The 72089-nt window shown below is 43.1% G+C and overlaps 4 protein-coding genes across 4 annotated transcripts; 1 reads left to right on the top strand and 3 right to left on the bottom strand.

Moving 5' to 3' along the window:
- Positions 1-6282: 6282 nt before the first annotated feature.
- On the bottom strand, positions 6283-9016 carry LOC143364059 (uncharacterized). Its single transcript, XM_076804570.1, has 2 exons — positions 6336-9016; positions 6283-6292 (listed from the first exon to the last, which is right to left on the bottom strand). Exons 1-2 carry the CDS (start codon positions 9014-9016, stop codon positions 6283-6285), a joined length of 2691 nt encoding a protein of 896 aa, XP_076660685.1.
- A 5369-nt stretch (positions 9017-14385) lies between these two features.
- LOC143364060 (uncharacterized) lies at positions 14386-16149 on the bottom strand. Its single transcript, XM_076804571.1, has 2 exons — positions 14500-16149; positions 14386-14435 (listed from the first exon to the last, which is right to left on the bottom strand). The coding sequence occupies exons 1-2, from the start codon at positions 16103-16105 to the stop codon at positions 14386-14388; spliced, it is 1656 nt and encodes a 551-aa protein (XP_076660686.1). The 5' UTR covers positions 16106-16149.
- A 667-nt stretch (positions 16150-16816) lies between these two features.
- LOC143364061 (uncharacterized) lies at positions 16817-22018 on the top strand. Its single transcript, XM_076804573.1, has one exon. It carries the CDS (start codon positions 16817-16819, stop codon positions 22016-22018), a length of 5202 nt encoding a protein of 1733 aa, XP_076660688.1.
- A 2419-nt stretch (positions 22019-24437) lies between these two features.
- Positions 24438-33798, bottom strand: LOC143364062 (uncharacterized). Its single transcript, XM_076804574.1, has 13 exons — positions 33759-33798; positions 30952-31250; positions 30583-30910; positions 29429-30462; positions 29186-29370; positions 28479-28608; positions 27921-28280; positions 27783-27847; positions 26850-27020; positions 26686-26783; positions 25918-26292; positions 25618-25669; positions 24438-24531 (listed from the first exon to the last, which is right to left on the bottom strand). Exons 1-13 carry the CDS (start codon positions 33796-33798, stop codon positions 24438-24440), a joined length of 3231 nt encoding a protein of 1076 aa, XP_076660689.1.
- Between the last annotated feature and the right edge of the window lie 38291 nt (positions 33799-72089).

The raw sequence follows: 72089 nt of genomic DNA on the forward strand, positions 1-72089 counted from the left end.
AAAATAGTGGTAGTATGTAGCCCTTTTCTTTCAATTTGACAAAAACCAATACTTTGCTGCGTGTTATTTATTCAGAGTTCTTCTCATTTCCTCCCTAATTTATGAAGACGCAAGGCTTAGAAACCAGATTAATGAATTTTAATATTAAGAATGTTAGAGAGGACCGTAATGAAGATCATATACAATTAGAGAATCGAGGAAGTGATAGATACTCTAAAACTATATTTACATATATTTTACTCAAAAATGTTTCATAAATATTTTTAAAACATTAAAAAAATATTTTAAAAATCACATGAATAAACCATGTAATAAAAAATTGAAAAAATAAAGATGATGTATGGAAAAAAAAAACTTTACCCTCGACGGGATTCGAACCCAGCGTTTCCGCTCCGTAGTCCGACACCTTGACTGCTCGGCCAACCGGCGATGTTGTAAACGTTGCGAACATTCTGGTATATATCGCACAAAATAAAATTTATTTTTCTCTTAAAACATATTTCTGAGGTCAAACACTTACTTGTTTCAATGTAATAACGTTAAAAATGACTTAATATATACTTGCGATAAAATCAACAAGTGTAACTTTCCTCCTAATAGCAGAAACGTCGAAAAAATTCGGTTTTTCTTGTTTTTGACAAAGACTTCCCACACCAAAAAATCTAAAAAAAAATTGAGGACACTGCCTGTTATGGTACTTTATTGGGGCACTAAACAGCTCAATAGCATGTTTTCATATTTTTGAGAAACCTGCATTTTTCCGATTTTTTTGAGGTTTTTCATTTTTTACGACCACAGTTTGCATCCAAAAAATCTGAAAAAATTCTCAAAAATCTGCCTTAGGGTCCAAAATATGTCACATTTTTTCAGAATTTTGGGAAGCATCAGAGTGCGGAAAATGCACGGAAAAGCTTAAAATCTAATTTACCCTGTAACTACCCTCACGAGCAGGATAGGGGGTTGAAATTTGGCTCAGAGGGGTTTTTCTTGGTCAGCTTTCGAATGGTTCATTAATTATTGAAAAACGTCTAAGGGCAGTTTTGACCATCTTATTCGGCTAGGCCCTTTAAATATTCCTATTATTTTCGATTTGATAGGGTATTTGTAAAAAGTTTTCAATTTTGTGGATAATCTACCAACTATTTTATTTGTTGATATGTCTAGGATCTGTAGGACATAATCATTCCGTACAAAAACGTAAGAGTCTCGAAGTCCGTAAGCTTTTATATTAAAATAAGGGAATTGTATTTTCTTTTTATCATATTCTACACATATTTTTTTACTAGTTTCTTTAATTGTAGGTGCTCCATTTTCCGACAACCTTTTTATTATCTGTGCTAGTGGTTTATTCCACCTGCATAACATGCTTCTTAGCTTCCCTAAGTAATTTTCAAAAGGAAAACAACTTAGTTCCTCTAAAGAATATTTTAAATTTTGGACATCGTCTGTAATGTGCACTAAATTGTGAACATTATATACACTAAATTCTCTGCCATACAAAATAGAAGAATCATTGACAAATTGAATTAGCATTTCTCGAGCTTTGTTTAGCCACTTTACATCTACACGTAATTTATTGAGTAATAGAATTCTCATAGCTGCATGTAGTAATAAGAAGTGGTTATAGAAGATATTTGGAAGAATTTTCTTTAAAAGAATGGGTCCTAGATACAAGAGAAATAAACGAAACTCCGTAGCTTTATATCTAGTGTAACGTAAAGGATTGCGGTGGTTACGGAATGACAGGAGTCGGAATATCTGGAGACATAGGATATATTTTCCAAAAAAATGTTAGTACAAAGGATGAGGTGATAGGTTTTGTTATAAAATAGATTCTTTCAAAAGAGTGAGAGACAAAGCTAGCAACGATTAATTTAGGAGAAGATTTTATATAATCCGCGATACCACCATCGGGCGTCCGGTTTATTTCAACCGTACTCTCCCTCTGGGAATACGACGACGACGACCCGGTTTCGCCTGTTTTCTCATGTCCGATCGGCGGTCGGCCTTCATGGCCGTCCTCTCCGAAAACGTACAGAGGAAGCAGGCGTCCCTACTCTCAGGCGGCCAGGAAGCTACCCTGTTCTTTCCTCTCGGCGGGCGGCCGGCCTTCATGGCCGTCCTCTCCCATGTATCCAGAGAGGCGTCCAGGTGCAACTCCTGTCCTCTCCTGGGCTGCTGGGCGTCCGATAGCATTGCTTCGTACTCTCCCGTCCTGTGGGCGGCCGTGGTCTGACTCGTCCTCTCCCACAGGTGCAGCCATGCTGCTGGGCGTCCGATAGCATTGCTTCGTACTCTCCCATCCTGTAGGCGGCCGTGGTCTTACCTCGTCCTCTCCTACAGGTGCAGCAAGAGTGCTTGTTCCGCGGTAATCTACCGATATTTATATGGACTCGTTGCTATCTTTATCAATAACGCGTTACTAGGGGTCTAGAAGGTTCCAGACCCCGCGGTTCCCCTTGAACCGCCGGCCACGCTGCCTCGGCGCAATTCTTCTGTTACACCGGGGGGGGGGGGGGGGTTGACGAGTGGTCTCGACGCTTTATTGTTCCTCGTCGCGTTACACTAGGCAATTCTGATATGGATCGTGATTTACGGTTAAATTCACAAGGTAAGTATTTTGCTGCAGAAATCATTCGTTTTGATAATTTATTCCTTTGCTGTAATCTGAACTCTACTTTACACCAATGATGAAGTAATTTCTTCATTACTTCCAAACAGCATAAATGCATATAATCTAAAGCAAAATCTTCTATTATACTTAATGTGCTTATATTTAATAAGGGTGTCCTTTCATTGTTTTTATGGTGCTTGATGTCGCGAAAATTTTTAAATCCTTCATGTGTCCGAACACTGGCATTATGGTTTTCGTAAATAATTCGTTTTTTATAGTATGTACCCTCTTCTGTGCATCTTTCGCAACTATTGCGACCTGTATGCCCTTTAATATTTTTTAAAAATGCTCTCGCAGGTACATCACATGTAAAGCATATAACGCAAACTTTAAAATTAATATTATTATAAAATAATCCATGCTTTAAAATATCATTTAATTCATTTGTAAAATCATTTAAATAATCAGCTAAGGAATTTGGTTTTGCATCACCATAATATAAGGCTATCGGAAAAGGAGACACGATATAATTGTTTAATACCAGTTTGCATAAAATGGGCCAAAACTGTTTGTTCGAATTTTTTGAAACTGGAACACCATCAATATTGAAAATTAAACGAATTGTTAAAGTTTCTTAATATTAACGACAAATCGAGATTGCCTCGTAGCTGAGGCAACTACTGTCTGAGTCGTAATAAGAATAACTGGGAAAACGAAAAGGACGAAATCGACGGACAAACGGTGGATCGCAAGAAAGAAAACTCGATGCTCAACGTGTGTGGTCGTGATCGAACTGAGATCGATCAACCGTCGCGCGGCGCACGCGCCACACCCGCCCGCTCCCCTCGCACGCCGCGAGCTGCTCGATCCACCCGTGGCGCACGGGGGGGTTGAGGAGAGGTGCGTCGAGGCAGGCCGCGCGCACGCGTTGTCGATCAGCCTTTGTCGTACGTTTATTACAGTTATGTACATAGTCGATTTAACAATAAAATATAATATAAACTATAATGCCTTGCACGAAGTGGGTTTTATGTTATTCCCGAACATACCGCCCGCCTTGACGTCACCACGGGTGCGTCGAAATGGGACTCGCTTGATACACGCGGTCGGGTCCGCGTGGCGTATGGCGGGACGCTGGGAGGGGGAACGGTTGTCCATTCTGGAATGCGGCGTAGTACTGCGTAGAACACAGTCGTTGTCCGTCCGCCACGTGCTGTCTCCGCAGATACGTCGGACATTGTCGGCTCGTGGTTAGTGTTCGCCAGTCGTCCCGTCTCGCGGCCCTGCTTCCTCACGGATAGGAAGCTCGACGAGCTTCGCGATCGTTCTGGAGAACGTGCGGGATCCGGAACGTAACGTGACGACCCGTACGAGTCCATCCTTGCCGGGCTGCGTGGATTCGACACGTGCGAGCGGCCAGCGGGTCGGCGGCGTGGAATCCTCTTTGACAAGTACCAGTGTACCCGGGCGAAGATCCTCCCGCCGATCTTGCCATTTGGTGCGCTGCTGCATTTGGTGCAAGTGCTCCTGCATCCACCTGTGCCAAAAATTATGGTGCATAGCGTGAATAAGTCGCCACCGTGATCCGAGTGACAGTGTGGAATATTCGGTGGGTGGTTCGGGAGGTGTGCGAAGAGGCTCGCCCACCAGGAAGTGTCCCGGCGTGAGCGGAGCCAGATCGGTTGGATCGTCGGAGAGGGGGCTTAGGGGGCGGGAGTTCAGGCAGGCTTCTACGCGGCACAGCAGTGTCGTCATCTCCTCGTAGGTAAGCGTAGTGTCACCTATCACCCGTCGGAGATGAGCTTTCATTGACTTCACCGCTGCTTCCCAAAGGCCCCCCATGTGCGGTGAATAAGGTGGGATAAATTCCCACTGGGTTCCGTCCGTAGCGAGTGCCTCGGCGACGTGAGCGTAGAAGGCCGACGCTGCCCTGAACATGCGCTGCAGCTCCGCATCGGCTCCTCGGAAGGTGGTGCCATTGTCGCTATACAGGTGACTGCAACGTCCACGTCGTGCCGTAAACCGTTGAAACGCTGCGATGAAGGCCGCCGCTGACAGGTCTGTAACTGCATCTAAGTGCACGGCTTTGGTCACCATGCACACAAACACTGCCACGTACCCTTTCTGACTTTTGTGGCCTCTCTCCTTACTGGTGCGCATGTGCAGGGGTCCCGCGTAGTCCACACCGGTCCGCAGGAACGGTTTGGCTGGAAGCACCCTCGATGCTGGAAGATTGCCCATCCGCTGTTGTCCGGTAGAGGCTCGGAACCTTGTGCACGTGACACAGTTACGCAGGACCTGCTTCACCCGAGATCGTCCACGTGGTATCCAGAAGGCCCTTAGGATCCAGGTCAGCGTGGCGTTGAGTCCTCCGTGGAGAGTCTGCCTATGTGCATCACGTATCACCAGCAGCGCCAAGTGAGAAGTACGGTTGACTATTGCTGGGTGTCGTTGGGACTCCGACAGCATGGTGTTCTGAAGACGACCTCCGACCCTTAGGATTCCGTCCTCACCTAAAAAGGGTGTCAGAGATTTGAGTGGAGATCCGGATGGCACTGCGTTACCTCGACTGAGTGCGTGCAGTTCCTGTGGGAAGTCACTTCGCTGGCACGTGCGTATGACCGTGTGGAGAGCCTCCTGCAGCTCGGAAGACGTCAGCGGTCCTCGTCTGCCACGGACTTTCCGGCAGTTATCTGTAAACCGACGAAGGTAAGCAGTGACCCGCATCAGTCTCGTCAGGGAGGAGAACCTGGTAACGAACTGCTCCTTTTCAGGCTCCTCTTGCACCAGTGCGACAGACACGGTCCTCTGCTCCGGAAGGTCTCGAGGCAGATCGGCAGTCGAGGTGGCCGGCCAGCCTGCGTGTGGATCCGTCAGCCAGGCCGGGCCCTTCCACCAGAGTTTCGAGTCTCGTAACTCGTCCGCTGGGATGCCTCTGGTAGCCAGGTCGGCGGGGTTATCAGTCGTTCCCACGTGTCGCCACGTCACTCCGGGAAGGAGATTCTGGATTTCGGACACTCGATGGGCGACGAAGGGCTTCCATTTTGACGGATGGGAGCGAAGCCACGCCAGCGCTACCGTCGAGTCGGTCCAGGCGCTGATCGGGCAGGAATCCAGGCTCAGCTCCCTCCTCATCGACGCCAGCAGCTGTGCCAGGAGGACCGCTCCGCAGAGTTCCAGCCGAGGGATGCTCAGGGTCTTGACCGGAGCTACCCTGGACTTCGCCACCAGGAGGTTCGTGTGATGCTGATCTCGGCGGACCACCAGGTATACGGCAGCTGCGTATGCGCGTTCCGAGGCGTCGCAGAAGCCATGCAGCTCGACCTCGCTTCCCGATGGATGATGTATCCACCTTGGTACGTGGACTTCACTCAGTGCACTGAGGTCTCCTCGGAAGCTCCGCCAACGGCAGGTAAGTCCCTCGTCCAAGGGTTGGTCCCACGTGACCCCTGCCAACCACAGATCCTGTAATAAGATTTTGGCCCTTACTATTACAGGTGCCAGCCACCCTAGTGGGTCGAAGAGTCGTGCGATCTCGGATAGGATCGATCGCTTTGTCCACGTTGATTCCGACAGTCCGTCGTCGAATCTCGGGCCCCGCACCGCCAGAGTGTCGCGCTTGGTGTCCCAAAGCAGGCCCAAGGCTCCGTGCACTTCGCTCTCCTGGATCACCTTGGTCTGCGGCGTCGACGAGCGGAGTTCGGGAACGTTGCTTGCCCACTTGTCCAGAGGGAACCCCCCGGACTCGAGTAGGCTCGTCAGTTGCTGGGCAGTTTCCAAGGCCGCACCTAAGTCGTCGGCGCCCGACAGGATGTCGTCGACGTAAGCATGACGTCGGAGTGCCTCCGCTCCTAATGGATAGCGGGTCCCCTCGTCGACGGGTAGCTGTTGCAGGACCCGGTGCGCCAGGTAGGGAGCAGACGCTGTACCGTAGGTGACGGTGGTCATCCTGAAATCAATTAACTGCTCAGTCGGGTGCTTTCTCCACAGAACTCGCAGCCAGTCCTGATCGTCCGGGTGTATTAATATCTGGCGAAACATCTTGACGATGTCCGCCGAAAACGCCACCCTGAAGAGACGCCATCGAGTCACGACGGCCCAAAGCTCTGACTGAAGCTTTGGTCCCGGCAGTAGCGCATCGTTGAGTGAGGAGTCCTTGGCTGAAGGGAAGGACGCGTTGAAGACGACCCGAATTTTCTGGAGTGTGCCACACTCCTTCCAGACCGCGTGGTGGGGTAGGTAATGGCCTGGTTCCTGATCCTTCAGGGGTCTGCTCACCGGGCTCATGTGTCCGAGTCGATGGTACTCCTCCATGAAGTCGACGTACTGATCACGCAAGCTATGATCTCTCGACCAGGTTCGTTCGGCCTTGAGCAGCATGCGGATTGCCGCCGATCTCGACGAGCCCACCTGTGGATGTCTTCCCCCCTTAAACGGTAGACGAACTACATACCGCCCCGACGGGTCGCGACGTGTGGTGCTCCGGAACAGCTCCTCACAGCTTAGTTCGTCTGGTGACATGGGAGTTTCGTGTGAGAGCTCCTCCAATTCCCAAAACCGCTGGAGGTCGGGTAAGGGTTCTTGTCGCCTTACGCAATGGATCCTGGTGGACCGTGGCGGCCCCGACACCTCGATGGGTCCCAGCAGTGTCCATCCGAAAGGAGTTCGGATAGCTGCCGGGGTACCAGGAGGGCCCACCCGCTTCTCCAGTAGCAATATCCCGCAGACGTCGGCACCCAGGAGCACGTCCACCTGCGCAGGGTCCGAGAAGTGCGGATCGGCCAGCGGCAAGCCCTTCACGTGCGGCCAGTCTCCCAAGGACACCGGTTGCGACGGGGTAGGAGAGACGAGGCTCTTGGTGACGAGTGCTTCTAAGGTGACCTGAAACTCATCATCCACCGGTGATCGGAGCGATACCTTTACCTCCGTCCGTGCAGTTCCCACGCTGGTCCCCTGGTATCCGGTCAGCTCTACCCGTACGGTCCGTCTCCTCAACCTTAACGACTGGGCGGCCCACTCGGAGAGGAAGGATGCCTCGGAGCCTGAGTCCAGTAAGGCTCGGACCGTCAGAGACCGACCATTGGGTGCCTCCAGAGTGACTCTAGCGGTGGCGAGGAGGGTGGCCTTGTTGCAGCCCACGGCGTAGTTGACAGCCGAAGAAGACGTGGTAGATTCGGCCCTCGCGTCCTTCAGGAAGGCGTCATGGAGGGTGGTGTTGTGCTGCTTGTCGCAGACCCAGCATCGAAACGACGAGGAGCACTGCGGAAGCTGGTGGCTGCTCGCTAGGCACGAGAGGCAGAGACCCTTATCGATCACGAACTGACGCCGTTTCGCTGCAGGTAACGCCTTGTACTGCTTGCACGCATTGAGCGCATGATTCCCGGCACAGAGTGGGCACTGACGACCACCCTTCGTCGTTCCCTTAGGTTCAACCTTGACCGCCAGCGTGTTGCGGGAGACCACGGGAGTGTTTCGCACGACGGCGCCTCCACCCTTCGACGTCCCAGCTTGTTCCGGGATCCGTGCCGAGCCGAGTGCGTGGACCCTGTTCTCCAGGAACGACTCCAGCTCATCAAAGGTAGGAGTGGCGGTCGGATCCTTCAGGGAGACTTCCCAAGCCAGTCTCGTGGGTTGATCCAATTTCTCCGACGCCAGGAAGACGAACCACTCGTCCCACTCCTTGACGGGTTTCTTCAGGGCCTGGAAGGCCCGCTGCGTCTGTCTGAAGTCGTCCACTAAGCGCTTGATCTCATTCGGCTGCATCTTGGGTAGGGCCGGACGGGTTATCAGGCGCCGCATATGTGCCGCCGAGAGGATCCGCTGATTTCCGAACCGGCGCTCCAGCGCGGACCAGGCTCCTTCGTAGTTGGCGTCGGTGATGGGCGTGAGGTCCAGCATGTTCGCCGCATCTCCGGTGAGGCAGGACTTTAAATACTGCATCTTTCTGACATTCGCGATGCGGGTTGAGTGATGCACCAAGGAGCAGAATTGATCCTTGAAGCTCTCCCACTCGTACAGATCTCCGGAGAACGTCGGCAGCTTCATCGGCGGCAGGACGGGTTCCGGATCGGAAGACGGCGTGATCATCGTGGTCTCTGCCTTGTGGGGAGTCTGCATCGCTATCAGCTCCTCGACTGCAGCTCCGTTTATCACGAAGGCGTCCTCGACCGCAGCGAAGAAGTCGTCGATCAGGTACGGTAGATCGGCGGATGCCAGCCGGGTCAGCTCGACGTGGCGTTGATTGAATTGGCGCCAGTACGACTCCAGCAGTTCTCGCCGTTTTCGGAGTACGGGTAGCGTCAGGTTATCTGCTCCGCTCTTTTTCAGGTTAATCAGGAACCGAGAAATTCGACCTCCGAGGTCCTTCTGTGCTGCGACGAGGTCGTCGACCGTAGAAGTCATCTTGATCGGAAATCAGCAACCCGCGATGAGCACGACGACCGTTGCGGTAGGTTGACACTTCCAAGTTCAAACGCGCGAACAACAAGCGGAGCGCGGAATGTTTGTTTGTCAAGCGGACGACCGCTGCGAGGAACGGGTCGCCGAAAAAAAAAAGGCCGTTACCACGTTCAAAAGTCGAACTGGTTCAACGCCTCGATTTTCTCGTACGGATCGAGTTATTAAATCAAAAAGCACTGTGTTTATGCACGCACTACAACGATGTGAATGTTTCAGATGGGGAGAAACACCACTGAGATCCGAAATCGGAGTCGCGGGTCAGAGAAGCGCGAAAGCCGAAGTCGCGTGCTGCGTGCAGGACTGGATCGCGATCGATGCACAGAAAACTCCCGCAGAACTAAAAATCCGGCTCGAAGGACCAATATTAACGACAAATCGAGATTGCCTCGTAGCTGAGGCAACTACTGTCTGAGTCGTAATAAGAATAACTGGGAAAACGAAAAGGACGAAATCGACGGACAAACGGTGGATCGCAAGAAAGAAAACTCGATGCTCAACGTGTGTGGTCGTGATCGAACTGAGATCGATCAACCGTCGCGCGGCGCACGCGCCACACCCGCCCGCTCCCCTCGCACGCCGCGAGCTGCTCGATCCACCCGTGGCGCACGGGGGGGTTGAGGAGAGGTGCGTCGAGGCAGGCCGCGCGCACGCGTTGTCGATCAGCCTTTGTCGTACGTTTATTACAGTTATGTACATAGTCGATTTAACAATAAAATATAATATAAACTATAATGCCTTGCACGAAGTGGGTTTTATGTTATTCCCGAACACCTATTTCAGTTTGCAACAAGTTTAATGGATTTTCTTTTATACCAAAATATGTAAATTGCGCTAAATTTTCCTTTTTGCTTAAAACGGACACAATATTTGATGATCGATTAGTTTTCAACAGAGTGCGGGAATCGCATGGAATTTTGTATTCTGAAAAAATTTCCTTTAAACCCTATAATAAATTACTTAATTGAGTTTGATTAATTTTATTTCCTAGAGACCATTTTTTTGAAAAAGTAATTAATTTCAAATTTCTAATAGCACTGCAGTTATCACTTGTACTGTAATTTATGTCGTTCCTGTTATTTATCATTTGAAGATCAAATTGTTGATCCAGATCGGATATAGCGAGATCATTAGTTGTCTGTGAACTATTAGTTGGCATGATTATTCTATTTGATTCTTCATTTACTGTATCGAGACTCTGATTCTGATTGAAAGTTTTCCGTAGTTCATTCTTTATAAATTTATATTTTTTGTAACGTCGTTTTTCGGCCATTATGAAATTTGTGTAACTGCAAACTAAATATGGTGTATGAAAAACTATTCTTGAAAACTTTAATATTGCAACTCTTCAGATAATTAAAAAAAAAATTTTTTTTTTAATATAAAAAAAAATATATATATTTATTTATTACATAACATATAAATGTACATACCTTTTCTGCGAACGATGAAATGCAGGTCTCGAGCACACGTACTCGGGGCACGAATAACAACAATTATTTAAAAACTTATTTAAAAACTTGATCGCGTACGTACAAGTCGATAGAGATAGTCGAGACACAAGAGATAGCCGAGATATTCAAGGTGTGTTCTATATGAGAGAATTTTGTCTTCTGATTTTCGGTGTCGTGTCGTGTATAATGTTAACTTTGATATTTTCCTATTGGCTGTCTTAAAACTGTATGGGGAGACTAAAAGTTTCCTAATTGGTGAGTGGGTGGTGCAGTTTGGTCGTCAGAATAGGGATGCGCTTTGATGAAATTGTGTTTAGATTATATAATGAATTGGGTGCGAAAGATATGGGGAAAATAGTCTGGAAAACTAAATGTTTGTATATTGCCCTGTCAATGGTCTCGCTCACGGAGGTTTCGAAGTGGTGTCCGCTGACACCCAATAATTTTGGGACCGTCGCGTCGCGTCGCGTCGAGTGCCTCGGCTATCGCAACCGACCGTTTAATCTGATTGCTAGTTTGCTAACGAATGAATGCGTTTCTCGCTGCAACATGGCCAGGGCCTTTCCCAAATACATTGACCGAAGCTAAATATTTATCCCGAATAGGTACCAATCTGTTACTACGAACTTTTTAATCTTGCATACAGTTCAATAACATTGCGTAAGACGTAAGAGCTACACGATTATTTTTCATGCAATAACTTTGTCGCATTAATGTTATTATAATATAAATATATGTCGATTAAGTGACAAACACGAATTCAAAGTAAATTAAAAGTAAACATTTTACTTCGCATCATATTCGGGAACAAATATTTTTCCATGATAAACATAAAATATTTCCTGCATAGATAAAAAAAATATTCTATTTCTAATATTACATAAAGATTCATTTTATAATGAGAAAAAATATTTTGTTCGTAATTATAGGGGAAGGAGGGGATTCAACAGTCAAGATTCTCCAACTCCTACTAACTATATTTATTCGATTTGTTTTTTTAATATAAATTCAGGCGCGTGTGCGGATGCCGTGTTGATGGGTCGCCGGTTCGCTGGTAACTAATTACCACGATTCGTTTCTTTTATGCAATTAAAACAATTCACCTGGCAACGATAAAACACACGAGTCTTCTCGTTGTACCTTTGTCACCGAGCTGTTACAATCTTTGCCACGACGCGCGAGCACACACATACACACATCCATACTGAATGCTAACGCGCCCGCAGTCATTTCGAACAATCCTATTACCAATAATTTCCTACAGTTCGGCCATCCTGACCTGTTAGCCGTCCCGGCTAACCCGAATACAATATTTCGCTTCCTTAGTTGCTACTTACTATGTACATATTTTTGATAAATACATTATAATATGAAATATAATATAAAATATACATTCTTATCGCTATCAACATAACAAATTCTTAACGATCATATCGCTTTATAACGTCGCATGTTGTCTGGGGACAAAACTCCATGGTACGGCATTTGCGTTACCTGGAATCCATCAATGTCACTGATTACATAACGATCATGATCTAAAACATTTTTAACTACATAAGGTCCCTTGAATTTGGGTATCAATTTTTTATTAACCCCTGCTGATGTGTCAGTGTTTTTAATCATGACATAGTCCCCGACATTATAAACCAATGCATCCTTATGCTTATCATTGTAATTCTTTTCGTTAGCCGCCTGTATTTTATTAATATTTTCCGCCGCTTTTTCCCGAATTATTTCTAAATTTCTGTCGTCGCACGAACGTGACTCTAACAATAAACGTAGGGAATCATTCCGTTTCTGTAATTGTTCGACTCCAAAAAGCAAACGACTAGGGGTTTCTTTTGTCGCTCGGCAAATTGTATTATTTAAAGTAAATTCCACCTGCTCTAAAACTCTGTCCCATTTACTCGGTTCTTCACACAGTTTGGCCATCATTGGTGTTATAACACGATTAAATCGTTCAATTTGACCGTTGGCTCTAGGGGTGCCAACTGCAATTAAAATGTGTTGGACATTTTCATTATCCAGAAATTCTTTAAAATTATTTGATGTGAAAGCAGTACCGCGGTCTGTTATTATCCGTTTTGGCCTGCTATATACCCTAAAATATTCTTTTAAAAACTTTATCACTTCCTGAGAACTCGTTGATTTACAAGGGTATAGTCTGATGAATTTTGTAAAACCGTCTACCCCCCATCGCTAATAAATGTCTGTATCCCTTTCCTGTTTTTTCGAGCGGACCAAGGTGGTCTAAGTGCAAAGTATGAAACGGTACTTTTCCCTTCTCGATGCTATGCAGGTATCCTTCTTGTTTTCCACTAAGCGGTGAAAATTCGATGCATCGTAAACAATTGGAAATATATTCTTTTACCTTTTGCTGCAAATTTGGGAACCAATATAATTTTACAATATTTTGAATAACCTTATCCTTGCCTACGTGTCCCAAATCGTCATGACATGTACGAATTACATTATCTTCCATCGAACGCGGCACATAAAATAACAATTTTTTAGTTTTATCTTTCCGGTATACTAGTCCATCATGTAATTCGAAGTATTTTGATTCCACTTGCTCTAATTCGCTTCGGATTTTCCTAATTTCTAGGTCTTTATCCTGGCATATGGACAATGTTTGCTCAAAAGTATTACCTTCAACTACTAAAACGCCATGACAACGACTGAGAGCATCAACGTGGTTCATTCTGTTTCCCGGTCTATGATGAATTTCATAATCAAAATCTTGTAAATAAAGCGCCCAACGGGAAATTCGCGGATTTATGTTTTGCTTGCTTAATGTCAAAGGAAAACTATCGCAATCCGTCAGTATTTTAAAACGAATACCCGCAAGATAAATTCTGAATCGTTTAACTGCGTTTACTACTGCAAGACATTCCAGCTCAAAACTATGATACCTAGCTTCTACCGGTGTTGTTCGCTGGCTATAATATGCCATTGGTTTTAAACGTCCATCTGCTTGCTTCTGTAACAATATTGCGCCAAATCCGGACGCGCTCGCATCGCAATGAAGCTCGGTTTCGGCCGTGGGAGAATAAATCGAAAGAATCGGTTTTTCTGCTAACCGACCTTTTAACATTTCAAAAGCGCTATTTTCTTTTTCGCCAAATATAAATCTAGCATCCTTCCTGACCAGGTCGTACAATGACTTAGCAATGATGGAGAACCCAGGTATAAATCGCCGAAAATAACTGGCTAGTGACACAAAGCGTAAAACGTCCTTTGAGTTACGCGGAATCGGATAATTAAGAACGACCTTGATATTATCGTCACTCGGTCGAATTCCTTCGATACTAACGCGGTATCCTAAATAATCAACTTCGGTTTGTGCAAAGGCACACTTGTTCAATTTAAATGGTAACCGACATCGTCCGGCTGTTCGGAAAACTTCTCGCAGAATCTCTAAATGTTCCTCGAGAGTTTCCGTCGCAATTAGAAAATCATCGAAATACACTAATACTTTATGGGCTCTAATCAAGTCGCAAAATAATTTTTTAACAAATCGTGCGAATACCTTCGGGGCGTTAGTCAGTCCAAAAGGGCAAAACAAAAATTCATATTGCCCGATAGGAGTGACAAATGATGTAAATTTAATCGCCTGATCCGCCATCCGGACATTATAGTATCCGTCCTTCAAATCTAATGTCGTGTAATATCGTTTATTCTTTAATTGATCTATGTTGTCCTCAATTAACTGACTTGGAAAGTTGTCTTTAATTGTGATTTTGTTTAATTCCCGATAGTCTACGCACAACCTGGTTTCCCCGTTTTTCTTCCGTACTAAAACAATCGGGCTGCTGTACAGTGATTCGCTCGGGCGAATGATTTTTCTGTCTAAGAGATCATCTAAAAGACCTTGTAATTTTTTTCTATCGGCATATGAAAGTCGTCGCGGTCTAAAACAAATTGGTTGGTCATGTTTCAAAACTATGTTCATTTCAAAATCGACCTTATCAGTACTCGATTGCTTCAGTTGTAAATAATCCGATTGGAACGACTCTTTGATTTGTTCCACCACCACCGAATCCAATTCTGGGTTAATTCGAAGTTTCTCCGGTGTCGCAACCGGTTCACTTATACAATCAATGTTCAAAATTTGCTCGATCGCCGAATCTACATCGTTCGCGGACTTCTTTTCTCTTCGAGATACTACGAACCCGTTATCAAATGATAGTCTGATTATGGAATTTGAAGAAAAATCTCGCCCTAATACCGCCATAAACGCCATAGTATTATCCGGAACTACGTAAAATCTTAATTTAATAGGAATTCCTTCGACCTCAACCTCGCGTTCAAAAAGACCCAATATTTCCATACGTGAACCGTTAATTCCTGCAAATTCACATAGGTTGTCTGGCAACGGAGTTCGCGCTTCAACGGGTACAAAACCGCTTTTAATAAAACTAATCGGTGATCCCGAATCTAACATTGCGTTCAACGAATACTTACAAGAATGGTCGTTTCTATCAGTCACAACATAACTTAGTGAGAGCAGATACGGTGCCGGGAGTGCTGGTTGTACCATATTTGCCGTCGTCGTCGGGCTGGACCCCTTCCTGATGCTGGGCTCCCTTCGTGTACCGCTCTCCTCTTGTTGATTTGCTGCCCGTCGCATACAATCCTTCAATTGATGCGTGGTCGATCCGCATCCAAAACAGGCTCCAAACTCCCGACTCTTCGGTTTTGGACATCTTGGGGACACATGCCCTGCCTCCCCACAATTGAAACACCGCACCGTCTTCTTCGGCTGCTCGGGTTTTCCACGTAGATCGCTGCTCCTTTTGTAAAACTTCTTATCGCCGCTGGCAGTTCCTCTCGTCTCCAAGGTAATTTTCTCGAACGCCTCCAATAGATCGGCAGTCGTTCGGAACCGCGATATTCTGGCATGATCTCGGAGCCGCGTGTCAGCGATACCGTCAATGAGGTAATCTATCAATTCGTCACTTGCGATCGGCACGCGATTTCCCAAAATTACCTTATCATGGCAATATTCCGAGAAAGGTTCGCCCGCCGTCCAGACTCTGCTTTCAAATTCCTTCCGCAACGTCAATTTGCTGGGTCGGTGGTCGAACATCATTTTCATTTCTCGTAATATTACATCAACGTCCATGACGAGATGTTCCGACTTCGAATGGAGCCAATTCGCGGCACGTCCTTTTAATTTAGAACTGATTAACACCTTTGCCGCCTTATCGTCCAGTTCATAGGTGGTCTGAAGGAGCCGTACTTGCTGCTCCCACTTCCAAAAGGTACCGTCGGATCCGTCAAAATCGCAAAGGAGGTCGCCAATCGCACGGATACTCATGTTCGCCGATAACGTACTCCGACTGGAACCACCCGCTACACTTCCGATTCCCATTGGACTCGCCATAGCTTGAGCCCTCGCTAGGTCTCGTTCGCGGCGGAGAAGCTCCATTTCGCGCTGGAGTAAATTGTTCTTTCTTCTCATAAACTCCAACTCTCGCTTATGGGTTTCGCTCTCTATTTCCCCATCATCTCGCCGAAGCTGTACTATTTCGTCCTCTTCCTCTTCGTCTTGTTGTTCTCGCTCTGCCGCAAGTACCATCCAAATGTTATTATCGTATTCCTCCAACCTGAGGATTAATTCCGCCTTCGATCCTTGTTACGGATTGGCTGCGCGTGACGACAGATCTCGCACGCGAGATCCACCGCGCCGCCCCACTATTGGCGGGTGCTCGTGTCGCCGCGAGATCGACGGTCGATCGACGACGAGTCGTGCCATAGGCTGTCACCGCCGGATCGATTATCGACGCCGCTGATAGAATTCTAATTGGCCCGGGTTCAAATTCCGCCAAATCATCATTCCGGCGGTGATAGAAAACCGCTCGCGACTCGTCAAAGATCAGATTGTTAGTTCATCTCCCAACGTTAACATCGCGAAATAGTTCTCTCAAAATCGTTAAATAGTAGCTCAGACGTCGCGCGTCGTGGGACCGGTCTAGCTACATCAATTCGGTTTCGGGATTCTCCTCAGCTCAGCTGAGAATAATCATAATTTCACTCGGTTTCATACATTTATTGACATTTTGAAGTCCAACCGGGCAGTTGGCTTCACCCTGTACAGATACGTTGTAAAGTTCGTAAATGACGAACCGCTAGACGGTAATAAAGTGCTCGTCCCGTACAGCATAGTTTATTTTCCGTCCCAATCCGTAACATTTGGTCCTTCGAGCCGGATTCAGTGCTGCAGTCCACTGAAAAGTTAACAGTTAATACTTCGTGACCTTAGTGTAAGTTTGAATTAGTGAACCAAACAATGGCTGACCTTGTGGGAAATCAACGGATCATCGGCCAACGGATCTCCCGAATCGTTGTAAACCTGAAGAAGCGGGGAAAAGCCAACATCTCCATGGGAATGCTGCAAGCTGGCCTTAGCACGCTGCAAGAGCTGTGGGCTGATTTTCGGAAGGGAGATTCTCTCGTTAGAGCCGCAGCTGAGACGGACACGAAGGTTCGGGAAAGCTCATACCTCAAGGCCGATGAGTACGAGGACGTCCAGCAGGATTTCATCGAACAGTCTGGATTGTTGCGAGACATGATATCAGAGCTGAAGGCCGCGGCGACCGTTAAGGAAGCTACAAATTCAAACGCAACGGCAGCCGAGACGAGCTCCGCAAGGTCACGCGCGGTGTTGCCCAAGATGTCTCTTCCAACGTTCGATGGACAGTACAAGGACTGGCCTCCGTTTCGCGATCTATTTACGTCGCTTATCATTGCGGACGCTTCTCTCTCTCCGGTCGAGCGTCTCCATTATTTAAAGGGATGCATGAAGGGCAGCGCAGCGTCCCTACTGAAGAACGTCAAGACGACCGCTGAGAATTTCCAAGTCGCCTGGGAGAAGCTGGAGGATCGCTTCGAGAATCGACGGTTGCTGGTACAGGCTCAGATCCGACTGCTGGCGAAGCTCTCTCCGGTCCATAAGGAGTCCTCCGCCGAGATGCAGCGGCTTTTCGACGAGACCTTCGACGCCGTCGATGCTCTGGCCAATCTGGATCGTCCGGTCACCAACGTCACAGATTGGATCGTCGAACTAACCGTCGAGCGGCTTGACCGGCAGTCGCGGCGTGAGTGGGAGGAGGCGGTGAAGTTCTGTAAAGAATTACCCACGCTGGAGCAACTGAAGATCTTCATGATCGGTCGCATACAAACCTGCGAAGCATTAGAGGCTCCCCAGTCGGAAGGTACAGCACCCCGGAAAACCTCGCAGGCCCGGGGCTTCAAGGTGCACCAGGTGTCCAAGGTTGGCGTTGCTGGGAGGTCCTGCTGTCTTTGCCAGGACCAGCATTACATTCAGAACTGCCGACAATTCCGCGATCAGACTCCCGCCGAGCGCAAGGACACGGTCCGAAGACTGAGCCTCTGCTTCAACTGCCTCGGCAACCATCAATCGCACGATTGCAAGTCTGCTAAACGCTGCCAGCGGTGCGAGGGGAAACACCACACGATGATTCATGATGCAGCTCCACCCGCTCAGGAGAATAGCTCAGCTGGAATTCACGTGCAGCAGGTGTCCACGCCCGTAAGTAGTTCCGCGGTTATTCTCGGTACCGCTCGGGTGTCAGTTCTAGGTCCTCTTGGTCACCGCAGTCTTGTCCGAGTACTCATAGACCCCGGAAGCGAAGTCTCACTAGTCTCCGAAGCACTGGCGCAGCGGCTAGGCCTCCGGAGAAATCAGGCCCGTATTCCTCTTCGCGGAGTCGGCCGCTCAAGGGCTCAGTTTACCCGGGGGAAGACGGAGCTGACCATCTCGACTCATCACGGGCAGGAGACACCGTTAAGGATTCAGGCCTACGTGATCTCCGAACTTTCGACGTATCAGCCTAGGCATCTACCATCGCCCGGCGGCTGGCCTCACATTCAGGGGCTGAAATTGGCTGACCCGGGCATCCATCATTCCGATCCGGTCGACATTCTCCTGGGAGCCGAGTCCTACGACCTCATACTCCTCGAAGGTGTCAAGAAGGGGCCCCCACTCACGCCAGTTGCTCAGGAAACCCTCTTCGGCTGGATCTTGACAGGAGGATCCCGGTCGGCGAGCTGCAGGGGTTCTGCGGATCGGGTCGAGGCCCCCGTTCACCACTGCCGAGTAGATCGAGAGCTGATGGCCTCCTTGTCTAGGTTCTGGGAGCAAGAAGAGATCGAGGTGTCGATTCCCGTCACGGAGGAGGACCGCAGAGCCGAGGACCACTTCGCCGCGTCCTACAATCGGCAGCCAGATGGACGGTTCATGGTGCGTTTGCCGTTCAAGACCCGACCGGAGTTGGGGGAATCCAGGCGCACCGCCGTGCGGACACTCAACGGCCTGAGCTCCAAGTTTCGTCGTTCCACGGAGTTCAGGGTAGCTTATCAGGACTTCCTGGCCACCTACGAGGCGCTCGGGCACATGTCCTCGACATCTCCCTCCCCTGTGAACACCTACTATCTTCCTCATCACGGGGTGCTGCGGGAGAGCAGCACTACTACCAAACTGAGGGTAGTTTTTAACGGCTCCATGCCCTCGTCGAACGGGAAGTCTATCAACGACTTCCTCCTCCGGGGCCCGAACCTGCTACCGAATCTGGCGGACGTGCTGCTGAAGTGGCGTCGGCACCGATTCGTCTTCTCTGCTGACATAGAGAAGATGTACCGGCAGATACTCGTTCATCCCGAGGACCGAAGGTGGCAGAGGATCGTGTGGAGACCTGCACAACGAGAAGGCATCGTAGATTATGAACTGAGTACCGTAACCTACGGGCTCGCCTGTGCTCCTTACCTGGCTATTCGCTGCCTGCACCAACTCGCCCAACTGGAAGAGCATCGGTACCCTCGAGGCTCGCAGGCCGTCCAGAGGGACATCTACATGGACGACGTCCTCACCGGAGCTGACTCCCTTCCCGAGGCTCGGAGCAAGCAGCAGGAAATTCGAGAGCTCCTCATGGCGGGCGGATTCCCTCTTCGGAAGTGGGCAGCCAACTCAAGGGAACTCCTGGAAGGACTCTCCCCCGAGGAACGGAAGGGGATAGTCGAATGGGACTCTCCTACGTCTCACAGCGTCCTAGGTATCCGCTGGCTCCCTTCATTGGATTGCTTTCAGGTCTCCGCTGCCGCCTCGACCCGGAACTCAGGATACACAAAGCGAGCTGTGCTCAGCGGTACTGCTCAGCTGTTCGACCCGCTCGGCTGGTTAGCCCCGGTCACGATCGTCGCCAAGGTCCTGATGCAGTCCTTATGGCTCCAGAAGGTTGACTGGGACGCACCACTGCCCGACAAGGAGGAACTTCTCTGGCAGAAGTTCCAACAGCAGCTGCCGACACTCCAAACCGTCAGCGTCCCTCGATGGCTCGGAATCTGCGGGCCCAACCAGGCGCTCGAGATCCACGGGTTCGCCGACGCATCGGAGCGTGCCTACGCTGCCGTCGTATACTCCCGCACCGTCAACGAGGAGGGAGCAGCTACCGTCTCGTTGATCGTCGCCAAATCGAGAGTCGCGCCGCTCAAACGAGTCTCGCTGCCCCGACTAGAGCTCTGCGCCGCCTTCCTGCTAGCTCGACTCGTCCAGCACGTTAGCAAGGTGCTCGACCTGCAGGATGCCGACCTACACCTCTGGAGCGACTCTTCGGTGGCCCTCAGCTGGATTCAGGGTCATCCTTCCCGCTGGCCTACATACGTTGCGAACCGAGTCGCAGAAATTCAGCGGATGACGCCCTTCGCCAAGTGGCATCACGTCCGCAGCGCGGAGAACCCGGCTGACTGCGCTTCCCGAGGCCTGTATCCTTCGGAGCTTCCGAGCTTCGATCTGTGGTGGCGAGGACCCGGATGGCTCACATCACCCGGCCACCCTCCGGCCTCATCGGACCCGGAGGCTAGCGACGAGGGAGCTGAACTCGCAGTGCACCACGTGGTTCGCAGGTTGGAGAGCCCATCCGGTTCCATGATCGAGCGGTTCTCTAACCTGACTCGCCTGCTCCGAGTCCTGGCCTGGTGTCGTCGTTGGATTCCTGGAAGGAGAAACGGAGAGTCAACCCTCTCAGCCTCGGAAGTACACGCGTGCCAACTCACCCTTTTGCGGCAGGAGCAGGCTTCACGTTTCGAGGAGGAGATTCGGGCGCTCAGGAAGGGCCAACCAGTCCCAGCCAAGAGCCGGTTAGCGAAACTCAGCCCGTTTATGGATGCAAACGGAGTGCTGCGTGTTGGAGGCCGCCTTCAGGTCGCGAACCTCGCCTATGACAGGAAGCATCCCGCCATACTCCCCGATGACTCACCCTTGGCCAGGTTATGGGTCGACGCTGCTCACAGGCGATGCCTCCATGGGGGAACTCAAATGACGCTCGCCACTCTGCGGCAGGGGTGCTGGATACTCAAGGGTCGGCCAATGGTCAAGTCCTGTATCAGGCGATGTATCACCTGCAGACGCTGGAGAGGACAAACGGCGTTAACAAAAATGGGAAACTTGCCGGTAACTCGAGTGACTCCATGTCGTCCCTTTTTCAGGTCTGGGATTGATTACGCGGGACCAATCCAGCTCCGAGCCGGTCGTGGACGTGGTCAGCGTACCTCGAAGGGATACATCGCAGTCTTCATCTGCCTCTCCACGAAGGCTGTGCATCTGGAGGCTGCGTCCGACGGGTCCACCGATGCATTCCTGGGCGCTCTACGGCGGTTCACGGCACGGCGAGGACGTTGCGCCGAATTGTACAGCGACTGCGGACGGAATTTCGTCGGTGCCAATCACGAACTTCGGGCACTTCTTCGAGAAGCAGAGAACCAGGGGGGAGGCCATTTCGCCGCAGCCTCTCGTGAGGGCAACCGCTGGAAATTCAATCCCCCATCGGCTCCACACTTCGGCGGAATCTGGGAGGCTGCCGTGAAGTCCGTGAAGCACCACCTCCGCAGGATCATCGGCGAGCAGCGACTGACCTTCGAGGAGCTGACCACGCTCCTGGCCGGTATCGAGGCTTGCCTCAATTCCAGGACCTTAATGCCCTTGTCCGACGACCCGGAGGACCCAGTGGCGCTTACACCTGGGCACTTCCTGATCGGAGAACCGCTTACGGCGATCCCGGAGCCCAGCCTCGCGGACCTTCCCGCATCTCGCTTAAACCGGTGGCAACTCGTGCAGCAGATGCAGCAGCATTTCTGGAAGCGCTGGTCTCGGGAATATCTAAACTCGCTGCAACCTCGAGTCAAATGGCTCCAGGATAAGGCTCGGATCAAGGCCGGAGCTCTTTGTTTAATTAAAAGCGAAATTCTTCCGCCTACGCAGTGGCCGCTTGCTCGCGTCGTAACCGTGCACCCGGGACCAGACGCTTCCATTCGAGTCGCGACAGTTCGCACCGGCACGTCGCAATTCCTCCGGCCGGTGCACAAACTAATTCCCTTGCTGCCACCGGACGATGGGGAAGGGGGTACGAGCGAGGCCTCCGAGACTGACCGGATGAGCGGTTCTCCCGATCCTCGCCTACAACAAAATTCACAATAGGCACATTGTAGGTTAAGTTCACTCTAGGTTAATGGTTCACCTCATCCGCCCATTGTAATTAGAATTCACTCACCTCATTAATACACTTCATCCTCACTGTACATTCACCTCATCTTCACTTGGTTCACTGTACATTTCCATTTATTCACTCACGACACATTGTTCACGTTACTACGCCACACGTTGTTGATCCATTCATTGCGTCTCAATTTCGTCAATGAATGACGAGGCGGGCGGAATGTTTGGGATTGGCTGCGCGTGACGACAGATCTCGCACGCGAGATCCACCGCGCCGCCCCACTATTGGCGGGTGCTCGTGTCGCCGCGAGATCGACGGTCGATCGACGACGAGTCGTGCCATAGGCTGTCACCGCCGGATCGATTATCGACGCCGCTGATAGAATTCTAATTGGCCCGGGTTCAAATTCCGCCAAATCATCATTCCGGCGGTGATAGAAAACCGCTCGCGACTCGTCAAAGATCAGATTGTTAGTTCATCTCCCAACGTTAACATCGCGAAATAGTTCTCTCAAAATCGTTAAATAGTAGCTCAGACGTCGCGCGTCGTGGGACCGGTCTAGCTACATCAATTCGGTTTCGGGATTCTCCTCAGCTCAGCTGAGAATAATCATAATTTCACTCGGTTTCATACATTTATTGACATTTTGAAGTCCAACCGGGCAGTTGGCTTCACCCTGTACAGATACGTTGTAAAGTTCGTAAGTGACGAACCGCTAGACGGTAATAAAGTGCTCGTCCCGTACAGCATAGTTTATTTTCCGTCCCAATCCGTAACAATCCTGAAACTGCTAAGTTTCGTGCCCGCAAAAATTCCTTCAATTCGTTGATGGTGTAGTCCTTCGACATCTTCGAGGGTCAATACTAATCTCACTGAGTCTTCAAAATGCGCCAACACGCTTGACTATCAAATGCACAATTCGCTATTCCACCCTCAATAAAATGTCTTTCTATAGGATTCGCCACCAACTCAATTAAACTCGGCACATACACAATTCACCACTTCGAGTTACCGCGTGTCAATGAAGCGACTATACACAAAAAAAAACCGCACTTATTTCCAAAAAATAGTCCTTTATCCCACTTCTGAATTTTATAGGGGAAGGAGGGGATTCAACAGTCAAGATTCTCCAACTCCTACTAACTATATTTATTCGATTTGTTTTTTTAATATAAATTCAGGCGCGTGTGCGGATGCCGTGTTGATGGGTCGCCGGTTCGCTGGTAACTAATTACCACTATTCGTTTCTTTTATGCAATTAAAACAATTCACCTGGCAACGATAAAACACACGAATCTTCTCGTTGTACCTTTGTCACCGAGCTGTTACAATCTTTGCCACGACGCGCGAGCACACACATACACACATCCATACTGAATGCTAACGCGCCCGCAGTCATTCCGAACAATCCTATTACCAATAATTTCCTACATAATATTCAACAAATTTTATTTGTATATTACGAAAAAATATTCTATTTATAATATTTAATAAAGATTTGTTTTATAATGAGAAAAAAATATTTTTTTCCTGATATTAAATAAATATTATTTGTATATTAGGAAAAAATATTCTACTTCTAATATGAAATAAAGATTTATTTAATATTTAGAAATAAATATTTTTCTCGTAACATAAAATACATATTTCCTGAATATTTAAAAAGAAATATTTTTTACTTAATATAAAATAAATATTGTATGTATATTCGAATATTAAAAAAAGATTGAATCTCTTTTTAATATTATATGAATGTGTATACAATATTTTGTGCTACTAGGGTTGTTCGCTCGTCTTTTGTCTCGACGTTATTCGTCCATTTTTTCTGTGAATACGCGTTTCGCCTGTTCTTCGCCGGAAGCGCGTTTCGCCTGTTTTTCGCGGGAAGCGCGTTTCGCCTGTTTTTTCCTGGAATCTAGGCATCCCACATATGTGTGTGTGTGCATGTGCGTGGGCGTGCGCGTGTGCGTGTGCGTGTTCGCGTGCGCGTGCGCGTGCGTGTGCGTGTGCGTGTGCGTGTGCGTGTGCGTGTGCGTGTGCGTGTGCGTGTGCGTGTGCGTGTGCGTGTGCGTGTGCGTGTGCGTGTGCGTGTGCGTGTGCGTGTGCGTGTGCGTGTGCGTGTGCGTGTGCGTGTGCGTGTGCGTGTGCGTGTGCGTGTGCGTGTGCGTGTGCGTGTGCGTGTGCGTGTGCGTGTGCGTGTGCGTGTGCGTGTGCGTGTGCGTGTGCGTGTGCGTGTGCGTGTGCGTGTGCGTGTGCGTGTGCGTGTGCGTGTGCGTGTGCGTGTGCGTGTGCGTGTGTGTGGCAACTGACAATGGTTAGTGTATCGTGCACGACGTATTTTCCACTTGTGCGTGAGCGTGTAATTAGGCAGTGGAATTGCGTCGGTTCATTAAACTAGATTCAGTAGTGCATATTCCTGTCGATCTGTGACATGCTGCATGGATCTTCATGGAATGTGTGCGCGCATAGCTTCCTCAGCTCATAAAAACAATGTCTGCAATATGCAGAATTACGTGAATCATTCAGTTTCCAAAACAGGTGTTATTTCGATTTATCTCGCAAAGATCACTATCATTGTCAGTCGATTTCAGGAAAATTGGTACGTACCTTCTAGTGTGTTTGTGTGAGATTTCAACGTTAGGGTGTCGGAGGCGTCCCGGGACGACCTCTGTTAAGGTCTCGCTCGCTAAACCAAGCGAGATCTTCTTGGTTATTGCACTTGGTGCCGACTACACTCGAAGGACCACCCACTAATGTGGGACTGACTTGATACTCAGTGGTTCTGGGTTTTCACAACTGAATTTATTATGACGGACGCGTAACCTGCACGTTGCGCGTACCCAAGTGTTACAATTTTAATACAGTCTCCCTGCTGCTGACTTTCTACACTTCGACTTATTGACACCGGCCGCGTGAGTTTGACACGTTGCGTGTATCTACTTGCTATAACTCGGACTACAATCTCCCTGCTCGGAGAACTCTATGCTTCTCTGGTTTCCTCCTTGGAGGACTCTATGTTTCTGCTTTCAATTTTTGCTGCGGTCCCTGGCACCTTCGAAAACGGCTCCCCGTTTCCCCTTTCCTAAGTGCCCAAGGGTGGGGCCTTAGGGGCGGTTCCCGATTTTCCGAGGAGTCGAAAAATTGGCTGCCCCTTCCAATGCGCCCGAGGCGCGCTGTCTTTGGTGGGGTTACCGGGCCGCTCGCGCTCGCGGGTGGGCGGGTGTCCGCTAACGACGGGAAATTCCGGCCGGTCAGGACAGCTGTTGCCGATTCCCGGTTACTTTCGCCCTCGGACTTTATGGTACGGTTTCTTGGACCTGGGAGACTAAAACGATGGCATGGCCTTCACAACCTTCAAAATCTCTTTATTTTTATGTGCCACATGTTGGCTGCAGACCGGTCCGCTAAAGAAATTACAATAGCTCGATGCTTGAAGGAAATTGCTGAAAACTCCCAGATGGTCGACCGTACCATAAAGTCATTTGTAGGGTTCTTGCCTTAACATACCGCCCACCTTGAACATGTATCGCATGTTCAACTATATCTATACAAATGGCAATTCGCCACGCAATTGACGTACATCCTCATCCAACTAGCACTCTTCTCAGTATGATCCATGCATTCCTTAGTACCTACGATGCGTTACATATAAGCTACTGCTATTTACTATACCTACGTACGCTATGTGAATATTACAATATTTACAATGATAGAAATTTACACTATACATGACTGTGCAACACTTCGTGTGATAACTCTAAGCGATCCAAGGGTATTATACACAGTTTTGTCACAGGTCGTTTAATCGTTCCAGTTGAAGTTCTGACAGTTGCTACCCGAATCACTCCATCGGAACCAGGGTGTACCTGAACGATTCTACCCATACTCCATTGTAACGGGGGTAGATTGTCCTCCTTGATGATGACCAAAGAGTCTACAGCTATTTTCAAGGTTGTGGGATGCTGCCATTTGTGTCTTTGCTGTAATTGGTGTATACATTCCTTCTGCCATCTTTGCCAGAAATGCTGGACCATTTGCTGGACTAACTGGTATCGATTGAGTCGAGTGACCTTAATATCTCGTATGTCTTGAGATGGCAGTGTTGTAAGAGCAGTACCAATCAAAAAATGTCCTGGAGTTAAAGGGTTTAGGTCGGTGGGGTCTGAAGATAATGGTGAAAGTGGACGTGAATTTAGACAGGATTCTATTTGCGTCAGTAGCGTATAAAACTCTTCGAACGTGAGCCTCTGATCTCCTATAACGCGTGTGAGGTGATATTTCGCAGATTTGACTGCTCCTTCCCACAATCCACCAAAGTGTGGAGAGTGTGGTGGAATTAATCGCCATTCGATGGATTCCCGATTTAATGCGTTCGCGATTTTCTCGTTGTGTTTCTTATCCTTAATTAGTATGTTTAGTTCAGCTAACTCGTTTCGCGCGCCAATGAAGTTTGTACCGTTTTCGGATACGATACAATGACATCGTCCCCGTCGGGCAATAAAACGTCGGAAACAATTAATAAACGCGTCGGTACTTAAGTCGGTAGCTAATTCTAAATGTACGGCTTTCGTAACGAAACATACAAAGACGCACAGGTATGCCTTAACAGTCACTTTACTTCTCGTTCTCTCCTTTGTAAGAAAGGGACCTGCGTAGTCGACTCCCCAGGTAGAAAATGGTCGCGCGGGGGTGACTCTCGATGCAGGTAATTGACCCATCTGATATGATTGACTTAATGGGTTTACTCTAAAACACCTTATACATTGTCGTATGGTTCGTTTCACATTGTTTTTTGCTGAGACTAGCCAATACCTATTTTGTAATGAAGTTAGTACCGCCTGACATCCCGCATGCATTAACCTGTGATGCTCGTGATTTACTATTAAATCCGTTAACAGATGCTTTGATGGCAATATAATGGGATGTTTCTGATCATAATCTATGGGTGCGTTCGATAGCCTTCCGCCCACCCTGAGTAGTCCGCTATTGTCCAGAAATATATTTAAAGAACGTAATGAACTGGATTTTGGAAGTGCTTGTTGCCTTTGTAGTGATGTGATCTCGGTCGAGAATGCCTCCCTTTGTGCAAGCTGTTCTAAACGCGTTCGCGCTGTATTTATTTCTACAGGTTTCAATGGACCCGTTAGCGAACCTGATGCGTCAACTGCTGAATTTTTGATCCTATGTTCCATGATTTTTGTAAACCTGAGACAGTATGCTATACTTCTGACTAAGCGCGTATACGTTGAAAATCTGCTAATAATACTATCCTCTGCAGTCGATGCAGTCAGTATAACCGGTTTCATCTCTCTCTCTCTCTTCCGGAATGTCGGTCGGTTTATCTGATGTCCTAGGACATAGATTTGAGCTATTTTGTAACCAAGTGGGACCTACCCACCAAATGGTTTTTTCGTGTAACGCTCCTGGTTTTGTGCCTCGCGAAATTAGATCTGCAGGGTTGTCTTCTGACGCTACGTGTCTCCAACTATCAATTGACGTTAGACTTTGAATTTGTGATACTCGATTGGCTACGAAGGTTTTCCATCTGTTTGGAGAGCTTCGAAGCCAAGCGAGAGTGATTGTTGAATCTGTCCACAGGTATTCCTTACACTTTACTGTTTCTAGTGCTAGTCTAACTTTGTTTACTATATTTGCTAGTAATAATGCACCGCATAATTCTAATCTCGGTAATGAAATGGTTTTGAGAGGTGCAACCCTGGACTTCACGCACAATAATCGCGTTACCCATCTACCTGACCGATCTCGAGAGCGCAGGTAAACACAAGCCCCGTACGCCCTTTCGGATGCGTCTGAAAAGCCATGCAGTTCTATGCCATTTAGGCACTCTGAAATTACACATCGCGAGATATTTATTGCTTCTACTTGACTAATATCTTGGCGGTATTGGAGCCATTGACTGTGCAAGTCCTGCGGTATTGATCGATCCCAACCTATCTGAATCTGCCATAGTTTTTGTAGGATAATTTTCGCGACTATTACAATGGGGCCTATCAGTCCTAATGGATCAAATATCTGAGCTATTTCGGACAGAATGGTACGTTTTGTGATACGCTGGTTCTGTGGGGGTTTTACTATAAATATTAAGTTGTCGGTCGTCGGTGACCACAAAAGGCCTAACGTTTTTGGATCTTTATCCACGGCGATTTCTCGATTGCTCTCTGTACTGTCTGTTGTTGTTACTGTTGGACAATTGCTTGCCCATTTGCGAAGGTTCATACCAGCCTGTGAACAAATTTGCGTCAGTTCTGTCTTGAGCGTTTCTATTTCGTATTCTGTTTGAGCCCCAGTTAATAAATCATCTACATAAAAATCATTTATTATGACCTTACTGCTCGTCGGATATATGTGGGCACATGTTAATCCAATTTCCCGCAGTACACGAGTTGCTAAGAAAGGAGCGGATGCTGTGCCATACGTTACTGTGTTTAGCTCATACTCTTGAATTGGGAGATGTGGCTGTGCTCGCCATAAAATTCTCTGATATTTTCTATCTGCTGGATGAACTAAAATCTGCCTATACATTTTAGCAATGTCGGCCGACAGGACGTATCTGTTGTATCGAAAACGAATTAAAATGGAAATTAAATCGCTTTGAACTGTCGGGCCTACTAATTGAGTGTCATTCAACGAGAGGCCCGATGAGGATTTCGCCGATCCATCGAACACGACACGAAGTTTCGTTGTCGTGCTGCCTTCTTTGAATACGGCGTGGTGGGGAAGATAGTAGGCAGACTGCTCTTCTGTCCCTTGTACAATGCGCGACATATGTCCTAACGTCTCGTATTCTAACATGAATTCTGCATACTGCTCTCTTAGTTCTGAATGTCTTGTTAATTTTTTCTCTACTGAATATAACCGCCGTTCGGCTTGCGCTCGCGAAGTTCCTAACTCGGTTACGTTTGATTTAAACGGTATTCTAACGTTATATCTGCCGTCCTTGTCTCGTCGCGTTGTATTTCTAAAATGTGCCTCGCATTCATCGACTATCTTTGTTTCGGCTGCAGTTACTTCCTCTATATCAAAATTTTTCCAATTGAGACTGTAGGTCATTGAGTGTGATTAAATGGCACCTATTGTTTCGTACTGTCTTTTTGTCTGTCCAGGTAAGCGTGCCCCCCAAGACCCACCCGAGTTGAGTTTTTTGCAAGAGCAGGTTCGACTGTGACCTGTGTTGACCGACACATAGCAATGTCCAAAATAGACCTGCTCCAATGAGCATATCTATTGGCCTTTGTACATGGAATTCTGGATCGGCTAACTCTATGTGGTTCGGAATTTCTAGTTTTTCCCTATGCATTTGAAAATTAGGCTTCTATTGATAAACATTGTACCGTGTGTTGAGATTTATTATATCGCGAATGAATGGTTACTGTTGCTTTACCCTTGATGGAATTTGCCGCCCTTCCTAATCCTGTCACTGTTGAATCTATTGCAATCGATTTGATGCCGAGTCGTTGGCAAAATCCTGTGGTGATGAAGTTTGCTTGGGACCCTGAATCTAATAACACTCGGCACTCATGTGCTTGACCCTTTTTGTCCTTAACTTGAACTATCGCTGTCGATAGCACGGTATGCCCTATTGTGTTTGCTACGTTAGCTACTACTACTGGTGGTTCTCGCGAGTCTGAATCTGCTGTAATCGCGTAGCTCTCTTCTACGGGTTTGCTGTCGGGATTGTGTAATAAGGAATGATGCTTCCTTCCACACTGTTTGCAATGGCTCCGTGTACACGCCCTGACTTGATGCCCCGATACTAAGCAATTGAAGCATAGCCGGGCTTCTTGAACAATTTTTGTCTTTTGACTTAAATTGGAGTTTTTAAATCTCTCGCAATGGTATATCGCGTGACTTGCCTTGCATACGGGGCACCCGGCTGTATTGATTACGTGCGAAGCTAAGTAGTTGTATCGGGGGGTGTTACTTGGCACTCGAGGTCGCTGGTCGACTCTGGGTGCAGCTACCGGAAGATTGACCGCGATATTAGCTAAATACTTCGATCGTTCTTCTATGAATGCGGAAAACTGACTGAATGAAGGCATTTTCGATTGAGAAATGATCCTTTTTTCCCATTCTCTCATGGATACTTGGTCTAGTTTTCGGGACAATAACGGAACCAACGTGGTGTCCCAAGTTTCAATCGGTTCACCTAACGACATTAACGCTACCCTGTGATTTGTAGCGTCGTCAATAAATTCCCGCAAGGTGACTTCCGATTGCTTCTGAACGGATTTTAAATCTAGTAATGAATTTACATGGTGTCGCTTGAGACTTGTGGAGTCTTCGTATCGCGACTTTAGTAATTCCCACGCCTGTTTGTAATTTGTTTCAGAAACGCCTAATGCTTGAATGACGCGAGCCGCTACCCCCTTGAGCGATGAGTTTAGATAATGGAACCGTTGGATGTCTGTTAATGAATTGTTTTCGTGAATTACTGATGTAAATGTATCTTTGAATTTCAACCAATCACTATAATTGCCATCAAAGAAAGGAAGTTGCAATGTCGGTAATCTAATGTGTGTGGTACTGCTATCTGTCGCCTGCGCGGATATCGGACTGACGGTGGTTGCTCTACTGTGATTCGGAGTAGACCGCGCAATGAAAGTTTCTACTTGATCTACGAGATCGAAATACGCCGTTTCGAAATCGTCTCGCTCGGTCGCGTGCAGTTGTTCGGCGTCTGTTCCAGCTACAAGTATCTCGATTCGCGTCTGGACGCGATTGAAAGTGTCATGAAGACCTATGTTTGCTTCTAATCGTTTCTTAAGCGAGCCTACCGAGGTCGTGCTCGCGGATTTGCTAAGGAACGTCCTAAACCGCGTGAGCGCCGCCTTGACCGTTCCGCGTTCGATTATCTGACGCAAATAGAACAACAGAGGTACTTATTCCTTGGTACTGCTGTCGGCGTGGTGGTTGCACTGGAATGTTGTTCTCCAGGGATGCTGATCTGTTGTGGTGCTGCACTGTTGTGGTGCTGCACTGTTGTGGTGCTGCACTGCTGTGGTGCTGCACTGCTGTGGCGTTGCACGGGGGTGTTGTTCTCCAATGATGCTGATCTGCGGTGGTGCTGCACTGCTCTGATGCTGTCACCTCGTTGTTGCAACTTTGATGTGTTGCGATGCTGAAGCCTTAGGAACAACTTCTCGTCACTGAGCTCTATCCGGCTCGAAGGACCAAATGTTAAGGCCTCGCTCGCTAAACCAAGCGAGATCTTCTTGGTTATTGCACTTGGTGCCGACTACACTCGAAGGACCACCCACTGATGTGGGACTGACTTGATACTCAGTGGTTCTGGGTTTTCACAACTGAATTTATTATGACGGACGCGTAACCTGCACGTTGCGCGTACCCAAGTGTTACAATTTTAATACAGTCTCCCTGCTGCTGACTTTCTACACTTCGACTTATTGACACCGGCCGCGTGAGTTTGACACGTTGCGTGTATCTACTTGCTATAACTCGGACTACAATCTCCCTGCTCGGAGAACTCTATGCTTCTCTGGTTTCCTCCTTGGAGGACTCTATGTTTCTGCTTTCCATTTTTGCTGCGGTCCCTGGCACCTTCGAAAACGGCTCCCCGTTTCCCCTTTCCTAAGTGCCCAAGGGTGGGGCCTTAGGGGCGGTTCCCGATTTTCCGAGGAGTCGGAAAATTGGCTGCCCCTTCCAATGCGCCCGAGGAGCGCTGTCTTTGGTGGGGTTACCGGGCCGCTCGCGCTCGCGGGTGGGCGGGTGTCCGCTAACGACGGGAAATTCCGGCCGGTCAGGACAGCTGTTGCCGATTCCCGGTTACTTTCGCCTTGGGACTTTATGGTACGGTTTCTTGGACCTGGGAGACTAAAACGATGGCATGGCCTTCACAACCTTCTAAATCTCTTTATTTTTGTAAGCTAAGATTTAATCCGTCACTGTATATATTGTTCATGCAAATACTCATATGTTCAAAATTATTGATAAAACGAACGTCGAAAAACGAAAAACGAACGAGACGATAAAAGGACGAGCAGTCTCGTCAGGTCGGACACCGGAGAAAGACGTGTTGTTAATAAATGATTTAATGCTTTCCGTCTGTTTAAATTCCTTACATTTTTATGTGCCACATGTTGGCTGCAGACCGGTCCGCTAAAGAAATTACAATAGCTCGATGCTTGAAAGAAATTGCTGAAAACTCCCAGATGGTCGACCGTACCATAAAGTCATTTGTAGGGTTCTTGCCTTAACAACCTCTCTAGGTATTAGGCTACTGCACCCTGGCGTCTGTATGGGAACCGTTTAGCGAATGTGTTGGTGAGCCTGTGTCTTTTGCCATTTTTTAAATATACGGCTAGGCAGGTTAGGTAGCTTACCGTCTTGGCGTGACTGTTAATTTTAAGTAGGTAGTGGCCGGGCTACCGCTTTCTCTTTCGGGTAGGCCACGAATCGGCCGGTAGTCAGACCCTGGAAGAGCTCGAAGTTTCGTCTCGAATCTAAATCGAACGAGGCATGACGTTTGATGAATGCTTCGAGCTCGATTCTTTTTGCTCGCTTAGCCTTTCGCGGACGCGGTCGCGAACGTGAACGCGCGCGGATTAGGGCCTCGAAACGTTGCGCACCTGCTCGATTGTACCAGAGGAACGATCGGCTTCTCTCGAGACTTGTGATTCGTCTCGGAAGTCGTCGATCGTTTTCCCTGCGAGCACGTTTAGGGTTTCAGCTATTTGGCGGACCGCCAAAGAAAAAGAAGAGGCCCGACAAACTGTCACTCAAGAGGGCAACAACGTTATGTCATTTTTTTACTACCTTGTCACTGTACTCGTCTGTAGTAATTAATAGTAGTTGTAGAAGTAGTTAGTTGTACACATGGGCAGGCCTCGCCGCACCAACGATCAGCCGAGATGGGCACATCCGCGATTTGCAGTAGCGTTGCGTAAAAAAAACCACGCGTGTTGCATTAGTCTATTTCGAACAGAGATCAAAGTTAGCGTTGCGGAGATACTCGCGATATTGATTGTTTAGAGAGTAGTGTTGCGAATTTAATAGTCGCGATTTCCATTCCATTTCAATTTGATTACTGTTTGCAGCAATATTTAAGAGATTTTGTAAGAATTTGAAGTTTTCGTATAGTTTTTTTGCAGAAAATGTAAAGTAATCTTTTGGATTCTCTGTTCCTTGAATTAGCGTTACGCAGCAAAAAGATCGCGTTTGCGTTCGAGTCTTTCGACATTTCAGGCGCCCATGCTCGAGCTGCAACGAACCACTGGAAAGTGGTCACCGCAGTCGAAACGGCTGCCCGGTGCGGTGCATGCATTCGCAGTTGCGATCAGAGTTGCGAGAAAATCACAACGGGTTGAATTAGCGTGGCGTGAAAATGAAACAGAATTTGCTTAGCCACCGTTTTTGACAATGACAAAGTGAGATAGTGGAGAATACGGTCCTCTCCACCAGTAGACTTTGTCATTCTTACTGCATGCCGCGAATCAATTAATAGAAATACCATTTCTGTATGAGAAATTAGCGTTGCGAGAATTTGTTGTCGCGATTGTCTTAGCGTCGCGAAAAGTGCACGCAATAGCTGCACGATCGCGTCTACGTGCATATTGGAAAACGCACGTAAAACATGAGATTTAATGATTAGACTCGCAACCGTGTATATTGTTGAGTCGTGACCCTCAACGGTATTTCCATGTACTTTATAAGGCACCCGGGCGAACAAAGACGGACCCTTACCGTAATTCCGCGACCTCTGGGGTACACGCAGGCCGACCATCGTACCACGAATTTTCTATCTTTTTAAGGAAAATAGTGTTTTACCACTAGGGACCCTCGAGTCCCGTTTATGACCACCATCAAGGCCCAGTCACCGTCTCCGACGACGGTCAGGTCAGCGAGGCAATCGCGGCCCTTAGCTTAAGCCCAAACAGATGCGGCCATTTGGGGTCTGTTTTCGCGCTGTCTCGAAGTACCGACATAAAATGGGAATTTCCATTGGGACTTGGAGCGGAGCCTTCCACCTCCACGTCAAGTTTTTCCTCATCAAGGGGGGTGGAACGAAGGGCACTTCGAGGCAGCGCACCTAGACGAGAATCAGAACCAAAGACAACTTTGAACAAGACAGACTGTTCCGACCGCGATATACCATATAGTTGCTGTGCGTCACTCATGAATTAGTTGATAGTGTTTTTTTGTTGATTAAATAAACCTTTTACGGAACAACGGTATTATATTTTATCTCGACGAGGTCAAGATTCGTTAATGTCGAAATTGACCAGTTGAGCATCGACAAACCCTTGGGCGATCTCAACATATATAAAAGTAGATGATTGACATTGCAGAATTAGAAGCGCACAAAGCATACGAAACATTGAATTCTGGAGACATTGTTTTTAGACATTCGCGTTATATTACTCGAGTTCCATATTTCAAATGTAGAGTTTTTGGTACCGTAAAAACGTGGAGCATACGCCCACCGGACCACTATGCGTCGGAGAGAAACGTGTCGGTACGCTTTCAGGTCGTAGTTAGCGCAAAATCACGGTGCACGTTACTACGTTCAATTCTGAGCGGTGTGCCCTAACACACGAATCGTTTGCCGTTCCATCAATGGAACAAGTGGATCTTGTCGTCGTACGAAAATACCGTGCGCAAAAAGAAGACGTTTTAAGTTATGTCACCTGTGGCGGTACGCACGACAATGTCATGGTGACCATTGTATTAGCATCTAATGCGGTGGGAGCCATGGTGTTGGCGTGACTGACGATGGCGGAAATCACTGTAGCTTCACCTGAACGTAGCGACGTGTGTCTTCGCCATTTGATGGTCTGTGAGCGCTAAATGCAGGAAACCTACCACTGCGTTTCACAAAGCATGTATTTCTTTAGCCATCGTAGTGGTTCGCAGGGCCCGCTCTAGCGGTTACGACGCCCCGGACAAAAAAACAAATTGCAGCCCCTTTTTAAGCACTAAGCAAAATTGTCTGGCAATGGTAGTCTGAAATTTTCTATTAATTGAGTATTTAAAACATCATTATTTTTCTCACACTTACGGCCAACATTGCGCCCCTATATTTCGATATTTTACTGCTCCTTACGAATATATATTTTTGTGAATAACGGTACATATATTTTTTGTAAATAAAAATAAAATCGTTTTATTTAAATTTTAATAAAAGCATATATTTAGAAAGAAACATATAACATAACATGACATAACACAAACATATAATTAAACATATAATTTTTAACATCAAATATGTTAAAATGACTAAAAACATTTTTTTCTGACTTTTAGTTCAGCAAACTTTTTTATTACATTTTTTAAATTTACTTTATCAACAATTTCATGTTCAATTGCCAAAATGGCCAAACCATTGAGACGATTTTCTGTACTAGTCGAACGTAAATAGTTCTTAATTAGTTTTAACTTGGAGAAACTCCTTTCGCCACTTGCAACAGTTACTGGTATCGTTAGCCATATTCTCAAAGCAATACTAAGGTTTGGAGCAAAATTTAACTTTGAAATTAAGCTCAGTACATTGCTTGGGCTTTCTTTTTTGCCCAAAAGCGCAGATACTACTGAAGTTTCCTCTGCTAATTCTACCCCGTTTATGTCGACAGAATCACCATCAGTTAAAATACATTCTAAATTCTTACAGTGTTTTAGTAGAATTTCTTTGGACATGGTATTTAAATCGTATATGTTATATAAGAATTTAAAATAGTTACTGTGATTACTAAGTAGTTCAAATCTAGTATCTAGTGAATTTAGTGCTCGATCGATTGTCAAATAAAAAAAATCTATTTTATATTTTTCTTTTGGATCTGCGATGGGTGCATCTCGTGCTTCGTATGAGAAGTTCCTTTTTCTTCTTCTAACGCGGTGTCGCGTTATTGTTGATCCAAAATTAGCCTCCACATCAATTTCGGTAGCAAGTTCTTTTGCATCAACAATAGTTTCATCGAAGGACGAATCCGATCGAAGCTTCTTAAAAAATACTTTGCAGTTTTCTGAAAAAGATCAAGTGCAGAGGCTACATTAAAATTTTTTGTTTGCATCAACTTGCTTATCGGATTAATGGAATTTAGTATTCTATGCCGAATAACTATTGAACACAAAAATTTAAATTGTTTAATACAATTTAATAAACCCGAAGCTTCGTCTCTTATTAAATAATCAATTTCTTGGTTTTCGTAAATGCTTAGCAAGGCGTCGTATACATCTCCCAAATGGAATCTCAAAGGCTTTAAAGCCTCTATTCTGCTCTCCCATCTCGTGTCACTCAATGGTTTCAAAGTTAAACCTTGAACATGTTTTAAAAGTACTGCCCATCGAAAAGTAGATGCCGAAAAAAATAAATATATTTTTTGGACTATGTTGAAGAAATTAGCGGCTTCCAAGGATGCTTTTGCCATATCATTAACAACAAGATTAAGAGAGTGGCTACTACACGGAACATAGAATGCTCGCGAATTATATTGTTTAATTCTAGATTGCACTCCTGCTTTATCGCCCCTCATATTGGACCCCTTGTCGTATCCCTGCCCTCTGATGTCTTGCAAATTTAAACCCAAGTCATTAAGTTCTCTAATTATAATATCAGACATTTGTTTTCCCGTGGATCTTTCTACTGGTAAGAAGCCTAAAAAGCTTTCATTAATTTTAATTTCAACATCAGCGTCAAATTTATTGATTGTAACATATCTGATTATAAGAGTCATTTGCTCTACCTTACTAATGTCAGGAGTGCAGTCTAAAATTATGGAAAAATATTTGGATTTTTTTATTTCATCAATAATATGAGACTTTACACTTTGATACAGCAGATCTATTATCTCGTTTTGTATATTTTTCCCGAGATAGTGAGCTTTAGTCTCTTCTTTTTTGAGCACTCTACGGACGTGCTCTTCCATAATGGGATCAAATTCAGATTGCAACTCAACTATTTTTAAGAAATTACCGTTATTATACTCAAACAACTTGTCGCTTGTACCTTGAAAAGCCAGACTACTTTTACCAAGCATTTTAGTAATTGCTACGATTCTTAGAAGCACTTCGTTCCAATGATTTGTTTCGGCATTAATAATTCTTTGAGCGGCCGCATCTATAGTTTTACAACACTTTAACCTTTGGTTCATTTCTAGCCATGATTTTTGGGCCCAAATATGATTTTTGGAAATTTCATGCTGTTTTAAAGTTTCGCCGAGGTACTTCCATCTTTTAAAACCATTCTTTGAAAGAGAATTAACTATACAGCCGAAAATTTTGCAACAGAAGCAGTAAACGTAGTTTTGTGAAAGAGAGTACACTAGCCAGTCTCGTACAACTTGCTCTCCATTGCTTAAAATTCGTGTATAATAATTTACGCTAAAATGTCGATCACTGTCATTGGAAGGAAATTTGTAATTATGCAATGGTTTAGGTGGACCTTGTCTTACTAAATAACTTCTTTCGGCGTCTCCTAAAATTCTTGGCCACAATGCTGGATCTGTACTCAAAGTTTGTAGAACGCTTTCTGCGGGTGTCACGTTGGTGTCAATTTTTTCAATGCTTTCATCTGGTGATGATAGAGTCAGAATGTCGTCAGTTCCAATTGGTTTAGAAACTTCGTCCGTTTGTTTGCCATTAGCATCCCCTGACGATTCCGTATTTTCTTTTATAACCGGACTTGATGTTGGATTCTCAGAGTCGTAATTTGTTCTGGTACAACTCTGGATATAATTTTTTAAAGCGCCAGCTTGTTTTTTCCTTTCGGCTTCCTTTCCCAGCCTTCTTTTTCTGTTCTGGTAACCAGACAGTTTTCTTTTACCGTCAGACATTCTGGAAGAGGCACGGAAATAACTCAAATGAAATAATGTAAACTATAAAATAATATTAAAAAAATAAAGATTTATCCTTGTTCTAAATAAGCTAAAACCGTAATTAACATAACTTCAAAATTATATTCCGTCAATTGATATAAAAAATATTTATGCGCTACACAAAATATTTTTCGTATCCTGTGAACGCAAAGAAAGTCTTGTGTTATTATATATGTATTTTATGATAACAAATATTTCAGCAAATCATAAATAGTCATTAAAAACAATGTTATAATTCTTGATTTTGAGATTTTGTTCCGTTCAATTATTCAAATATATTATAATGAAACGCGTTTTATGGAAGCAATGAACTTAATAAATGTCTTATACAGTAATCGCCCCTTCGCTGTCCAAAAGCCGGGGTTTGCACGGCCAACGACCATGCCCGGAAGTCTCTTTTGATTTATGATAAATTTTAACTGCAATCTCCCGCAGTCTTGAACTATAAACGGATTTTAACAAATACGGGCCCGCGGTTATTCGACGCCTGGATACGCAGTTCCACTTGAATCTTGCATAGCAGCTTGGAATTGCAATGTATGTACATATATGTTTTCTCTGCGCCAGTCAGAGACAAACGACCCGATCCCTTGTAATCAATTGGAAGCACCAGTTTGTGAAATGATATGCAAAAAGGGTTTTCCAAAAAATTGTCATTTACAAGGTTGCATGCAGGAATGGGAGGGGCACCCCTTTGACCTTTTTATTGGGGCCCGTAGTGAAAAGCTGGAGTACGTGTTTTGCGGATCCGTGCTGGCTGTGCGCATGCTGCGAATTTCATCAAAATAGATTAACATACACACGAGCTACAAGCGATTAAAAATGTTGAAAATCGTAGTTTTACACGACTTTTAATCAATTTCTGCTTAAAATCCACAAAATCGCACATCTTTCGATGCATGTCGTTTTTTCCTGCGTCAACCGATTTAGATGAAGTTCTCAGCATGCGCGCGGCCGGCACGGATCCGCAAAGCATGTACTTCAAATCCCCATTAAGGGCCCTAATAGGGGGGTCGGAGGGGTGCCTTTTCTATTTTTGTATGTGACCTTGTAAATTGTAACTCCCCGGAAAATCCTTTTTGCATATCATTTCGTAGACCAACACTTCTAATTGTAGAAGAACAAGAAGTACAATTGTAGTGCAATTGTGGAGGGGCTGCTCCGTTTTAAGGGGCGTTCGAGTGCTTTCGTTGCCCACTGTATAATACATTCAAATTTCATACAATATTTCATTGATTCAATAAACAGCCTTTTTGGATAAATTAAATATTTATTTTATTTAGAAACGCTTTCATTGTTTCGATTCGATAATCGATTTACGATAAACTAGTATCTATCAAACTAAACAACAGCTTAATTATAGATGTATACTTACCTTTGAAAATTAAGAAATCGCACTGAAGTCAATTTTATGAACTTCCACTTGTTATCACTACCGACGTAATAGCAACAATAATGCTATAGTGTGTAATGAAACCGCTCTTTTATAATAGAGGTTGAAGCGTCTAAATACCACAAATTCGTATACCGAAGATCACGGGGTCGTAATATCCCGTTTCGCTTTCTCGAAAATCTCGACTAGTAGAAAATAACTTCGGCGTTGGAATCTTTTCTTATTGGCTATCTTAAAACTGTATGGGGTGACTAAATGATTTTCTATTCGTGAGTGCATTTTGGTCGTTGGAGTAGGGGCGCTTTGGGAAAACTATGTTGAGGGTATGCGATTAATTAGGTGCGAAGGATATGGGAAAACGATGTAGAACGAAACTATTTGTTTGTACAAGATTGCCCTGTCAATAGGTTCGCTCACGAGGAAGTCTCGAAGTGGTGTCTGGTGACACCCAAATGATTCTGGGTCCGTCGCTTCGCGTCGCCTCAACGCGAGACTCGAGCTATTGCAGCAAACCGTGTCTAAATAAATATAAATCTGACGTTCGGTCTGCTTGAGACCGAACAGAGGTAATAAGCAAGTCTATGCATATTCAAACTTCAAACTCAAGTTGAAGCAGCGCTCTCCTCGCATGCTAATGCTATTCTGTTCAGAGAAGTTATGCATGTTCAAAAGCTCAAACAAGTTCAAGCAGCGTCCTTTACAAATACTGTGTTAATTTTTAAATAATAGTGTAAATATTTTTAGCTTTTAGACATAAACAATATAAACACGCTACGTATTGTAAATTTTTAGCGAACGAAAAAATCGATATGTAAAATTTTCTATTAATTGGGCATTTAACACATCAATATTTTTCTCACACTTCCAGCCAAAGCCAAAATGGCGCCCCTGAATTTTGGCGCCCCGGGCAAATGCCTGGGTTGCCCCCCCCCCCCTCTACAGCGGGCCCTGTACGTACTTCCTAATAGTTGTACATAGTTGTTAAAGTTTGAAAATATGCCGACGCGGGTACTTTTTACGCTCTATTTTTGTATTTATGTGAAAAATCCTTTATCTAGCAGGAATTTACTATACAGGAATGCATTCTACAGACATTTCTGGTAAAGAAACCATTCACGAAAAGTATTTGGTCCTCTTAATATACGAGAAGGTTAAGAAAATATTCATTGACGGCTTGTGCGCGACGTGTTCGCGCCAGACGGCCATTGCGGCCTTTTCTCGACTCGCCAGGGTCGTCGCTATGCGTATTCGACGTTGGTACCACTCAAATGTGTCCGAGGCTTTGTTTTCTGTTTCTCGAAAACAAAGCCTCAAACGAAAAATGTTTATTCTATACTTTCGACTTCTTTTTTCGCGTAGAATCACCCTCTTTCCGCTTGTACCACCAGTTACCAACCACCCTCTATATTAATGAATTTATTAGGCATAATTAAATTAATAATGATAAATGTTGGGATATTCCTGGATCTTGTTTATTAGTGATACTTGTTAACTTATATATATTTCGACAAGAATGAGCAAACTTATTTAGTACTATTTCTACTCTTACATTACAACACATGAAAACGACTTCTTCTTACTTCTACGCTCACTCTTCAACCCTCATACAATACACACTTACACACTCACACTCCTAGATGGCGCATAGATCGAGAATATAATATTTACATATATTCCAACAATAATAACGATATTTAGGGTGTTGTATAAGTCAATTTTATATTAATATAGATGTGTAGATAAGAGATTATTAAGTATATATTCAAATGCGACACATCTAGACTATTATTATTGTATAAATGGCTAAGCACTAATATATATATTAAAGATACGTAAAATATGGCAAGGACAAAGTTGAATGGTACAATGGGGCTGACACGATGCAAAAAAATTTTGTTTTTATGTCATTTTTTTGGAGATATCAAGGTCACCTTGACTTTTTTTAATGGAACCACCCTTTTTTAAACACCTACAATGATAGTCCCCTTCATTAGGAATTCAGTTTCTATAATTAGTCCAAGGTCATTCAAGGTCAAGGACAGAAAAAACGTATAAAACTAAAATATGGAAGCAGAATACCTGTATTTTATAAATGTTCGAAATGATGGCCGTCTGCGTAGATACATTGTTGTAAACGAGCTCTGAAGGAATGTTGAACTCTGATAAGTGTATCCGACGTGATATTCGTACATGCTGTGATGATACGCTGACGCATATCTTCAACTGTTGTTGGAGCATCTGTGTACACGGTCTCTTTTAGCAGACCCCATAAAAAAGAAATCCAGTGGATTTAAATCAGGCGAACGTGCTGGCCATGAAACTGTTCCGCCTCGTCCAATCCATCGGTTCGGATATCGATAATCCAACGTTTCTCTTGCTACTCGTGCATAATGAGCAGGACAACCGTCATGTTGGTACCACATATTGTAGCGATTTCGTAAAGGGACATCTTCTAACAAAATTGGCAGATCTTCTTGCAAAAATTGAGCGTATTTCTGTCCCGTCATCATTCCGTTAACGAAATACGGTCCAATTACTTTGTCGTTCAAAATACAACACCACACGTTTACGCTCCATTGTCTTTGATGATCAATTTCTCGCAGCCAGTGCGGATTATCCGCAGACCAATAATGGGCGTTCCGTAGATTAATTGAGCCATGATTAGTAAATGTTGCTTCGTCCGTAAACAAGACATTAGAAAAAAATGAATGATTTTGAAGCAATCCCCATTGACAAAAGTTAATTCTATTTTGAAAATCATTCCCGTGCAATTCTTGATGGAGCGATATGTGGAACGGATGAAATTTATGTCGGGCCAGAATTCGTATTACGCTCCTTTGACTTATGCCTGCTTCCCGGGCAATTATTCTCGTACTCACGCGAGGATTGACAGCTATAGCTGCTAAAATGTTAATTTCATTGTCTTAGTTAGTCGTGGGATTCTTCCGTTTGTACTGTCTTGCATGTACACTTCCAGTACTTCGAAACAACCTGTACGTATTAGTGAAAGTATGTCTAGAAGGAGTGTTTCGCTCGGGGTACTTTTCTTCATAAAGTAGTCGGGCCTGCACTGCATTTTTTTCTACATTCACAGTAAATCGTGATCATATCACACTTTTCAGTCATCGAATATAACATAGCGGAATCGGATTTGGAAACATACTGATAGTAAATAAGAATGCTGAATAACATTGAAGGACCTTAGTATGTTTACTTTAACTACGACCATAGTATGTTTACTATTTCCTACAAGTCTCAACCGTGATAAACGTATTCTGCTTCCATATTTTAGTTTTATACGTTTTTTCTGTCCTTGACCTTGAATGACCTTGGACTAATTATAGTCACTGAATTCCTAATGAAAGGGACTATCATTGTAGGTGTTTAAAAAAGGGTGGTTCCGTTTAAAAAAGTCAAGGTGACCTTGATATCTCCAAAAAAAATGACATAAAAGCAAAATTTTTTTTTGCATCGTGTCAGCCCCATTGTACCATTCAACTTTGTCCTTACCATATTTTACGTATCTTTAGAAACAACAAAGATATTTGGGGTGCTAACGTTTAGTGACTCACCCTGTATTTTCAATTTATTTATTCGTTCCCCTCGGGGTTACAAATCCTCTCGTACACCTTCCTCCTACAATCCTTCCTCCTACACTTTCCTTATCCTAACTTAACCTAGCTTACATCTACCTTATATCTATCACACATACACTCTTCCGTCCGCACGCTATAACTAATTGAGAGAGAGGGAGAGAGAGAGAGAGAAATCAACAAAAACCCTCCTCGGTCATAAAAATCAAATACAATACACTCAACAATAACACACTTACAATTACAAAACGATAAAACACACACATCCTCGCTCTCGTGACCCCCCTCGCACACACACACATATATTCCCCCCTTCCTAACCCTTGGACCCCCTCTTCCGCTCGCTCTCCATTCGCTCCTTCATCCTTTCGCCCCCCTTCTCCATTCCTCCACTCCCCTCATCCATTCCTCCCCTCCCCCATCATCATCCAATACCTCACCCATCCACTCCTGCCAGCCCCTATCCTCATCCCCGCCCTTCCCTTCGACATCCCCCTCTGCAACTCTTCCCTCACCATATGCCAGGTGTACATATTTCCACCCCCATCATCTCCCTTACAACCTCTCCTGCCCGCCACAATCCAATCTACCAATCTCACCTCTCTAGTCCTCTTTTCCCCAACCTTCTTCTCCTCTCTGCCTATACGTATACCGGGAGCGAATCTAGTATAAGCAGATCAAGAGTCGATCGTCTAATGCGCTGAGCCCATCGAGCTGTTGGGAATGTGCTTAAAAATACTAATCAAGCCGATTTCATTGTTTAATTATTTTTTAAAAATGTTCAAGGTTTATCAGTGCCTAATAGACTTACAGAATAAATAGAACGTAATAATTTTAAGGTTAGCTTAGTTCTTCGCGGAAAAAACGTCGAAAAAATCAGTTTTTATTTTTTTTAACAACGACGCACCAAACCAAAAAATCTGAAAAAATTCATGAACAATACTTATGACAATATACCGCTACTGTAAAAATATAAATGTTGTCACTCTAGAACTTCCATGTGAAATCTGCATTTTTTCGATTTTTTTTAGCTTTTTGATTTTTTACAAGCAGGATTTTCACTTTAAAAATCTGAAACCAATTGCAAAGTATGTATTAGGGTTCTTGACATGTGTCAGATTTTTCTCAGAATTTCTAAACGTCATTAACTAGGGAAAATAGGCCAAAAACTGATTTTTCGATTTTACCCCATAACTACCCTCCCGATCGAGATACAGGGTTGAAATTTTGCACAGTATGTTTTTCCTTGGTGCTCTATCGAATGGCACATCGTCGATAAAATGCGGTTCAAGGGCATTTTTTACTATCTTATCCGGCTATACCCTTTGACTTTTGTTAATCTTCGTTTACTTGGTGTCGTTTTATGGATTTATCATTTTTTTTTAAATTTTGTTGCATAATTTTTTTGCTAATTATTTGCAGTTGATTCCAATTCCGGATCTAGTGAAGGGAGTAATTCATGTTAATTATGAATTTATTAAATGGTTCCGCTTGTTTATGGAATCCAATTCCGGGAAGGCGGATATATTCCGAAGGCAGTATGCTAGTATAAACACACACATTGAGTCTCAAGGCAATAGCAATGGTAAATTATTTCACGTTTTTTTCTTTTGTAACAGATGGCGGGTTCCTGGATTTCGCTGGTGAAGGAAATTGTTGGCTTGTCAATGTTAATAGAATTGATGTATAAATATGTATATGTCTTATAAGGAAAACTGTTTTAAAGTCCAAAATACATGTTAAGATGTGTGTATATTTACAGTAAGTATGCGTGTGTGTATATTTTTACAATGTTTGTGTGTGTGTGTGTGTGTTTATAATGTGTGCGCGTTTGTATAATAGGCGAAACTGGTATGGGAACTTACAAAACTTAGTATTTACAAGTCTTACAAAACTTGTACTATTTATTTAAATAGATTGTGCGCGGTTACGCATCAGTAACTCTCCCTAATTCTTAGGTGGAGGAATGGAGAGAAGGGGTGAACGGAGGAATGGTGTGAATGGGGTGCGAGCGGAAGAGGGGGTCCGGGGGGATAGGGGAAAGAAATTTTGGCAGAGATTGTTCTCCAAAGTTTCGATTGTTTATCCTCCCTTTAATGACTTAAATTTATTAAATTGCTGCATGAGGTTAGCGAAATTCTGTAAAAATTCATTTGTACGTTCTTACCGTAATTTGTTTAGCATTCCTATGACAAGTATAGTGCATAAATTTATTGATGCATGCTTTTCTACCGTTTCATTCAATCATTCATTCACGTTTTTTGCATACACTGCTGTCATGCTTTCAGTCAGTATGTTCATATTGCTTGTCAAATGTTCTCACAGTATTATATTTTTCGTCAATCTAGATTTCTTGTTAAGAGTACTCCTTTGTATCGTCATATTTGATATACGTGTGAATATAATAAATATTATTTTTCGTATATTCAATGAATAACAAATTTTACAATTTGCTAAACTTTTGAATCTTGTTGTAGACTATTCAGCACCTTGCGCGAGTGGCACATCCTCACCCTTAAAAGACGCCATCCAAAATACAGTATGTCAAAAGTTAAATATTATTTCATTCAACATTGATCCCGTATGATCACTTGTAAAAGTATAATTTATTTTTTTTTCGTAGGAAATCATCGCACAGTGTGGCCAACGCAGAAAACTCGAGCGGCATTGCATCTGTAGCGTGGCCAGTTGACCACGCGAACATAGCTAGATACATATATATAGCATCGATTAATGGCGCGGAGAGGGAAATTTAAATATAAGATGCAATCGCGTATTTAATACATATGTATTCTATTTGGACGCGATAGTTTAGAGTAGGTAAAGAAAGACCGGGAGAGTTCCATAGAGATCCTTGACGAAATTCGAGTCGGCGAGACTAATTGAGGAATTTAGAGAAAGTCACGCAGCCTCTTAGAGTAGCTTCTCCAATTCAACATAAATTAGGGATAGTCGAAGTCCGGAATCAGTTAAGGACAAGAGGTCATAAATTCTCAGTCAAGGACCTCTTGGAACTCCCTCGGACCTCTCGCTCGTTCGGTCCCACATGGCCCCACGTCCCTTGTTTTGGCGGGGCTTCACCCTCATGCGTACCCCACTCCCGTGCGTGCGCTATTAAGATCCATCCACTGCCAATCACCATCAAGCAGCAACCGGAAGACGAGTGATCCGACGAATCAACGCCTAGCCAGAAGATCCCAATTTTCCTATTGGCTAAGGAAGCGAGAAGGAAGAAGCTAAAAAAGGGATTCGAAGCTCCAGGACGACACAGAACTCATTATAGAACCGAGGGAGTTACATCTCCAAGAATTTCCAAATAAATCTTTAACAATTATTTTCGCCATTTTACTCTGTGTACGAAGTTATTTGTGAACCTCCACGAGCAGAGCGCTTCAGCGCTCCACGGGCACCCGAACCCACAACAAAAATCCCCATCCCACCACACTGCGACGCAACATAGCTAAATTTTGGTGACAGCGGTGGGATTTATTAAAAAATTTTGGAAATTCAACTGGACCATACATTGATGCCGGCTTGTGGAAGGCTCTGGAAAGGTGCAATCTCTCTCTCCTGGGTTTTCGTACGGTTTCCCCAGGAGCTTGGGTAAATACCGGAGAGCGAGTGACGTCAGCGGCCGTACAAGACACCCTGCCTGTCACGTGCACCCTTGAGGAATTCAAATCATCGAGAGGATCCAACGATAAGGAGAATCCAGCCGGGAGAATTCAACGACGGGGAACCGGAAAGGAGAATCCAGCCGGGAGAATTCGACGACGGGGAACCGGAAGGAGAATCCAGCCGGGAGAATTCAACGGCGGGGATCCAGGAAGGAGAATCGAGCAACTGCTGATAAGGAGACATCGCAAGGCCAGGAGAGCGTGATTGGTGGTGGATCATATTGGTGTAACCCGGGCAGCGCATCCCTCGTAAGTTTAGAACATAAATTTTATTATTTTCGCGTAAGGGTAGGAAAGCGCGTAGGATTAACTTGAATAGTAGTGGTAATTCCTTTATTGTTGACGATATAACGTTTGTGTCACCTTCAATAGAAACTACGGTTGCCCTCCCTCAAGTAAGCTCTCTGCCATCTCATAGTACTGTTCCAATACAGAGTACCCCAACTAATTCTTCTATCTTTTATGGTACAACCGCTTCCTCTAATGGTCCCGCAGCCATCGAAATAAGTCCTGTTAATGTATCTGAGCGTTCTTTTCTGCCACTGAAACTTGCTATCGACCTTATACCTCAGTTTGATGGACAATCTTGTTCGGTGACGAAATTTATAGGGCAATGCAAATTAGCCAATGATAGAATCAAACCCGCCGATAAGGATAATCTTCTTGCTCTGATTAGGAATAAAATCGTGGGGCATGCTGACTTCTTAATTTCGGGCCACCGCGAAGTTAATAGTTTTGATGAGCTAATAAAAATCTTGAAGGAGTCATTCGCGCGATTTTTCAAGGTAGATTCGATTCATAACGAACTGAGAAACATACGGCAAGTAGATAATGAGAGAGTTGATGTTTATGGGGCCCGAGTTAGCGAAATTCTAAGTAGGGGAATTGAAGCGGCAAAAGAGAAATATACTGCGGAAGAATTTATAGGCGCGAAGGTTGTCCTCAGTCAAGCCGCGGTAACGGGTTTCACTAAAGGATTAAGCGACCGCGTAGCACGAATGATAATTTTAAAGGATAATTTACAGACTTTAGAATCCGCTATAAAAGTAGCAGTTCAATTAGAAGGTGAAACTTTTGAAGAATATCGACATACCCCTCCGAAACTCACTGCACGCGACGCTCGATTATACGTGACCAATACGCGACCTGATAGAAGGTGTTTTAGATGCGGCCAACCAGGGCATGACCGTGTTCATTGCACCGATAACCTCCCCAATCACCCCCAGAATTCCCGGGAAATTAGATGCCGTTTATGTAGAAAGACCGGTCATGTAGAGTCCCAGTGTTACGCGAACGTCTCAGGAAATTCTCAGGGAAATAAATTTAACCGACCTTCAACATCCCGGTTTAATGGAAACTCGCAGTCTTTAAACTCGCGAGGGGCACCGCGTCGAAGCGCACCGCGGAACGAAGCCCTTATCGCGCGCGCCGGTCCATCCGAATCTGCTTAAATCTTGACGCCAGTGAGATTGTCCAATCACCCGCTATTACGTTGAATCACCAATCTTTTAATGAAGGAATTGCTTCTTTCCTCGTAGACACAGGCGCTCAGATAAACTTGATTAAACGAAAAGGAGTAGGTATAGGAACGTTGGTTGATCCTGATATTGTATACGATCTGACCGGAATCGGATCCGGAATATTACATACCAACGGACAAATTCGCGTTTTCATTCATAACATCCCAGTGGAGTTCCAGATTGTCGACGACAATTTTCCTGTCAGAGAAACTGGAATTTTAGGGATGCCATTCTTAGTAAAACATGAGGGCACTTTGATTTTTAGGGATAAATTGCCTAGCATCTTGCAACTCAGAGACAAAAAGTACCCCCTTGCCTCTGCCTCCATTGAATTGCCCCCGCGCAATAAAGTTTTAATAACGATCCCTGTAAAACCAGATAGAGAATTCGGCTATATTCGTAGGATAAATGCTGGACCAGGAATTTTCATTGGGGATGTCTTGGCTAAACAAGAAGGAGGATTTACGAAAATCTTCGCTATTAATACTACTCCTGGCCATGTTTCTCTTAAATTACCTCCCGTAGAATTAGAGGATTTTGATATTGCATCCCCATCTCCGCGATCTGCTCGGAAAGGAGACCCTGGTACAGAAAAATCTAGGGCCCATGCTCGAAGAATTGCTGAGCTACTTAAATGTCTCAATTTAAATCATTTAAACGAAGTTGAAAAGGGTAGTATCTTGGAAATTATAAGCGATTTCCCATATCAATTTCACCTCCCTGGAGATAAGTTAGGTAGTACTAATGCTGCTGAGCATACCATAGTAACAACTGATGATAATCCCATTAATACTAAGCAATATAGGTTCCCCCTTGCCCATAAAGATGAGATAAACAAGCAGGTGGATAGGTTAATCAAAGACCAAGTAATTCAATCCTCCATTTCTCCATATAACTCGCCGGTCTGGATCGTCCCCAAAAAACCGATTCTTCTGGTAGAGCTCGTTGGCGCATGGTAATTGATTACCGTAAACTGAATGAGAAAACTATCAGTGATGCGTACCCACTTCCTAACATTACCGACATATTAGATCAACTTGGTGGAGCGAAATACTTTAGTACGTTAGATCTAGCTTCCGGCTTCCATCAAATTCCAATTACCGAAAAGTCTAAAGCAAAGACCGCATTTTCAACCCCCTATGGTCACTATGAGTTTAATAGAATGCCATTTGGGTTAAAAAATGCACCGGCCACATTCCAAAGGATGATGGATTTAGTGTTGTCAGGTCTGCAAGGAGTAGAACTCTTTGTATACATGGATGACATTGTCATTTATGCTGACTCCCTTGAGGAACATCGTCGAAAGTTGCGGAATTTGTTAGCTCGATTACAAAACGCCGGTTTAACTCTTCAGCCGGATAAGTGCTGGTTCCTCCGTAAGGAAATTACTTATTTAGGTCATATCATCACTACCGATGGTGTGAAACCCGACCCGATGAAAATTGAAGCCGTCAAACGATTCCCCGTACCTAAAACTAAGAAAAATATTAAGCAGTTTTTGGGCCTTGTAGGGTATTATAGGAGATTCATTCAGGATATGGCGAAAATTGCCAAACCTCTTACTCAACTATTGAAAAAAGATGTTCATCTAGTATGGGACGGTAAAGCCCAAACGGCCTTCGAAACCCTCCGGGATCTTATCTGTGCAGAACCCCTCCTGCAATTCCCAAATTTCTCACAACCCTTCGTAGTTACCACAGACGCTTCCAATTTCGCTGTAGGGGCTGTATTGAGCCAAGGGCCTATAGGGAAAGACCTCCCTATCGCGTATGCATCTAGAACTTTAAATGAAGCAGAATGTAATTATTCTACTATAGAAAAGGAATTGTTAACAGTTCTATTCGCAGTAGACCATTTTCGACCATATCTCTACGGTCATCAATTCACCCTGGTAACTGATCATCGCCCGTTAGTTTGGTTACACAATGTCAAAGATCCCACATCAAAACTTATGAGATGGCGAATTAAATTGAACGAATATGAGTATAACATTGTGTACAAACCTGGCAAGGTGAACTCCAACGCAGACGCATTGTCCCGAAACCCTGTAGACCTCCAAAATAATTCAATGTTCCAAACAAACTTAATAGATCCTTGTCTGGAGAATTCGGGGGTGACTCTCGCAGGCGCCGGCGAGGTGTTGCTCACGAACCTCCGGACAAACCCAAATCCTAACTCAGACCAGAGCATAGAATATTACTGTGAGGAACGGGTTGCCTCTGTTTTCCTTGCGCGCGGGGAAGCAGTGGTTGGAAATGAGGTCGAAGACAGTTGCAAAACTTTTGGTAGTAGAGACAGCGATAATGACGACAGTGACGATTACCATACTGCTGACGAAGACGAAACGCCTTCACCCTCAATAAAATTCCATGTAGGAGGGAAGGAACCACTCTCTGATCTGTACGAGGTCGTTGAAAGACACGACAACCGTGAAGAGAGTGTAGATATTCGGATTCTGCCTCGGGCATCGTTGGCTTGCGGCGACTCGGGCGTCTGGAAAATCGGCAAGCCGGAAAACCTCCTGACCCCGTTCCAGGCACCGTTAGGCGCAAGGACGATGCTTTCTCTTTCTATCCCTTCTTTTCGGCGCTCTGGCTGCCCTGAGAATATCGGCAATCCGGAAAACCTCCTGACCCCGTCTCAGGGAGCTATCGCTGGTGGTGTATTGCGTGGTAAAGCGCAGATTCTTCAGGCTGAGGAGCCGGTTATAGGGGCACAATCCGAGATAGGGCCGACCTCATTCAAACCTGAAACACAGATAGAGAATCTATATGATACAACGCAGAAAGCGAATAAAATGTTACCTATTAGAGTCACGGACAATATATCCAACCCTCATCCCACTTTCCTCCCGACCTTTAAACATTCTAAGGATTATCTCTACATGCGTAAAGATAACCTTATACATTTCCTCCCTACTGATTGTTCATGTGCTACAGAGACTAGCAAGGATCTCCTGAAACGGGAGAAGTTTCTTATCCATCGAGTAAAAGAGTACAATGTTAATGTTGGAGAAGCCTTAACCATACCCGGGGATAGATTCTATATATAAAACTACCTCTGAAGAGATACCTGACTTTCAGAATGTCGTAGCCTCATTGAAGTCCCTCAAATGCCTCATGGATAGGACAAACACAAAAACCCTTAGCATTTCTAGAGTACACAATGGATTAGGAACTATTGGTTGGGATCTCCTCGAACAATCAATAAAATCCATACTTACTGACCCCCAATATATAATAACCATTTGTTCCGGAGAAATAATCATCCCTGAAATATCGGATAGACTAAAAATTATTAAGGAACATCACGATACTACCATCGGTGGTCATCATGGTATGACCAAGGTATACGACAGTATTAGAGAAAATTTTTATTGGCCTAGGATGGGAAAAGAAATCCAAGATTTTGTGAGGACTTGCCCTTCTTGTCAACAGAACAAGGTACTTTCCGCAAAAACTAGACAACCCATGCGCATCACTGATACCCCAAGTAGAGCTTTTGAAAAAATTCAAATGGATATAGTAGGTCCCTTGCCCATTACCAATAAAGGCAATAAATATTTACTTACCCTACAGGATAATCTAACCAAATACTCAGATGCCATTCCGTTAGCAAGCATAGATTCAATAACTGTTGCCACAGCCCTGGCGGAACAATTTATTAGTAGATTTGGATGTCCCAGGACTATTCATACGGATCAGGGACGAAACTTTACGAGTGAAGTTATGAAAACCTTTTGTAAAATCTTCAAGATCCAAAGGATTACCTCTACTGCATTCCATCCACAGTCATTAGGATCTCTCGAACGTGCCCATAGAGTTTTTGTAGAATATTTGAAACACTACTGCACTAAAACAGATTGGGATGATTGGATTAGATTTGGGATGTTTTCATATAACACTTCCGTACATGAAGCTACAGGATTCACCCCACACGAATTAGTTTTTGGTGTTAAGGCTTTAATTCCTTCTGAATTTGCTAAGCAGGAAATCCCTCGGACATTCTTTCATTACTTAAACGAATTGTTTACAAAGATTACCACTACTCAAGCTATGGCAGCAACGAATTTAAATCGAGCAAAGGAAAAAAGTAAACGACTGTACGACAAAAATGTTAATCCTCGTAAATTTAATGTAGGCGATTATGTTTATCTAGCTAAGGAACCAAAAACGTCCAAATTTGATACCGAATGGGCAGGGCCATACCACGTAGTTAATGTATATAACGACTTAACAATAGAGATAGAGATAAGTAATAATAAATTTAAAACGGTCCATGCGAATAAGTTGAAACTAGCCTGTATACGATTAGATTAGTAAAGCGACTGAGTATAAAACTGTTGTACAAATAAACTGAATCCACCTTAAACGATTTTAATGTAAATATATACATCAGGAACTCCGAGTGTAGGTACACCTGCGCACACACACATATATAAATAGTTATTCTGAAGCAGACTCAAATCATGCGCCGTCTATATAATCAATTAGAATAGAGTAGTATCAGTATCAAGTAGTATGTAAAAGCTGTTCCCATGGGAAACACCTTTTCAATAAGGGGGCCGGCAGGCATTTGGCCTTGACTGTCACGCCAATCCTCGAACGGTCCTCGAACGGTCAGTAGGGAAAACTGATTGTGGAATGATTAAAATTTTTTTTGTGGAACTACATCGCGTCTACGACATATCGGTAAAAAAGAATATATGAAATGCCGACTTGAGAAGTAGTGGAAAAGAGACACGAAAATTGAGAGAGAAAGCTAGCGACTAGACATGGTTGCCACATATTATCTTCGCCTCACTGTTGCCATGTCATCAAACCCGTAAATTTACAAGCGTTTCGTGAAACTGATTTCTGCACGAGCCCGATTCAGCCGACCAACACATGCTAACACGTACATTGCCACGGGCGCATAGATATACACAGGACTCGTTGTCACATTACCTTTGCAGTTTTTTGCTACTATCTCTGAAATCAAACTCACGCGTATGCAAAAGCTAAGGAAATCATTTGATTTATATTAAATTGAATCAGTTTATTCTTAACATTATAATAATTTTATACATATATTAACAGGACTTCTTTTAAAAAGAAAATGAGTCGGAATTTACTTCCTGTCAGAAAGAAAATTATATTCAAAATGAAATTAAAGCAGCTTTTTTTATGCCACAAAGCGCATAAAAAATTAAACAAAATTTGTCATATTTTTTTACTTTAGATGTCAAATCTGAAGTTAAGAAACAAACAAATACAAATTTACAACTAAAGACTAAACGTAAAATAAACTTGAATAATATCATATATATATAAAAGTTTATGGCATTATCCAAAGTTTTATATATGTTTACAATATATAAAACCGAGAAGTTAGCCGCGTTGCCTTAGTGACGACGATACAACGAAGACCATTCGGCGCGATGTCTCGATATCGTAACATATCGACACTCGTAACACTATATTTGACAAAGTGACGAAGTTTCTGTCAAAATCAAAGAACTTTCGATAGAAATGAGATAGAGCTATGATTTTTTTTTAGAAGTTAAAATATTGCAAAAGAAGGGAAAAATAGAGAGACTATGGTACAAACATGTTTTAACTTTGAAAATAAACTTGGAATATTTAAACAAAATTGTGATTTATCCAATGCCATGCACGGTTAGATTTTTCTTGACATTCTGTACATCTGTTCTCGTAGATTTTATCACGCTGACATCAAATCCGATCACAAAATTTGTCTGTCACCTCAGGATTTTGGAAAAAATCGATTTCTGCGAAAAGAAACTAATGAAATCACAATTTTTCCGTTGAAATGATTTGATAACCCTCTGGTTATTCTGGTTCAGAGGCCAAAATGTGAATTTCGCGAGGCGTTCGAAACAAGCGTGGCGTCACGAGATGCTAAGGCGAAGCCACGACCTTCGGCCTGCTATATTTTATCAAAATTAAATCGGTACTTTGAAGTGAAATTGATATTATATATATACAATGATAAAACATAATGAAATTAAAAAAAATACGTTAGTAGACAGGATTTGAACACTGGTCGTCCGGTTGAAAACTTGGTACGCTGCAGTCACGCCAAACCGAATCTTGTTGTACCGTAGAAAAAAATACGGCATTACACAGGAAATAATGAAACTTTAATCGTTAATATCGCGAAAATTATTGAGTATCTGCTCCTATAATGGTGTATATTTGTGAACAGGACAACGAGATCTATAAGTATGCAAAGTTTCAACAGAATCGATGACCCGAAGGTCGTGGCCTCTTTCGAAACGTGCAAGGGTCAGAAAATTTTCAAATTGCCGCTTCAATATTGCAATGAGCAGTTTCTAAATGGTCAATTGTCTTTCCTAAAGGTTCAATCTAGGTCTGTCCAGAGGCCAAAATGCGAATTTCTGCCTCATCGTCGATTAATTAGCAATATTCGGCAACATACCGCCAGTCGCGAGGCGTTCGAGGCAAGCGTGACGTCACGAGATGCGTAGCGAAACGTGCAAGGGTCGAAATCTTGACAAATTGCCGCTTCAATATTGCAATGAGCAGTTTCTAAATGGTCAATTGTCTTTCCTAAAGGTTCAATCTAGGTCTGTCCAGAGCCCAAACTGCGAATTTATACCTCATCGTCGAGTAATTTGCAATATTCGGCAGCATACTGCCAGTCGCGAGGCGTTCGAAGCAAGCGTGACGTTACGAGATGCGTAGCGAAACGTGCAGGGGTCAAAATCTTGACAAATTGACGCTTCAATTTTGCAATGAGCAGTTTAAAACTGGTCACTTGTGTTTCCTAAAAGTCCAATCTACGTCTGTCCAGAGCCCAAATTGCGAATTTATACCTCATCGTCGAGTAATTTGCAATATTCGGCAGCATACATATCGTACATATGTAAACCTGTAATATCGACCTGCATTATCGACCGTATTCTATCGCAAGGTACAGTATTTGCCGCGGGGAGACCGGGGCGCTAGTAAGCGGAACCGCGAAATGGTACGTTTTTTTGTAGACATTTTACGCCTTAAATAAGTAAGTAATCAATTAAAAATGCATACCACCGTGTTCGTACATGTCTTTGCTATGTCTGTCCAGAGCGTTTTTTTCGATACGAACACTAAATCTCTCGAAATTAAGAGAATCTCTCTGCGGCAGCCATCTTGTGACGTCATCCTTGCTTCAGAAAGCGAGATTTCTGCCGAATATTACAAATTACTCGACGATGAGGTAGAAATTCGCAATTTGGGCTCTGGACAGACCTAGATTGGACTTTTAGGAAACCCAAGTGACCACTTTTAAACTGCTCATTGCGATATTGAAGCGTCAATTTGTCAACATTTTGACCCTTGCAAGTTCATATACGTATATGGATTTCATGTATGTGTGTGGTTACACAGAGTCGACCTGCCGGCCCCCATAAGGGGGAAGGTGTAGCGTGGCCAGTTGACCACGCGAACATAGCTAGATACATATATATAGCATCGATTAATGGCGCGGAGAGGGAAATTTAAATATAAGATGCAATCGCGTATTTAATACATATGTATTCTATTTGGACGCGATAGTTTAGAGTAGGTAAAGAAAGACCGGGAGAGTTCCATAGAGATCCTTGACGAAATTCGAGTCGGCGAGACTAATTGAGGAATTTAGAGAAAGTCACGCAGCCTCTTAGAGTAGCTTCTCCAATTCAACATAAATTAGGGATAGTCGAAGTCCGGAATCAGTTAAGGACAAGAGGTCATAAATTCTCAGTCAAGGACCTCTTGGAACTCCCTCGGACCTCTCGCTCGTTCGGTCCCACATGGCCCCACGTCCCTTGTTTTGGCGGGGCTTCACCCTCATGCGTACCCCACTCCCGTGCGTGCGCTATTAAGATCCATCCACTGCCAATCACCATCAAGCAGCAACCGGAAGACGAGTGATCCGACGAATCAACGCCTAGCCAGAAGATCCCAATTTTCCTATTGGCTAAGGAAGCGAGAAGGAAGAAGCTAAAAAAGGGATTCGAAGCTCCAGGACGACACAGAACTCATTATAGAACCGAGGGAGTTACATCTCCAAGAATTTCCAAATAAATCTTTAACAATTATTTTCGCCATTTTACTCTGTGTACGAAGTTATTTGTGAACCTCCACGAGCAGAGCGCTTCAGCGCTCCACGGGCACCCGAACCCACAACAAAAATCCCCATCCCACCACACTGCGACGCAACACATCGTTTCGCTGCGTACTGTCCTTACGCCGTGTGGCGTTGTTACGCGGCGTGCCGTCCTAACGCCGCGCGCCGTATGTACGCGGCGCGCCGTAGTTGTTCCCTCTAAGTCTAATAGGAAGAAAGGTATGGTCTTGTTTCACGCTATTTTCATCTTGAAATTGATTCTAAGGATTTATGTTTGACTATATGGTTTCAGCATCCACCAAACCGGGCAGAAAGCCTGGTTGGTCTGAAGAGGTCATGATCCAAGCATTGAATGCCGTAAAGTAATATACCTTATTTTGATACTTATGGAAATGGAGTTCCCATACGCCAGGCGGCTAGGGATTATGACGTCCCATATACAACACTGTACAGACGTGCGAAAGGAATTCGTAGATAAATTGGATATAGTTTATTTTTTTTTTTTTTCGTAGGAAACTATCGTACTGGCCATACACATCATTCCGTTCTTCTATCTTACTGGATTCACATATTTTCAGGTTTCTACCTTCACGTTCATTCGATTTTATCCTGCAACAGAAAATAAGAATTAATGAAATAATTAGGAGCAGAATTAAAGTACGCGGTCTTAAACTAATAAAAATGTGTTTTAAAACTAGGTTCTGAGGGTAGTTAGGCTTATCAAAGCATCTCCAATGTTAGAGGACTTCGTGTACAAAATATTTGGACCTGGAAAAAAGCTTGGCGGTCTCATTATTTTTACTATGTGGTTACTGGTTATATCGTCCAGCATCTCCATGCAATTGTTCTGTTTCCTGCGACTTTACCAAATTTGAAACCTTCGCGGAGGTAAGGTATATTAAACCATGCATACTTTTTATGCAAAATAATTTATAAACTCTCTTACAGGCATTTATGTCTATGTTCCAAATCCTCACACAAGAAGCTTGGGTCGATGCTATGGATGAAACTATGCTGCGAACATACGAGACAATGGGACCCTTCGTAGCTGTGTACTTTATTTTATACCATCTTTTCGTCACATTGGTAAGAATTATTCTTATAACAGTTTAATCACATGATCATGCACTGACCTCTGATTTACTTTTCAAGATTGTGTTGAGTCTGTTCGTCACAGTCATATTGGATAATCTCGAATTGGATGAGGATATTAAAAAACTGAAGCAACTGAAATTTCGCGAACAGAGCGCAGAGATAAAAGAAACTTTACCATTTAGGTTGAGAATTTTTGAAAAATTTCCAGATTTCCAGAAAAAAAATTTCCAGAAAATTTCCAGACTTTAATCTCCCGAAGGTAATATTTCAATTTTAAAATTTAAACGTTTTATCGCGAATAAAATAATTGTAACATATTCTTTTAATTCTAGGTACGTGAAAGCTTCATGCGACAGTTTGTTTTCGAGATGGAAAACGAAGAGAACGAAGGTGTGAAGAAAGTGAACGAGACCTTCGACTCGAAAATGATATACAGGAAACAACGTCCAGTTAAGATTTTAAACAATCCACCGAAAGTCCGAAACGTTGTTACTAGCCTCAAGAATGCAGCTGTTACCTACATTATAAAGTAGTATATATTATGATTCTCAATAAATGTCAAAGATTACTTGTTATTTTTCACATATTTTTAATATTGTTCTTTTTTTATATATTTTTAATACTATCTTCCACAGTGATTCCAACAATCAGAGGCTTCTGTTAGGTGATTCTGCACTGATACCGGTACCAGGAAAAGGTCTTGTCAACAGCGCCAAGCAACTACGCATCGACCAAAAAAAGTAAGTTAAAAAACGTTGAGAAATTGGTAGACTACTAATTTTAACTAATAATCTTTAAAGCACAATATTTGATAATGTAACGTTAGGCTGTTGCATATGAAATGTCCGATTCATAGTAATGAGAGGAGTGATTATTTGGAGGTCGATACACTTTTATGCAGAATTTGATACCCTATCGATTCATGATACACTTGTAAATTAATAATTTTGTCGTGCCACAGATCGATCAGGAGAAATGTTCGCAGTGGTTCCATCAAGCTAAAGCAAACGTACGAGCACCTGATGGAGAACGGTGATATTGGAGGTATAAACAGAGTGAGTTCTTCTCGCAGTAGACCGCATGATTTGGACATTAAATTACTGCAAGCCAAGCGGCAGCAGGCCGAGATGCGCAGGTAAAGCAACCGATTCTGCACCGTTTATTAGCGAGTAAATCACTTCTACCACGTCTTTGTGACTTAACGCTCTCACCACCGGTTGCACCCAAATGTAGAAACCAACGCGAGGAGGATTTGCGCGAGAATCATCCGTTTTTCGATACGCCGTTGTTCGTGGTGCCGCGAGAAAGCAAATTCCGTAAGATTTGCCAGTCGCTCGTTTACGCGAGATACGTCACGAACGTGAAAGACCCGTTGAGCGGCAAAGAGAGGAAAGTTCAGTACAAGAGTCTGCAGTAAGTGCTTCTGTTTCGAATCTGGCTGCTTTTGTTTTTTGACACACCAAAGAGCATTGCTTGACCATCCGAGTCGAGTTTGTAAAAATATCTCATCTGTCACGTTAAGGTATGTATTACGTATAAGGTTGATGATTTTAAATTAGCTTGCCACGAATAAAAGGTCGTGCATAATCATTTCCTTGGAAAGATTAGCATTATACAACATGGTTAATTCCTTCATTGTTCTATTTCAGATAATAAATACTATGTTTACCAATAAGTGGGCGAACCTTTCGATACCAAGGCCAGACGCACAGTGGAGCCTTGTACAAATGAAGGACTGGATATTGTCAACATTAGGCATTGAAATAGTCGCATTATCTGATCTACACACAGGAGTGGCATATTGCCTGCTATTTAATCAAATGTTTCCAGAAATACCCTATTGGTAAAGTAAAAATGCAATCAAAAAACCAATACGACTACATCAACAATTTAAAACTTTTGGACAATGCTTTCCAAAAAATGAATATAGATAAGGTAAGTTAGAAATCATTTATTTATGTTGGGATTGTTATAAATTTACAAGTTGATATATGATATAATTTACTTACATCTATGTGTTTCGACCGCTTATTATTGTTGGGATATTCCTGGATCTTGTTTATTAGTGATACTTGTTAACTTATATATATTTCGACAAGAATGAACAAACTTATTTAGTACTATTTCTACTCTTACATTACAACACATGAAAACGACTTCTTCTTACTTCTACGCTCACTCTTCAACCCTCATGCAATACACACTTACACACTCACACTCCTAGATGGCGCATAGATCGAGAATATAATATTTACATATATTCCAACAATTATAAATACCATTTTTCGCAATCTGTATTGCACTTTGATTGTCCACCTGTAATTCTATTTGCAGTTTAGTTTTTAAGAGTTCTTCAATTATCCTTTTTATGTACAGTACTTCCTTGCAACAGACTGCTAACTTATTAATCTCCTCATTATTTGAATATGTTATTCCCAAATTCTTTGTACCCTGCAAATATCTAAGCTTTCTTTTAACATTGACTATATCGGTATTCGTTGGTTTTTCAGTACGTCTACTGCTATAGTTAGCCGCATAGGTCAGGTCAGGTCTTGTCTTATTGGCCAAATACAATAGACTTCCTATTGCCTCCCGAAAATTGAATGGTCTTACCTTATTATCCAATATACGTTCTTGTTCATTTGCCTGCATCGGCGTACTTACAGGTTTTGCATCTTTCATTCCATATGTCTCAAGTACCTTTTCTGCATAAGTTCTTTGTGTTACCCTTATGCCCTCCTCTACTCTATGCATTTCTATTCCTAGAAAACTTGTGGGTTCTTCTTCTGTCTTCAACTCAAATTCGTGAGACAACTCGTTCAGTAAAGCTCTAATCTCATCTAAATTCTCTCCTATTATTATTCCGTCGTCCACGTAAAGTGCCAGGATCATCGAACTCTTCTCTTTCTTATACACACATCTCTCTCCAGTCAGCTGCTTCAGTCCTTTCCTTCTGAGTACTTCAGAGAACTTCTTGTTCCATTGTACCGGTGCTTGTTTCAGGCCATACAACGTTTTCTTCAACTTGCAGATTTTTCCTGACTTTTCCTCAAAACCCTTAGGTAAATACATGTAGACGTCCTCCTGAAGATCCCCATGCAAGAATGCAGTCTTCACATCAAACTTCACCACATGATAGTTTCTTGACGCTGCAATCGCTATTAGAATTCTCAAAGAAATATTATTGACTACCGGACTGTATATGTTTTCATAGTCAAAACTGTCTTTCCCTTGTTCACATCCTCTCACTACCAATCGAGCCTTATATCGTCCATCCTCTTTAATTGAAAAAACCCATTTACTAGTTAAAATTCTTTTACCCTTTGCCTCCTGTCTATCTACCATAATCCAAGACTTATTTTCTTGTAGTGACTTCTTTTCTTCTCGTATAGCTCTTAGCCATTCTTCTTCTTTCTGTTCTTCATATACTTCCTCTTCTTTCTGTTCTTCTCCTTTTATTTCTTCGTCCTCATACTCTCTGTCACTCTCGCCTTGTTCAGTGATTCCATCAAAAATGTTCGTTTTCCTTTCGTCTTCTATAGCAGTGTGATTTTTTTCAAAAATTACGTCTCTTGAGAGAATTAATCTTCTCCTATTCTCATCCCACAGTCGGTAAGAATTTTGTCCATACCCCACAAACCTATATTTGTCACACCTCTTTTCTAGTTTTCCAAGATTTCCCAATCTCTTCGCATATGCAGTATTTCCAAAAATCTGTAAATTTCCCAGATCTGGTTTCCTACCGTTCCATAACTCGTAACTTGTTTTTGCTACTACTTTCAGTGGACTTCTATTCTGTAGGTATGCAGCAACTAGAACTGCTTCTCCCCACATCTCCTTTTTTAGTTTGCTCTCAAACAGTAACGCTCGTGCTTTATCCAGCAGGGTTCGATTTAAACGTTCAGTTCTTCCATTTAACTGGGGTGTGTATGGTGTTGTATAATCCAATACTATTCCTTTGGATCTACACCAGCTCTTTATTTCTCTACTCGTGTACTCTCCTCCATTGTCACACCTTAATTTATGTAACCTTAGGTTCCATTTTGCCTCAGCTGCCATAACATATTGCTTTAAATTCTCTAGTACATCACTCTTTGACTCAAGTAAGTAAACCATTACGCAGCTCGTATAATCATCCATAACTGTCATAAAATATCGTTTTCCATTCCAAGTCACCTTATCCACAGGGCCACAGACATCTGTGTGTATCAACTCAAGAGGTCTTTTTGCACGCACCCTTGATTCCCCAAAAGGTGTCCTCGATTGTTTTGCTTCTACACATATTTTACACGTCTCAATATTTCCATTCAGCTGTTCCTTTAATAGGGGCATTCCAGTTACTTTTCCCAGCAGTTCTTTTATCTTTCCATAGCTCAAGTGACCTAACCTTTTATGTCATTCCACCAGTCTCCCTTCTTCTTTCACTAGTAATGCTTCTGGTCCCCTAAGCTTTCTTGAATTTTGTACGTAATATAACCCAGTCTCGCTCTTTCGTCCTCTAAAGATTTCCCTTCCGTTCTTGTATATTATTGCATCATTTTTTCTAAATAGAACTTCCCCTTCTCTCTGCGTTATCGCGTCAACCGAAAGCAGATCCTGTCTCAGCGCAGGTACAAAAAGCACATTCTGTAGTTAACACTTTCCAAAATCTATTTTTCCTTTTGCTATTGCTTTCATAGACACATTTCTCTTTGCAGAACCTACTACAGTTTCAATTTCTTCCCACTCTTTCAAACAACTCTGATCGTTCACCATATGACTCGTCTGATCTTCTATAGTCGACACTATCAAATTCTGTATTTTAGCATCCGTTTTCAACCATTCTTCTAGGGCATTTCGTTCTCCCGGTGCCTCACTAGTTAAATGTTGATACAGACCTCTCGATTTCAACGCCAGGCTTAGCCGGAATTTCCATGTCTGGAATCCGTCCGCATCCTTCAACTTTCCAATAATTCCGATATCTTCCAGGTTATTCTTTATTCCCAACATTTTCCTTTAAAGGCTTTTAGTTTTATTTTCAATGAAAACTCTTTACTTATCACTTCTTTTCCAATCAATTCGACTACCCTTTTACATAACCTCTACTTTAACACGTGTCAACCCAGCATGTGCTCTTGGCCCATAACCTGTTATAAATTTACGAGGTAGAGGGAATAAAACGACTACCTATTATGATACACACAACACTTTAAAGATATATATATATTAAAAAACTTTGGTCTCATTCTAACATATTTTCTCAGGTAATAACTTATACAAAACTAACTATACAGAACGGAATACAAATTAACTCAGCCATCTCTGAGAGCTCGCACACGACTCCTCGACAAACGAACTCCGTTACAACAAACGAACTCCACAGCCTCATCCCCACTCTCAGTCCAACACACACACACACACCTATATCTTTAGTCAGTCGGTAATATAGGGATCGATTACTCTATACAACAGGGATTTGGGAAAATTGTTTTATTAAAAGATATGGAAGGACTCTGTTAGCTGTTTTTTTTTTTCTAAAATTCTTCTCCAAACATTATTAAATTAGGTATCAGAGAATTAACATTGTCCTTCCTTATCTTTCCTTTCCTTTCTATACGCTGGTGTACGTGGAACTGTTAAGTGGTAGCTTATGCCTTTTTCAACGCAATAATCTTTCATTTCGTTTGACAAATACTCCCTACCATTATCACTATGTAAATTTACTAATTTTAAATTAAAATGAGATTCGCTTTTGGCAACATAATCTCGAAAGGCAGAAAATACATCTGACTTCCGAGCAATTAACCCTTTGGCTACGGCAGACGGTACCGGCCGTACGGTACGGTACGAATTCACTCGCGACGTCCACTGGGTACGGCTAAGTTTATCGTTAGACATGCACCGATCGTACCATACGGCAGGAATTAAGTTACGATGTGCGCCGAGAACGGCGAACTTTTGGGTAGGGATGAAACTGAACTTCAGTATGTTAAAACAATATTATTTATTTTTCTAAACCGAATTAGTATAAATATCTAATAATAAGTATCTAAATAAAAAATAACAAAATATCTAATAATCTAATAATGTATGATATGATTCAAAACACGGATGAATACATAGTCCTACGTCACATTTCTTACACTGGTAATGTGTCTCGCGTCTTTTGTTATGTTTTTGACATACGACACATTTGCGTCTTGCGTTTTTTCGTATTGCTACGTTTTTTATGTACGGAGACGGAAAATGTCTTTGTATTAAACGAAAAGGCAGATTATTGGGATTTCCGCCTGTTGATTTACATTTCGGTGTTCTATCTGCGAGGTACTTGCGTAAAATTTGTTTTATTAAATGTGAATGAAATTTAGCAAACGATAGGTTTCTTCCAGTTTGATGCTTGTATAATATGAATGTATTATACATATACAGATAAATCTAATTGTTGAAAGAGGTTTGGGGGCAGGAGAAGTAACCATTACTATGTATATGCTTTAATTAATTGAATATACAGAACATTCACATGTGCGCTCTACAACAAGTCACACGGAAGAGAGATAGAGCACGCGCCGGCCGCAAGGGCCCCAACTCGTGGAACATATACGAAAGTTCCGTATGCGCACGCGCACTTTGAATACATTTTCCAACACTCCCCCTTTCAAAGTGCTCCTTTAATTTTGCGGATTATATAAATGTCTTACAATGTCTTATATATATACAGGGTGGCCCACATAACTCTGAACAGCTCAATATCTCGAAAACTATGCCATCGATTTTAAAGTTCTTAGTCTTAAATTGCATGGAACTGAAGGGCCTTTCTGACTACATAAACGTGAAGTGGCCTCCCTTCCCCTTTAACGGGGGACGGGAGGTACCTTTATAATTTTAAATGGAACCCCCTATAAAATGTTACATATTTACATTCTACCGGAAAAAACAAGTCAATTTTGTCTGAAACATTTTTTTGTCAGATTCTTCCATGATGAGATATAACAGTTTGAAGTTTCGAGTTGTAGGTACTTGAACCGCTCGGAAATAGCGTTATGGAATTATACGCGCTCGAGTCCTTTGCTTATTCGTGAAGAAATAAAATGTTCAAAATGTCCACCACGGGCTTGTAAACATTTATTTACTCGAAACATCAAAGTTGTTCTAACATTTTTTAACATTTCGGGAGTCACTGAAGCGCAAGCGTCACGTATTCTTTGTTTCATATCCTCTTTTGTCGTCGGTGGTTCAAACATAACTTTGTCCTTTACATATCCCCATAAGAAAAAATCTAATGGTGTTAGATCGGGGGATCGAGGAGGCCATTGACGAGGTCTCCCACAACTGATCCATTTGTTCCCAAATTTTTCGTTCAAAAATTGCCTGGTGATGATTGCAAAATGTAGAGGAGCGCCGTCTTATTGGAACCACATTTCTCTTCTAACGTGCAGTGGCACATCTTCCAAAAGCGCAGGCAAATGATTTTTTAAGAAATCACAATAACTTGCAGATGTTACAGTTTCTTGAAAAAAATAAGGTCCAATCACAAAATCTCCTATTAGGCCACACCGAACGTTTTCCACGGCCCAATAATGCAGATTATGTCTATTTACATGCCCTGAATTCATAAAAGTGGCCTCATCGGAAAAAAGTATTTTGCACAAAAAGTCGTTTTCCACAACACCCTGCAGCCACTCACAAAATCTTACGCGGTGATCGTAATCTGCTATCGAAAGCTCTTGTGATAAAACCATGTGATATGGATGATACTTTTGCCGTTTCAAAATTCGTTGAATTGATGAACGACTAATATGTGATGTTTGTGCAAGTGTACGTTGACTAATATGAGGATTTAATGTAATTGCAGCAAGAATACTGGCACTATTATTTTCATTAGTGACAGCTTTACTAAGCCGCTTTTCTAAATTATGAAATGTTGCATGACATTTTTTGATCCCAGAACGTTCAAAAAACATCACTGCTGCACGCCGATAATTTGTTTGGCATTCACCTAACGTTAATAACATATTCACTTCTGTGTCAAAAGTAGCCATAATCACAATGTTACTGCTTGAATAACAGCTCTAAACTGAAAACGTTTTCATAGATAAGTGAGTCAAACTCAAGAATTGTAAATATTATTGTTTGTGTTTCTTCATGAATAAGCAAAGGACTCAAGCGCGTATAATTCCATAACGCTATTTCCGAGCGGTTCAGTGTACCTACAACTCGAAACTTCAAACTGTTATATCTCATCATGGAAGTATCTGACAAAAAAATGTTTCAGACAAAATTGACTTGTTTTTTCCGGTAGAATCTAAATATGTAACATTTTATAGGGGGTTCCATTTAAAATTATAAAGGTACCTCCCCTCCCCCGTTAAAGGGGAAGGGAGGCCACTGCACGTTTATGTAGTCAGAAAGGCCCTTCAGTTCCATGCAATTTAAGACTAAGAACTTTAAAATCGATGGCATAGTTTTCGAGATATTGAGCTGTTCAGAGTTATGTGGGCCACCCTGTATATTCTTTGCATCGTACTTAACCTAATCTCTTAAATTTAACAAATCAACGCATGTTCTTAACTTATTCTTTGGTAACGATTTTGTTAATATATCCGCTTTCATTTCATTTGTACTCGCATACTTTACTTCTATTTCTCCGCGTTCTTGCATTTCTCGCGAATAGTGATAGCGTATGTCTATATGTTTACTCCTACGATGGTACATATTATTTTTGCTTATTTGAATTGCACTTTGGTTATCACAATATATAGTAGTTTTACCGTACACGAAATTATTAAAGTTCATATGTGTTAACAGTCTTTTCAAGTATATTGCTTCCTTTGTGGCTTCTGAAAGCGCCACATATTCTGCTTCCATGGTTGAGAGGGCGACGGATTTTTGTTTCTTGGTTTCCCAGCTGATGGGACCTCCCGCTAGCAGGCTTACGTATGCTGAGCGAGATCTCCTTCCGTTCTCGTCTCCTGCCCAATCAGCGTCGACATATAATTCCAATTGTTTACCTGTAACTGAAAAATTTATACCGTAATCTATAGTATATTTCAAATATCGTAAAACATGCTTCGCAGCTTTCCAATGGTAATTGGAAGGATTTTCGTTGAATTGGCTGAGGACGTTTGCGGCGAATGCTATATCTGGTCGAGTGGCGTTTGACAGATATATTAAAGCTCCTACGAGTTCTCTATATGGTACTTTGGTCACGTCTTTTGTATCCGTGTCTTCTTGGTTGAATATCTCATGAGGCACTAATGGTGTGCTTGCAGGTTTGCAGTCCTCCATGCCGAATTTCTTTAATGTTTCCTCTATATATTTGCGTTGAGACATCTTGATTTGTCCAGTATCGCCTCTCCTTTGGATTGATGTGCCTAGGATGTTAGTTGCTTTGCCTAGATCATTTATCTCAAACCTTCTTTTCAGTGATTCTTTTACTTTTATTAATTCTTGCAAATCACTGGATGCTAGTAGTAGATCATCTACGTAAACAATTATTATTAAGTCTGTGCTTCTAGTACTGTCTAGATAGACACACGGGTTAATTTGAGAATTTGTTAGGCCAATATTTTTCAGGTACTTGTCCAAGGTTTGGTACCATTCTCGTCCCGCTTGTTTAAGACCATACAGCGGTTTTTTGAGTTTGCATACCTTATTCTCTCCAGCTGTTTGTACGAACATTTCTGGTTGTTGCATGTATAGAGTATCTGTTAGTTCTCCTTGCACATATGCGGCGACGACATCCATGTGGTGAACGTGCATTTAGTTCTCCACCGCTCCTGCAAATAAAGTTCGTATCATCTCATACCTGGCTACTGTTGCGAACACCTCGTCGAAATCGATTCCTTTTCTCTGTTCGTTTCCTCGGGCTACCAGTATTGCCTTTAATTTGTTTACTGTTCCGTCTTGATTTCTTTTTATTTTATATACCCATCTGTTTGTGAGTATTTTAGTGTTCGCTGGCCTATCCACCAAATCCCACGTTTCGTTTCTCATGAGTGCGTCGTATTCATTCTTCATCGCATTCAGTCATAGTAGCCTTTCCTTACTTCTCATTGCTTCTGTTAGCGTTTTGGGTTCCTTGCATTGCTCTTCGCTTGCGTAAGCTGCACGATGGTATATTTTCTTTGGCCTACCCGGGGCTCCGGTACGCAATAGTTTCGGGCGGCCTCTTGCTCTTTTGTAGGTTAATGTTTCTTCTTCTGTGTTATCTTCGTCATCTTGAGCATCAATTTCATTTTCTGGATCACTTTCCATCGAGTCATCTCGTGTGTTTTCTTCTTGTTGCTCATCGATCTCCGTCAAGTTTTCAGTTTGGAATGTACCTATTGGTAGTCCAGTTTCCGAATTTTCGTAATTTCTAACCTCTTCGTGAAAACGCACGTCTCTTCGTTTTACGATGTGATTAGTTCCTCGTCCCCACAGCCTGTATGCTTTTGACTCTTGATCGTACCCAACCAAAACGTATTCTTTGCCTCTCGGCAAAAATTTACTTGCTCCGGGTTTCTTCTCCAAAGCGATCGCTTTACTGCCGAAAACTCTTAGAAATCCAACATATGGTTTTTCATCCGTCCACTTTTGATATGGAGTTGTATCTAGTTTCCTCGTTGGGCACCTGTTCCTTCGATAAACTGCAGTGTTTATCGCCTCTGCCCATAAGGTTAGTGGTAATTTGATTCCGTTAACATCGTGCGTGCCATTTCAACTATTGTCCTGTTAGCACGCTCGGCCACCCCATTTTGCTGTGGAGTATATGCGGTTGACAACTGCCTTGTTATTTCCTCTTCTTTCAGGTATTCTGTGAATTGTTTTGAAAGATACTCTTTAGCGTTATCACTGCGTATTTTCTTAATGAACTTTCCTGTTTGCTTCTCGACCCGGCATTTGTAAGCTTTAAATGCCGAAAAAATTTCTGACTTTTCTTTCAGAGTAACTATTTCTGTGTATCTAGAGCAGTCATCAATGAAGGTCGCAAAATATCTGGCTCCCCCTAGAGATGGTGTACTCATTGGTCCACAGATGTCTGTGTGAACTAGACCCAACACGTCTTTTTCAATATTATTTGAATCCTGAAATGGCAACTGTGTGATTTTACTCAGGTCACATACCTTACATTTGTTTACGGTGTTCATCTCTCGTTTGCTCATGCTTATCCCATGTACCATATCCTTGTCGATTAATTTTCTGACATCATTCATATTTAGATGACCTTACCTCTGGTGCCATCTGTTAAATCTGTCATCGTCTCCTTGTGACAACATTGCTTGTCGTACCTCTGTAGGTTTTACTATATACAACCCATTTTGTTTTTGTGCAGTTAACGCAAGTGTACCATCTTTGCGTCTTACAATTGCTGAACGTTTATTGAAAGATACTGTGAATCCATTATCAGTGATGCTCGATACTGATAATAGATTATTCCGGAATTCTGGGACCCACATGACATTTGTTAATTTAATTGTTGATTGCTTGTTACCTGAATTCATGTTTAGCTTAACTTCTCCTCTTCCTAAGGAGCTTGTGCTACTTTTTGTGGCTGTGCAGACCTTATACTTTTGTCTCTGGTTCATATTGATAAACTTTTCCTTATTTTTACACATGTGTACTGTTGCCCCACTGTCCAGGCACCATTCGTCTCCAATGATCGGACTGGTATTTAGAGCGAAAGCATTCATTGCCTCTTCTTTGTTGCTTCTTGACGGAGTAATCTTCTTCCTGCTTCTACAATATTTGCTTATGTGACCGATCTTTCCACATGTATAACATTTATCATTGGATCTTCTGTATTGATTATTGTCATATTTTGGTTTTTGAAAAGGTTCTCGCTGTAGCTTGTTGTTCTTGACAGGTCCTTTATCTGTTAGCAATGCTGTTTCTTTGTCGCATTCCTTTATAACCTCGTTATCTGCTTTCCTAATATCTTCTTCGAGCAGTTTTACCTTTAATTCATCTAGCATAGGCATTTTTTCCCTTGATTCAATGGCGACGCAGAAGGTTTCATATTGACTAGGTAAAGAAGACAATAACATTATTGGGATTACAGTATCTGGCAATTTTATACCTGCTTCGGTGAGTTGTTCCAATTTATCAATAAAATCGTCAATGTACTGAGCCATGGTTTGGTTACTTTCCTTTTTCATCCTATACAGTTGTTTGAATAGAACACACTGACTCGTGCACATTCTTCAGCGTCTCCCATGCTTCCTGTGACGTCTCAGCCCGCTTCACGTGATTAAATTGAGATTTGTGCAGACTCAGAATAATTAAATCAAGAGCTTTCTCGTCCTTCACAGTCCACGCTGCTTGATTTTCTTCGGTCTTTATTGTTGTACCGTTTACGTAACTCCACAGTTCGTTAAGCCGCAGAATACTTTTTATTTGAATTTTCCACGATTCGTAATTATCATTGCACAACTTTTCAATTTTCTGCACGTTTGAACAACTCATGATGTCCGATTTATTTTTCTCTGACACGTGGATGTGGTCACACTTAACCTCATTTTTTGGTTATGCTTAACTTTTCACTTCTTATTTTATTTATTTCTTATTATATATATATATATATATATATATATATATATATATATATATATATAATGTTATTATAAATTTCCTATCCTGAACAGGTTATGAAATCAACCAATAATTGTTTCACTGAAAAACAGAGTAACGGCAATAAAAGTTAATTTTCACCTCTTCCCTGTTCAGTTTATCTAACTTCTCATTAATTTTAATTTATAGTAAGTTAATTACGGATAATTATGGATTGCACGTGTGCTCCACTTTTTTATCTCTCTCTCTCTCTCACTTTCATGCCCAGTCGCAACTGATGCGCCACCTGTCAATCACACTCCGGAGCGTGCGCTGAGCATCCAACGCGCGCTCAGATTCAATTAAAGAGAATATTTTCTCTTTACATCTCCCCTCCAGCGGGTGAAAGTTCGGGAAATTTTTTTTTTTTCTTTAATAATCTTTAGGCTCCGGGGTTAACTTCGTTATATGGAATAACGTAGTTTCTTGATTTCGTCGTCCTGTTTTAATTTTATAAATCGAATCCGATAGTTTTTCTTCTATCTCATATGGTCCTATTCTTAATTCTTCTAATTTTCTTCTATTCAATCTATTTCCGTTTTCTATATATACCATATCTCCTTTCTTGAATTCATACGGATTTCTGTTTCTATCGAAAATTTTCTTGTTATAATCGTGTGATTTTTTGTCCTTAATAAGGCTAGTTTTCTATCTTCTGTCCAATTTTCTTTTTTTTTTCTCCATTCCGTTTAATTCTTTTGGTAAAATGTTCGATTTGGTTCCATCTAGCAGATATTGTGGTGCAAATCCTGTGACTGTATGTTCTGTGTTGTTATATTTTTCCACACATATTCTAGCAATCGATGTCTATGCTAGCTTCTCTTCCTTCTCGTTTATTTTGCATCTTATCTTGTTTACTAAGGTCTGGTTTAATCTTTCATTCAATCCATTTGAAAATGGTGAATTCACAGCGGTAAAAATTAATTCAATCCCATTGTCTTTTAAAAAAATCTTTAAATTCTCTGGAGTTTATACCAGGATATTGATCTGTGAGTATTGTATCAATCTTCTCAAATTTTGCTATTTCACTTACTAGCTTTATAAAGTCTGTTGCATTTTGTGTCTTAGACGTGGTAATGAAGGCGTATCTAGTAAAGTGATCTACAAACAAGTGGAGATATGTTTTTGTTGAACGAGATCCTCCGAATCCACCGATTGTGTCGATGGACATAATCTGAAATGGTCTTGTTGCTGGTCCTAATTGCGACATCAATCCGAGTTTGTTCTGTCCTCTCGATTTATTTTTGATGCATACCTCACATTTTTTGCATATTTTCTTTATATTTTCTATAAGATTTTTGGCAGTATAATATGGGCCAATTTTATTTATCATCTGTTTGACCCCTATATGGCACCAATCCTTATGTGTTTCTGTTATTAGCTTTATACTTAATTCTTCTGATATAATTATCTTTTTTTTATTTTTTTATTTTTTGTATATTATTCCATCTTCATCAATTACTTTATCTTTTTTTGTATTCCATGGTTTGATTTTTTTCTGGTCTAATTTAATCTCCTCTATTTCTATTAAGTTTACTGTTCTCAGTATTTCTTCCTGGTTCGTCTCTGATTCCAGTACAGGCTTTCTGCTGAGACAATCTGCTTCTGTATTGTCTTTCCCAGGAACATATTTAATTTTAAAATCATATTGGGATAAGTAGTGTGTTAATTCTCCCAATTCTTCATCTGTTCTGGCTTTGATGTTCATGTTCTCCAATGGTTTGTGATCCGAATAGACTTCAAAGTATCTTCCTATTAACCAGTGTTGCCAATATCGAACTGCTTCCCTTATGGCTAAACATTCTAGATATATTGCTTTTCTTTTTTTCTGTGATTCGTTTAGCTTTTTTGAAAAGTAAGCTACTGGTTTTTCTTTTTTATCATGCTGTACCTGTTTTAGCACCGCACCTATACCTTCTAAGGAAGCATCCGTGTATATTTTTATAGGAAGATCTTTGTCAAAGATTTCTAGCACTGGTTGCGAGCATAATAATCCCTTGATTTTGTTAAAAGCTCTCTCGCAGTCCTCTGTCCACAAAAATTTCTGATTCTTTCTCAATAGTTGGTGTAGTGGGTCTAATAAGATTGAACTATTCTGTATGTATTCGTGGTAAAAATTGATCTTTCCTAGGAATTGTCTAATTTGTTTTTGTGTGGTGGGAGTCGGGAAATTTTGAATTGATATTATATTGTCTTTTAGTGGTTTTACTGTATTCTCTCCTATCACATGTCCCAAGTATCTAACTG

Source organism: Halictus rubicundus, unplaced genomic scaffold (genome assembly GCF_050948215.1).
Source record: "Halictus rubicundus isolate RS-2024b unplaced genomic scaffold, iyHalRubi1_principal scaffold0223, whole genome shotgun sequence".
Lineage (NCBI taxonomy): Eukaryota > Metazoa > Arthropoda > Insecta > Hymenoptera > Halictidae > Halictus > Halictus rubicundus.

What these genes read in the sequence shown, in the direction of transcription:
- LOC143364059 (XM_076804570.1), bottom strand. Translation starts at nt 9,016, where the DNA reads ATGACTTCTACGGTCGACGACCTCGTCGCAGCACAGAAGGACCTCGGA.
- LOC143364060 (XM_076804571.1), bottom strand. Translation starts at nt 16,105, where the DNA reads ATGGTACTTGCGGCAGAGCGAGAACAACAAGACGAAGAGGAAGAGGAC. An exon ending in TTTACAACTGAAGCAATCGA is followed by an intron (nt 14,436 to 14,499) that starts GTACTGATAAGG and finishes AATTTGTTTTAG; the next exon opens with ACCGCGACGACTTTCATATG.
- LOC143364061 (XM_076804573.1), top strand. Translation starts at nt 16,817, where the DNA reads ATGGCTGACCTTGTGGGAAATCAACGGATCATCGGCCAACGGATCTCC.
- LOC143364062 (XM_076804574.1), bottom strand. Translation starts at nt 33,798, where the DNA reads ATGGTCGGCCTGCGTGTACCCCAGAGGTCGCGGAATTACG. An exon ending in CCCGTTACAATGGAGTATGG is followed by an intron (nt 25,670 to 25,917) that starts GTAGAATCGTTC and finishes AACGCATCGTAG; the next exon opens with GTACTAAGGAATGCATGGAT. An exon ending in AGTGCTAGTTGGATGAGGAT is followed by an intron (nt 24,532 to 25,617) that starts GTACGTCAATTG and finishes TGCATATTGCAG; the next exon opens with ACATTGTTTTTATGAGCTGA.